At 44.0% G+C, this 72,089-nt stretch overlaps 1 protein-coding gene across 3 annotated transcripts; it reads right to left on the reverse strand.

Moving 5' to 3' along the window:
- Nucleotides 1-4,020: 4,020 nt before the first annotated feature.
- Nucleotides 4,021-51,769, reverse strand: OTUD7B (OTU deubiquitinase 7B). 3 transcript variants are annotated; one of them, XM_033092685.1, is made up of 13 exons: nt 51,460-51,769; nt 37,158-37,342; nt 22,850-23,002; nt 18,897-19,085; nt 16,807-17,034; nt 15,257-15,358; nt 14,346-14,473; nt 10,494-10,606; nt 8,748-8,875; nt 8,294-8,443; nt 7,592-7,706; nt 6,522-6,606; nt 4,021-5,511 (listed from the first exon to the last, which is right to left on the reverse strand). In XM_033092685.1, exons 3-13 carry the CDS (start codon nt 22,932-22,934, stop codon nt 4,303-4,305), a joined length of 2,532 nt encoding a protein of 843 aa, XP_032948576.1. In that variant the 5' UTR covers nt 22,935-23,002; nt 37,158-37,342; nt 51,460-51,769; the 3' UTR covers nt 4,021-4,302. The 3 variants fall into 3 exon arrangements, with proteins under 3 accessions (XP_032948576.1, XP_032948577.1, XP_032948578.1); XM_033092686.1 differs by lacking the exon at nt 51,460-51,769 and adding an exon at nt 38,607-38,745; XM_033092687.1 differs by lacking the exon at nt 37,158-37,342.
- Nucleotides 51,770-72,089: the final 20,320 nt, after the last annotated feature.

Consider the following 72,089-nt stretch of genomic DNA (forward strand, 5'->3'; position numbering starts at 1 on the left):
CTGACTCACAAGATGAGTCACAGATCCAGTTAAAAGCACAGAAAGAGGCCACAGCCCTCCCCACCCCCACTCCTGTCAGCCAGCTTCCTTCCTTTTCCAGGACCCCCCTTCCCCACGCAGCCATTGAAGGGAGGCGGCGGCGGAGTGTCTACATAGGAGACTTCATAATAAATATTTGGTTCATCAACTTAAGTACAAGGGGCCCAACACCCTGTGCTTTGCAGACTGGTTCTCTACAAAGTGAAAGAGACAGTGCCTGGATGACTCACTGAATCTGCAGCCTGGAGGGAAAAAGAAACTAGAAAACTCTGGGGTGCAGGTGATTCAGGCTAGGAAGGGGCTTCTAAATCTGTCTTCTCACCTGTGGCTATGTGTCTGGGGCACTGACTTCTTGGAGAAAAAGGAGAACAGAGTCCAGAGGTGTCCGAGAAACTCAGGAAGTTCCTTTATTGGCAAAGAAAAAAATGTGACTGGAACCCTGGACGAGTGGCTGGTAAAAGCTAGGTCCTCAGAAGTCATTCAGAACCAGTTCCATTCTTTTCGGCTCAGGATAACCTCCCAAATAGAGAATACGAAGTCATTGCTAATTTTCGCTTGTTTTCTTGGTCTGGGAGCTTTAGTTTTGCTTGAAAAACTGCATCAACAAGAGGGTACAGTACGTCCCTCCAGGCCCTGTACACCACTGTTTATCACCACCCCCACTCCATAAAGAAACTGAATCTTAAAAATATTTTCTTTTATATAATCTTTTTATTTTGATGATAGAATCCAGTATGAGGGAAAAACTTTTGGTTAAATCTTGTGACTCTCAATGAAACCAGCATAGATTAAGGGAGGAGGTTGGAGGCTTATCCTATAGTATACTTGTTCCATCAGGGCTGGGGGAAACTCGGGTGGAGAGGTAGCACTGTCTTATGAGGAGAAATGTCCCCCCTCCAATAAAAACCTCAGTAGGTACCCCGATGCCCTGGATTCAAGGAACTAAGTGCACTTATGTAAGCCTGAGAGATGCAATCATCCCTCATCTAGGGTTACCGGGTCTGCCGCCCCGCTTCACCCCTAGACCTCTCCTTAGCTAAGGCAATTTGCTCGTTTTGAGTGCGTGCATCTACCACTCTCCTCCCTTCCCCCAGCACAGTAATTGCAGGCACTTGCCTCTTCCACCCCCTCAGCTTCCCAAAATACCGCAAACCAACCGGAGTTCACTTCCCAGGCATTATTCCTTCACCTCCCCATCCCACACAACCTCCAGAATAAGGCAAAACAAACCTTACTCATCCCTATGGAAAAACATCCATTGATTCAAGGTCCTTAGAAGGTAGAGGGTTTTTTTAATGCCTCAATAAACAGTTACCTTCCCAAATTAAGAAAAATATTAATTTATTTCTTAATAAAAAGCTATAGGGCCTAAATAAAGCCCTATTTTACCATCCTCACCCCATGGCCACCCCCACCCCCAAGTTTCCACCATTTTTATTTGAGAAGAAGTCAGAAGAAATTGGGTTTAGTTAATTTATAAATCAAAACAAAAACAAACATGACACAAGGTTTCTGTTTTTGTTCATTTGTCTCAGTTTTTAAAAACAAAAGTATTAACTAAAATCTAGTAACAGATCAAATCCAAACACAGCAGTCCAGTGGAGAATTAAAACTTTCCTGGTTTTATTCTCTGGGAATACCCCTGGTCTGTTTCCATTCCTATTGGTCCAGGCCAGAAACCTATGATCTAGACGAATGCCTACGAGGTGAGCTGTGCAAATTCAAGGTGTGAGTTTGAGCCACCTGTTGTTGGGTGCGTATGTTAAGGAACGAAGCTGGCGAGGTGGTGTTCTAGACCCAGAAACAGGGTGAGGTGAGCAAGGCACTCATTTGGGGCACAAAATTTAAGAGGTACCCAAAACCCAGTAACCACGATACTATTTTAATGCAGTATTTTTTGAAAATCAAAACTAATGTAAAAAAAAACAAACCAAAAAAATCCCACAATGAACAAAGTGTCACAATTTTAAATAACGACAGGATTCCACTCTGTACTTGCTCATCTTAGCCTTATTTCCCTCACCCTAATCCCACTCCTGTTGAATCCTGTCTGTAAGATTTTGGTATTTTATTCATCATGGATTTTTTTTGCATTACTTTTTTTAAAATACTGCATTCCCACAGTATTTACCTTGACTACTGAGTTTCTCAGGACCCTCTTCCGTTTCGTACCTGAGGGGAGTGCTCATCTCCTACCGTCCCAGGCCTCCCAGAATATATACGTCTTCTCCTTTGGTACCTAGCTCCCCTGACCTCGTTGCTTCCTTAAAACCAGTCTATTTTCAAATAAAAGCCTACGGATTCATAGCCATAGGAAATGATTAATTAGTTCAACAGACTATCAGATTTGGAAAGTAAGTGACTTTCAAGTTTGTTGAGGAAGAACAGTCCCAATAAACAGGACAGTCTTGGTGGCTTTGTTACCAAGGGGGAAACAGGATGACAACTTTCCTGATTGGGCAGAAGAAACATATGGCAAACACGCGTCCCCCCAACACGCACACCCAGACTGTGTCTGCCTTAGATCAAATGTGGGATTACATTTCACGGGGTGGGTCATGAGTACATACCTCCAAAGAGAAACCCAAATACAGAAAAATAGCCCCAGTTAACACCTGGACGCTTAAGTACACTTATTCCCCTTCTTGGTATGCACCCAGGAGTGTATACAATTGCATAGTTGATTTTTTTTCCCCAGAGAAATAATAAAAACAAAGAAAAAGAAAAATTGGCCCAGGATAGGTCCTCTGGCTTAAAGCTCTTAAAAATGGTGCTGGCCAGAGTGCAGGCTGTCCAGACTTGTGCTTTGTGCAAAATGCAAAGAGCTTCCCCACTGTGTCCACTCCCACCCCCTGGGGAAAGGGTTGGGTCAGGGAAAGGGGGATCCAAAGACAGATCAGCTCATTGGGAGTAATCTGTGGTCATAGTTCACTAAAATAGATTTCTCTACCTTTTTATAAATTGTCCCAACCCCTACCCCATTTTTCAACATCAGTCCTATTATCAAAAATATCTTCTTACAAAGTATGCTTCGTTATTTTAATAAACTAACCACAGATTAAGGTCAGCTATGGCTTAACAAAAGAAGCCAGGATGTTCAGTTCATTCTCCAAAGTAGAGAGGAAGGAGAAGGAATCACTTAAATAGGGGGGAAAATTGATTTTTTAAAATGTTTTTGCTTGCTGGGGTCTTTTTCTTTTCCTTAAAAAAAAAAAAAAAAGAAGTCAAAAAAGACAGTTGCCTTCTACAGAAATGCAGCAGCAGAGGATGGTAGCGCTCTATTTAGGTTTTTGGTTTTGTTTGAAACAGTCTGGCCGAAGGTCCGTCCTCCTCCCAAGGGGCACGCAAACCCCTGCATGTGGTTATTGCTAAGTAGTGAAAAAAAGGTCACCTCTGCACCAATTCACCTGGAGACAAAGTCAACACACACAGCTGCTCTTCTCATCCCTCCCTCTCTCCCATTCCCCAGAGGGAACTTTTAAAAAAGTAAAATTAAAGTCTTAAAAAAATCACCTTCTTAACTCAGCTGAGCTCAGCCCTCAAAGAGGGTGAGGAAAATTTTGACGGGGGCAATTGCTGATCTCCTCTCGAACTAGAACAGATGACAGGTGGTGTTCAGAAAGAAAGAAAACTTAAGAGGAACAGGATTCCGCTTTTAAGTCCTTCCCTTTCCCATCCCAATAGACCAATTTAATCTGCCGCCCTGACAGGCACCAGTGAGCACCCGTGGCTGCCCTGTCTTTCCAGACCGTTCAGGAAGAACTTATCCCACCCTCATTTCTACCTTAATTCAAATCAACAGTAAGTATGTCTAATTCCCAGTTTTCCTCCACACTCCTTACTCCACCATGTGCTTTGTTTTCCAACCTAGAAGAGCTTTGGTCTGTTTTTCTCTTGTTGACTGGGAGCCACCTTTGCCTGTTCCTCCCCCACTTCTGTCCCCCACCCCCAGCCTTCCCCTACTACGTCCTTTGAGGGTTAGGAGACAGAATCACCACCTTCCCCCTGGTACCTGCTCAGTCCCATCAAGTTAAGATCTGCAAAGGCCGCGTCCAGCCCTGAGGCGCCATCCAGCCCTGACCTGCTCTTGCCCGCCCGCCGGCCTGCCGGGCAGCTCTCTGGTGCACACAGCCTTCAGTTTCTAGCCAGGCTCCCACACACGTTACTTCATTTGCCCCGTCAACGTGGGGGCCGGGTCTTGATGAGCCAGTCAGTTGAGCTGGACCTTCCTTATTGAGCCCCCTTGCCCTCCAGGGTCCCCACTCAGAACCTGTGCACCAGCAGCTCCCCACCAGGGTCCCGTTCCCGCCTCCGCAGTTCGTCCCGGTAACAGCAGGAGCAGAAGTTGTTCGTCTCAGGGTGTCCATAGAAGCTGCAGTTCGGTTGTTTGCATTTGGTCTGGGTTGGGGGAAGCGCCCTGGGCGCTCCGGCCCACCCATCCGGCTCGGGGGGCTCCCGGTAGCCGTTGCTGTAGGAATCAGCCACGCGGAAGGGAGGCGGTAACAGCGCGGCCCTGTGAGCGCCGTCCTTGGAGTGACTGCCTGGCTCCAGAGAAGGGCTGCTGTCCTGAGGCAGGTAGGGGCGCCCAGGAGGGCACTGTCTGGGGTAGGTGGCGTATGGTGGTAGGCCCCCCACACACGGACCCCCTGCCAACTGCCTCCGGGGTTCCTGGCAGTGCACCCCACCCCCAGAAGGCCGAGGGATAGTGAAGCCCCCAGGGTAGCCAGCAGAGAATGCCACTGCCTGCGACTCTGCTTGGGGGGCTGCCAACAGCTCCTCCCCACCGTCTGGCTCTGGCTTTTTGGCCGGGGGAGGCCCACTCCCCACCCCTCCGTTCATGATCTTCCTCTCTGCCTCCTTCTGTTTCTGCTCGGCCAGGAATCTCTCCTCAGCGTCAGCAAGGTAGCGCTGAATCATCTCCTCCTGATACTGGTGCCGCTGACCCATCTTCAGGGTCCCCACGAAGATGAACTTCCCCTCCCCTTGCATTGCAGTCCTCATGCTGCTCAGGCTTTGCATCACCTCCTGGCTGTACCTGCTCCCGCCAGTGCCCACAGACTCGGACGTGGGCTTCTCAGACACAGGCCCGTCCCCAGCCGCCTCCTCCTTGCCGCCCTTCCAGCTCTTCAGCGAGCTCTTCTTCTTCTTCTCCAGCGTCTCGGTGCCACTGCTCAGCCCTGCCGCCGGCCCCAGCCCTGCGGGCTTAGAGCCCTTGCTGGGCATCAGGCCTCCCATGTTCTTCTTGAGCTTGCTGCCCAAGGTTTTGCCAAAGCTGCCCAGCTTGTTAGCCACGGAGTCCGCCCTTTTCTTGTCCTTCTCCCGATCGCGTTTGGACTTCTCTTTCCGCTTGCTGCCCTCATTGCTGGTAGAGCTGCTGCCAACTGACTCCTTATCTGATTCCCCAGACTCTGGAGTGGACCGGGGCTCATCTCCAGCTGAGGCCGTGGGGGACTCGGGCTGAGCCAGGGGAGCCTGGAAGAGACAAGAACTGGGCTGTCAGATGTCCCACTGGTCTGGGTTGGGGGAGGCCCCCAGGGACACCCCTAGCCCATCCATCTGGCTCATGGGACTCCCCGCAGCCACCACTATAGGAATTAGCCATGTGGAAGAAGGTGGTGACACCTCTATGAACTCCATCCTTGGAGTGACTGCCTAGTTTCAGAGAAGGGCTGCTGTCATGATGGGGGAAGGGTCACCCAGGAGGACACTGTCCTTCTCCAGCTCCAGTCAGCTCTCCCATGGACAAGGGAAAGGTGTGTCTAACATATAGCTTTCATCTCACCCCCTGCCTTCTGACTCCCCTCTGTAATAAGGAGATATTAAAATGAAGCCTGCCTCTCTTCTGGAGCAATGAGTAACTAACTATATGAGAACACGGGCTCTAGGTGAGGAGGGAGAATATTCTACAGACACTAGAATGTCCTTTCTTATCAATTTCCTCATGCCAAATTCTGCCCCAAATCAAGTCTTGACCAACCACGGCCGCCAAGTCTAACCACTCTGTACTCCCTCGACTATCAGACATTCAGCACGGGGGCCCGTCAGTGTGCCCTGGCTCCTGTGCGTCTGCTCTGTGGGTAACAGCGACGTCCCAGAACCTCCTGGATCAGAGCTCTTTAAGCACTTCTGTCTCCTCTGGTGCCCAACACAGAGGTCTCTGTATACAGGGCTTGGGACAAATAACAACCTCAAGTGCACCAAAAAGTCCAGAAAACTTTTCTTGAGGACTGTGTCTTAGTATCGGACGGAGAGCTAGGCTGGAGAGGCGATGTGGAAAACGGGGGCACTGACAGGTTTCCTTTTCCAGCAGGAAAAAGCGTCTCCTGGAACTTGGCTGACGTGTTCCAGTTCTTCCTAACCGCGAACCACGGGCCACCACCCAGAAGAGATCTAGAAGGAGAGGTCGCCTCTCTGGAAGGTCGCCTCGTTCTCCCTGTCACTGGAACCCAGGGTGCATAAGGGGGAGGCGGCGACATCCTCACCTGTGCACCAGAGGACACTGGGATCCACTTGACATTCATGTAGCTGTGCAGCAGGTGCAGCTTGACCTCTAGGGACAGGATCACACTGTGAAAAGGAGGAAAAAGGATTGGAAACATACTGTGACCTTGGAAAGCAAAGCACAGAGTGACCACTGGGGTGGGGCGGTGGGAGGGGCCGCAGGGCTGGGGACTCGCACAGGGTGGGTCTGAAGCACAGCTGTACCAATTACTAAGCTTGATGACCTTGAGGAGTCATTTCAACTGCCCTGGAATTCTGCTGGGGCTCATACTGGCTACAGAGAATCATCTAGTCTGTAGGGTTGTTAGGAAGATTAAAATGGTATTTGGAAAGCGCAGTGTTTGGAAAACAGGAAAAACTAAACAGTAGCCATCATTATTATTGTAAATATTTAGAAGGAGTTTCTGAAAGTCAGGTGAGCACTTCCTTAAAAAGCCATATACTCTGGGTTTTTAAATCAAACGCTCTCAGTTGGGTCCCAGTTTCAGGAGCCCAAAAATGGAAGCGCTGGGTAAGAAGCAAGAGAGAAGCTTTCACATCCATATACACCTCGTAGGAAGTGTGACTGGGTAGGGGCAGGAGGAAGCCTATACTGGCTTCTGGGAGGCGGGGCGAAGGGTGAGGGGGACCGTGTTTTTCTTGCTGTTTAAATTCCAGAAGGGAAAAAATCCAGAGCAAACTATTTTGGTCTACCATTTAAAACCCCTCTCACTTGGTATGGAAGAAGAAGTGTAAATTGATTTTCTGATCACTGTTTGGGGGCTTCTGGGAGCTATCAGTGCAAGAACGCTTTTCATACTGGAAGGAAAGAACTAGTTGAGATCCCAGCATCCCCATCTCTTTCCTTCATGGGGAAAAAGCAGCTCCACGCTTCAAGCGTCCCGGCGCCCACCCTGGCTCCCGCCTCTCCACCTCTCCATCTTCCCAAAGACACGGGCGCTAGGATGTCACTGTCCTGCCCCTGAGCCCAGGCCAAGTGCCTGGGAGACAGACGCTCTATGTGGAAGAGGTGGCAGCTACAGAGCGGAGGAGACGACTAAGCCTGCCTCACCTGGCCAATCGGACGTTGTCACTGTCGTCTTTGCCCCACTCCCAGCCCTTCCCAGGGTCCACAGCAAAGTGCAGGGGGAGCAGCTTATGCTCAGAATCTGTAAGTGGGATCACAGCTGGGGGAGAAAAGAACATGTCATTCAGGCGGCTCCTCAAGGAGAAGAAGGCAACTGAACAGACTTCTCTACCAAGGAGCTGGGTCTGTCTCTACAGGGATGGCACGATGGCTGCGGTGACGTCTCAGTTCTTACCTGGGAACTACTCCGGCATTAAAAACGAACTGGCTGGTCTTCCCTTACCACCCAGCACCCAAAGTAGGCCACTCATTTCCATGACTCCTGACCAGTCAGTCAACACTCACGATATTCGTGCCAGTTAAGGTGTGGATTCAGGGAATTCAATGTCGTTATTAAGACAAATAGAGCAAAGCCCCATCTGGAAGGTTCTGTGACCTTCATACATGAGCTCTTTACTCTAGAACAGGGAGCAGGGGATACAGGCTGCTGTTTTTTTTCCCCAAAGTTTTGTTTTTGGTTAATTTTAAAACCCTGGTATATCTTGCAGCTCAGTAAGACCATATCAACCCTGGCCCGGCTTGCATGTCACGGAATTCGTTCCTCCTATATTCTCTCTCATTTCAGTTTTTCCAAGTGCAAATAACGCAGACCGAAGACACCCGAGACCCGGACACTGCATTCAGCACCTTGTTCCTTGGCATTCTCCTTCTGTTCCATGGACACAAGTGCAGAAAAGTGGGCCTGATCGTAAGCGAGCACCAGAGGGGAGCGGTGACACTGGCTGGCTGGGACCTCCAAGGGCAGATAGATTCCGCCAAAGGGAATAGGGGCGAACGCTGCGGGAAACCACAAAGATGATTATTAAGGCTCTGTTCTTGCCTAGTGGGCAATCCCTCTACCCCACTCTGCCAACTGAACCCCCCTTTCATTCCAAGCCCTGCTTAATAATTCTTTCCTAAGAAGCCTCATCAGTGAACCCCAACTGCTTTACTCCTGAGACTCTCCTGCCAATTCTGTATTGTCCTGATCTACACCGTTCTCCTGGAGGGTCCGCATATCCCGGGGTTCCTGTGCCCCTGCCAGTTCTTAGCCCACGGCTCCGCAAACGGGGCACTCGGCACGGGCTGCGGACGGACTCACCTTCTCCCCCCGAGTCCCTCAGCATGGTGTCTGCCACCACCACAATGGGCCTCCTGAGCACGTGGGCAAGGACGAAGACGTGGAATTCTTCTAGACTCTCATAGACAGGCTCCTCTGAACTCTCCACCCTGGAGTTGCAGGAGGCGAGAAGAGTAGAAGGGAGAGGGAAGAAAACAAAACAAGAGACCCCCTGAAGACCAGTTCTACGAAGAGGGAAAAGAGGGATGTCCTTCCCTGGTTTTCTCATCCTAAGGCTGCCACGGACATAGCTCATTAGTTTACGCTACCAGGGCTGTTTCTTCTTCCATTTCAGAGCTGGGGAAGTCCAAGAAATCGGAAGGCTCTAGGGTCAAGGCAGGGTTAGGAATCTGGAGGCGACCCCTCTCTTAACACCCGTCCTGTTCAACCAGCTTCCCCAGTTCTCTGCATCAGTACACAACTGGGTAACCTCACCCTGCTGCCTTCACCCACCACACCCACCCACACGTCACACTCCTCCTGGCCTTCCAAAAACAAAAAAGGAAACAAAATGTCCTCCTCTGCTGTTCCCTTGCCATCTACCTAGTAGTCTACTCAGAAATGTTGAGAAACATTTACTGTTCTTTCTCTCTCACTCCACTTCATCGCCTGGCTTGGCCAGTTCCGTCTCGGCGTCTCCTAGGTCTCTTGGTCCTGCTTCCCCCGGCTTATCTGCAACCCACCACTGTTGTCCACACGCACGGCCCTCTCTTTCCTAGTCTCTACAATTGCCTCTAGTCTCCTTCCCTCCACTTCCCCATCCATTCTGCTGTCAGCATGTTCAAATACTCGAATTTGCTCCGGTCACTCGCATACACTCCAGTGGCCTTCCGCTCCCTGTAAAGCAATGTTATTCAACACAGGACGCTTGCTATGAACGCAGATTTCTGGGGCTTACCTCAGTCCAACTCAAGGATGGAGGTCCAGAAATTGCACTTTAAACAATCCTCCCAGATTATTCTTATGCACAATAATGCTGGAATTGCTTATAGTTTCTAAGTTTCTATTACACAAAATTTCAAAATTTTAAACATATTCAAAACTAGAAAGACTATTATACTAAGCTGTCATGTATCCATCACCAAGCCTCGACAGTGATACTTGATCAATTTGGTTCACCTAGACCTTGATCTACTTCCCTGTCAGCCCCCACACCTACCCAACCCCCCTGATTATTTTGAAGCAAATCTTAGACATAGACTCATTTCATCCATAAATATTTCAGTTTTTATCTATCTCTAAAAGTAATTTCTTTAAAAAAATACGCACAATACCATTAATATCACACTTGAATAAGTTAACAATAATAAAACATGCAGACGTTGTTCACATTTCCCCAACTGTCATATAAATGTCCATACACTGAGATTAGTTGATATGTCCATCAAATGTCTCTAAACTTAGGTTCCCTCTCCATTCTTATTTTCCTTGCATTTTATTTACTGAGGCAACTGGGTCATTCGCCCTGCAGTTTCCTCAAAGTCTGGAGAGGATACGATTTTAATTTCTTAGCATGGAACAAGAGAAGCCTTAGCACAGCCTCATGTGTCACGCTGCGCCACATACACCATATTTCGGCAATACTGAGCTGCCTGTGTTTCTAGCACACACTTCTGTGCCCTGGCCATGGCTTCTCTCTGTCCTTCTAACATCCTCGTAGCACAGAGCTCTCTGGACACTGAGGACTCAGTACAGATTATTCCTGCTGCCCAACTTAGCCATACTTACCCTCCACAGTTGGCTCCATTGGTACCCAGATGCATGCGGGGTTCACTTGAGGCAAGTTTGATTAGCTCATTCCATTCCTTCTGCCATTCGTCCTCTGTGTACACCAAGCCTGACTGTGTGGGAGACAGGGAGGGGACAGCAAGCAATTAGGGGCTAGTTCAAGGGGCAAGAGCCATTCCACTCACTCACATTCCCCCACTCCCTCTTTCTCGTAACATTTGGCTTATAATTGGTACTAGAGTCCAATCTCTGCCCTTTATAGTCAAGATCCATGAAAGGATAGTCTATGATCTCGCTCACATGTCTTTTTCTGCCATTCTTTCCAACCCATTGCCATCTAGCTTCTGTGTCTGCCCTCCACCCTGTGCCCCTCAACCCCCACGTATCACTGCACCTAACTGACTCTGGCAAAGGACAATGACCTTCTAATTGCCAAATTCAGAGGACTCTCTCATCTTTCTTCGCCTTCCTGTGGCATTTGATCTCTTTAAACTTTCTTCTCTTTCTGCTTCCACAACACTACTTTCTCCTAGCTCTGTGAACTCTGCTATCCCAGAAATATGCCACACAAAATTTCTGTGTCAAAGATTTTAGCCTTGGTTCCTTCTGGGTGATGTCGTCTACTGCCACAATCTCATCTCCTGCCACCGATGTGCTCAGGACTCTATCTTCTCCCTCTCCGGCCCAGACTTCCTCTTCATTTCTATATTCACATCCCGCTGCCTACTGAAGACTGCCACCCCGTGACTACCTCCAACTCCACACAGTCAAAACTGAACCCCTACTTCTTCCCAAACTCTCTCTTCTTCCTATGTTCCTACCTTAGTGAAAGCACGAACGAGCACTTAAACAGCCAAGCTAGAAGCCAGGGAGTTATTGAAGACTCTTCTCCTTTTAACCACGCCACACTCAGATCCTTTTAGCCAATAATTATTAAGTAAGAACTACCGCAATGGACCCTTAACTGGTTTTACTATTTCCAGTCAGATATTCTTCTGAGCCACGTTCTACAATGCTACCAGAAGGAGTTTTCTAGAATTAAAATCTAATGATGATTGCTTCTTGCTACAAATTCCTTTAAAACTATCATTACCTATGATTCAAACTCTTTAAACATAGCGTATGAAGTCCACTTCCTGGTCCCCTACTCACCTCTCTAGTCTAATGTTTTGTAATTGGCTGTACTTCCTTGGATGCTCCATGTTGTCTTATATCTCAGCGTCTAAGTCGTTCCTTCTGCCTGAAGCAGCTGCTCCCTATCTACCTGGGGAACAGTTTCTCAGCTGTCAGGAGAGAACTCAAGTATCACTCCTCCATGAAGCCTTTTAAATCTCCCTGGTAGATAACGCCTTCCTTTGTGTCCTCCTCCTTAGCTGCTACACAGAATCCTACCACAGAAGTCTTTGTTGCAATAATGTATTTATGTGTCATTTCCTACTGCTACTCTGAAGGACCTGGACCAAGTTTTCTGCAAAATGCCTCGTGCCTACTATGTGATCACTAATCAATAAATATATGCTGAGTGAAACTGTAATTTTCATCAAAGGAGCAGAAGTGGTACAAATGACTTAAAAATATCATATTGGCTTTAGGATGTACAGGAGTTAGGAGATGAGTCTACTTGTTATATTTGGCTTACATTAGTATTAAAATGAGTTTATACTGCTTAAACGCACACTGAGAGAGTAAAAAGAGTCACAATGGAAAATGAGGGGTATCGGGAACAAATTAAACGGGAATTAGAGCCATCGTGAGCACATTCCACTTTTTAATTTAAAAATGACAAAGCTGTTTTCAGTTTGTAAAATGCTATCACAAATTGTTTTCAATTAAAAAATAATAAGAACAAGCACAGGTTATATATACGGGGTGCTCTGGTCACTCTGATATATAGTCCGCGATGCAGGAGGATCTGTCTCCCTCTTCTTCTTAGCTACTTCAGCTTCCTGTTTTTAAACACAGCCACTAGGTGGCGGAACCTTCTAGCCTGAAAATGTTCTTAACTGGGTTTTATTTACCACCAATTTCAACGCAAAACAAGGAGGTCCGGGAAATCAAAATAATTTGTTTGATGTTTGGTACTGGCTAAAAGAAGCCCCCTGATCCATCAGCCTTCTCCCACCGTTCCCACTCTCAAGGTCTGAGTGGTCTGAGCTAAACAACTATCTGGCCACGTTTCTAGCACGGCGCTTTCAATGTGCCCAGCAAAAGGAGTGAAAAGATGGCTCCTTTGATAGCCACTATTCTCTATGCATGTGTTTCCAATGGGGGCTTTGAGAGGGACAGGTGGCTAACCAAGGACAGAACCTGGGGATTTCTGGGTCTCCTGGCTAAATACCGCCATCAATACAACCCCACCTTTAAAATAATAGTTCAAAAGCTGGGATTGAAACACACCTATCCTCTGACAGTTGTGTCACTTCTATTTAACCAGCAGGCTCGAGTTGGGCCTTGTTTTGTCTACGGAGTGGTCAAATCTAAGGCTCAGGGATGGTGTGAACCCAACAGTTGAAGGAGGAGATTCTGGGCTGGCAAAAGCAGCTCTCCCTCCACAAGGTCCAGCTCCGCTGCGCAGGGAGCCATAAGGTTTGGTGGGATAAAGAACATGCTGCTTATTGGGCTCTGCCCCTGTGCTCATTTCCCTCAGGAACCTTCTAGGCACTTTGGCTGATCAAAGACAGGACTCTGATCCTAATATCATCTTAAGTTTAACAATAGGCTATGTGTTTTTGAGAAAGAAATGTAACACATTCTACTTACATATTTAAAATTTTCAGGACATAAAATTCTAATAACCGAAGAAAAATCTCTTAGTTCTATATTATGGCCAGTTATGATCGTGCAATGAAACGAGAAAAGAAAGAAGATAGGAAGAAAAAGGAAAGTTTCTGAAAACATATTCCCATATTCATACCGGAAACACCCAGCCCTGTACATGGCAAAAAATAAATATACCCGAAGGGCAGGAGATAAACACAGAAGACAGAGAACCAGAGGAAAAGGAAATAGGGAGACCCATTGTCTTTATGTCAATATCTAATGTCATTACTACAGGGACGGGGTGGGCAAGCTTTTTCTGTAAAGAGCCTGATGGTGAATCTTTGTCTTTGCAGGCCATATGCATCTCCTCTATTCTGCTACCGTAGCAGGACCGCACTTACATAAACGTATACATGTAAATGAATGGGCGGGGCTGTGCTCCCATAAAACTTTTTTTTACCAACACAGTTGGTGGGATTTGGCTCACAGGCCATAGTTTGCCCAACCCCTGGTATGGGGATGGAAAGTACAGCCCATTGTTTGTTTCTTCTACAAAAACGGCTTCAACATTTGCTAAACCCCTAAGAAGTGCCATTCAAACTCAATTTAACAGACATGCTTAAAAATTTTTAAACTATTTGAAAAATAAGTGGTATATATGCCCCCCCCGCCACACACCCTCCCCCAAATTTTAAGCATTTACATTTCTACATGGTTTGGAAACATAAGTCTTTCACAATTGGTCTGGCCTTATGATAAGCACAAAAATCCAAACAACACAGAATTATCCGATGGACTTGCCATACCTCATTTTGCAAGCTTGCCACTGAAGGCTTACTGAGCACACCTCTCAGGTGACAAGCACAGTTAAGAGACCTCCTGTTTAGGTCTTGGTTTCCCCACAAGTTCTCATGTCTATAGCAGAAGGCATTTACCCTTCTGAGAAATGATATTATCTGCATTTTCTATAATTTCCAGAATTACAGGAGGAGTATCACTGAACTAAGCACCTGGAGACACCTCCTACTGGCAGGCACTGGGCATGTCCGCTGGGTAACTGGGAAGCAAGGTCTCCCTCCCGAGCTCCCTCACCTCTTTATTCTGCTGTGTTTGCTGCCACCTCCAGCGCCGTTTTAATGCTTCCTTCTCGGCTCCCTTCTCCATCAGTGCATACAAAGCTTTCCGCAGCATCAAGTCCCGATCATGGAAACCCCACATCCCTGCGGCAAGAAAACAACAGCAAGAACCTTACCTTGATTCAACTCTGCTTATTAGTTCCATCCACAGACCCTGGCATCAAGGAAATCAGGCCAAAGCCCAAGTTCCAAGAAACCTTCCTGTGACTTAGGGTACTTCATGCAGAAAGAAAAGATGTTCCTACTCTGGAGGTTCACAAAACTTTGAGGACTTGAAAGTGGGGGTTATACCGTGTCCCACAAACTCCTGACAGAAGCCCTTACTCCTGACGCAAGTCTAACAAACCAAAACAGAGATGCAGCACATACGATAGGTCTGGGACATGTAATCAGCATCAATGCTTAAGGGATGGTTGGAAAAGGGGGACGTTTTTTAAAAGCTAAAGCAAATAATATACTGAACCATAAATAGCTCTTATAATTCAAAGTAAACACGTCTCACAAAGGACTGAGGAAAACATACCTGTTTTATATACCAAAAGAATAAATATTCAATAGAACTATACATACACACACAGAGCTATATACTGCTTGCTTTTTGTTGCTCATGACTTCTGGGGGTCAGCTCTTAGAGTGCGACCCACGGTAATTGTGTGTTCTCCATACGCTTTCTGAACAAGACTGAAAAACCTAGGCAGGGCTCTGCTATCGCCTCCTGCACGCGCGCATGCGCGAGCACACACGCACAACCTTGCTCTGAACCATCACTTCTGCCTAAGATCAAGCTTGGCTGGATCAAGGCCTGCACGTGAGATTGAACTATCGATTCTTTTCTATGAGGGATCGGAGGCTGCTTTCAAGACTCACCAAGAGATGCTGCATGCAGGAGGCAGTTTCCGTCCCCAGTAGTTGCCAAAGGAAGCAGCCTCTGACAGGTGGGGTCCACACTCACCCACCAGTTCAACCGTCCTACAGAAACGGGAGGAAAAGAAGAGCAGATCACCCACAAAAAGCCCTTTCCACTTCCCTGTTTTGCAAACAGACTCAAAATTTGCCTCCTCTAGAAAACCTACCAGAGTAAAACCATCGTGCTATTACTTTTTATATCTTTTTCACTTATATCTAGTCAATCAGAATCTGGTGAGCACAACTAGTTAGATCAGTGATTCTTAAGTGGGGACAGTTTTGTCCCCAAGGAAATATTTGGCAAAGTCTTGAAAAGTTTGGTTGTCACAACTGGTGCAGGGATGGCACCGGCATCTAGTGGATAGAGGCCAGCGAGGCTCCAAACACAATACAAAGCACAGAGCAGCTCGCACAAGCAGGAATTATCTGGTCCTAAACATCAACAGTGCTAAGATTGAGCAACCCTGGGTGAGATGATGAGGTCAAGGTCATAGTTTGAAATCTCTATTGTCTACTTGGTCTGATTCCTTCACTTGGGTCAGGAGATGAATAAATATTGTAGCAACAGAGCTGAGTAGGAATCCATCAACACTAAAGGAAAACAACCTCAAGTAAATATTCAAAGTGTCACGCAAGTTCCATCTGCAAATATGACAGCCAGCATGTCAGTGTGTATGTGGTATGATTTCAACGACATGAGCAGTGAGACAGGACATAAAATACCCAAAGGTGAGTTTCACTTCTGTATAGTCACCCCACAATTGCCAATCCATTGTTTACACGAGGCAAGTATTTCATGAAGGATGCTTCAAAGTTTTTTTGAATTACTGAGAAGTCTACAGAAAGAAAAACTGGCCTATAATCTTGTCAAATAACTTGCCAACTTTTAAAAAAATTATGAATCAAGGCACGTGCTTGGTATAGAAGGGTACAAACTGAAAGGTACGAGCTTCCTTTCCATGCCCACCCCTCACCCCCTAGTCCTTCCATGGGAGTGTTTTAACACCTGACTAGCTTTCCCAGAACTCCCAGGTACCTCACCCCAACATAGTAACTAATTTTAACAATCATTTAAGACAAACACAATTATAAAGGTAAAGAAGTCTTGTGGGAAAAGTTCACATGAATAAAGGTGACTTAATCAGCACCGTGCACTGTCTACAGCTCTGGTTCTTTCTGTTCACAGGGATGTCCCAGAACTAATTAGAATCCATTTGTATTTTTTTCATGTATTGATTTTTAGGTATTGATTCCTAGGCCTTTCATGTATATCTATTTGGCTTCCCTTCCGTGAAATAGGAAATTTCCAGAGGAGACTGTCTAATGTGTGTCCTTTCTTTAACTTGAAGAGGCGCCTAGCTCAGTCCATGTTTACCCGACTGACTGCTGCCCTTGACCGTGTCAGGTCACCCACTTAGACTGGAAGCTGCTGGCTAAGCCCAGTCCCACCATGTGGCTGCCTCCACGTGGAACGCAGAGGGAAGAGCACGGAAAAGGAAGCACTCACTGACCTGCCTGTTCCAAGGCGACCAGCATGGACTGTTCAATGAGGTCTCTCTCTATGAAACTGCGGAAGTCTTCATTATACACAGTGAGATCTGGAAGCTGGAAGGCACAGATGGGCATTTCCAGGGGGTGCTCACTGCTCCCCCCACCCCCACCATTGGAGGAGACATGGGAGCGGGCGAGGGAAACAATGCTGGAGCTGGCGTGGGAGATGCCCCTAGACAGGCGTTTTTCTGCAATGAGAAACGGAGTCACCTTAGAACATACACAGCTCACTCAGAACTTTCCACTCATGTGGTGGAAAGGTTTTCCCAATCAGGGGAAAACTGGGAGTCTCTCTTGCTACCAAATTTCACGACCCTCTTTCTCAAGCCAAATACAATCGGAGAAATATAGAAAGTGATATTTTTTGCAAGCACTCCCATTAGCACCAAATATACAGTCCTCTTTCTGCCCTTTCTGGAATTTGCCTGAACTTCTTTTCCCCATGACTCTTTTTCCACTTCCATTTTCCAACATAACAGGGACCCATTCATTGGGCAACTTGGTCATCATTGTTCAGTGGGAGGAAGAGAGAATAACGGAAATGGGGCTTCATTTGGCTAGATCGACTCAAATAATCTCGCCGATAATTTTCAGGGTCTTAGAGAATGTAGAAAAGGGTTTCCATTATAAAAAATTAAAGACAAAGCTTAAACATTCAGGAACTTTCTTCCCTACCGTCAATGATATTTATTTATATTATTTACTATAACTTTTTTGATACTCGTATTTATCAGAAATATATAGACAGTCGATTCTCACTTAACATGCTACAGAGGAAGACAGTAACATAGATATGCCCCAAATTACTTCATTTATTTTGACTACATGGCACTTACAATTAATTCCCCAGCGGAGAGCTCATTGTAATCATAATTTGTTCCGTGAAGTACTACAATTCATTTGCATCGCTTGAGTTATACAAACGTTACCAAAAGAGCTAAAACCCATGCTGGGTAGTTAGTTCTTCACCCAGTATTTGCTAGAGATGATGCTAGAGGTAAGTCAACAGTTGTTTCAAGTTTATTTTATAGTGATGTTATTTTTTAAACATTTTTTTTTATATTTAAAAAGTACCATATGCCCATGGTGAAAAATCAAAATACCACCAAAAGGTACAAAGAAAGTTCCCTCTCATTCAAATTTCCCGATCCCTTCCCCAGAGGCAACCTTTTGTATCCTTCTAGAAATTTTAATGCACACAGATGCACATATAGCTTTTCGAATCAGCTTTAAAAGCCTAAACAAGAGCGTACTATATACACTGTACTGCATCTTACCTTTCTCGATAGATTTTAGAGGTTTTTTTCAAAATGGTACATCAAGTTCTACCTAATTCTTTCTAATGACCGCAGAGGATTCCAGAAGATTCCACACTATGGATGACTAGAATTTATTTAACCATTTCTCTACTAATGGACATTAAAAAGTCGTTTTCAAGCTTTAACTTTCAAGTTTTACACTACATGTGTACGTGTCTATTTACATGTGTATTGATTTACTTAAAGGGTATATACCGGGGGTGCCAAAAAAATGTATACACGACTTGTATTCATATTTTGTTATCAGTATATATTGAGTATTACAATTTTTATAGGCTTTTTCCTTTCTTAAAATGTGTACCCATTTCTCTGGCTCCCTCTGGGTATACATGTACATAAACATATGATATAATGAGTCAGGATAGAGATGCATTTTTAAATTTTGGTAGCTATTGACCAATATTACCAAAATGGGCTCCAAAGAGGTAGATGGTAGTGACTCTTTGACGTCTATCTTTATGTTTACCTCATCTCAACAATTAGATGGTACCCTCCTTCCTCTATTTTTTCACAGTATCTGAAGGCCTTTATCTAGGATACACTCAAGATGCAGAGCGACAGCGAGGGGCTCCAGCACCTGGCCAGACTGAGGCCCTCTCTCCCCAGTTTGGCTGGAAAGAAGGGGGAGGAATGGAAGCATCTCCGAAGGATCACTCAACTCGGACTATTCAGCAGTCCCCGCCCTTCCTTTCTACTCAGTATACAGAAACGCCCCTCAGTGACCCCAGTACCTTGAACGATGTCATCCTGCCGCTGTAGGGTGGGTCGGGGAGGGCGAGTAGACTCTCTATCAGAAAACCCTTTTTCAGGGATCCTGGGGCCACCACTCCCTTCACTAAAGGGTGGGGGCAGGTTCCCAGCATGGACTTGACGCAGCTGTTCAAAATCATTGAGGGCGGCACTCACATCCCAGTTCTTCCCTGTCAGGGGACAAAGCAAAAAGTGAGTTGGGCACTTAGAGTACAGGGAGGAAAGACACAGAACGATCACTCTCACCATTCTATCAAAACAAGCGAGCATGTACTCACGCATACTTCAGTCACCCTCCTTTCCTCTCACCCTGCTTTATTTACTTCATAACACTTCAATCGGAAATACCACATTTTATTTACTTGTCTATTTCCTAAGTAAGCTCCAGGAGCACAGAAACTTTTTTCTGTCCTGAAATAGCCCTTGGAGACCTGGTAACCTCATTTTACAGATAAAGGGAATGAAGCTGAAGGAAATAGAGTGACTTGCCCAAGGTCACAGCTCGTGTGCACCGGAGCCCAGCAGGATTCCAGCTTAGATCCTTAATTCTGAGACCCAGAGAATTCTTAGCCTAGATGTGCTCTGGGGTATCCTAAACCACATGAAATTGTACACAAAGTTATAGGTATGTGCATTTTTCTAAAGAGAGAGCTAACAGCTGTCATCGTGATTATCAAAGGGAATGAACTCCTCAAATTTAAGAATCCACTCTACTGAAGAAAAGACCCTACACGACAGATGTGTCATAATTGATTTTTCTGTTGCTTTCTCCTAATGTTCTACATAATTGTTCACACTTCTTTCTGTTCTATTCCATCCACCTTCATTCAATTCCTACTACCTCCAATCCACTCTGAAGAATCCCATGAGATGACTCTTTCGAAAGTACAGTTCTGATCATTTAAAAGCTTTAATGGCTTACCACTGTCTATGGAATAAAGCCTAGGCTCCTTTGTGTGACATTCAAGGCTTTCTACGGCCTGGCCTACTTTTCTAGCCTTTTCTCTGTGCTTCAATTTTCCTCGCTATGAAAGTGAAGATGGTATCATATTGGGTTATTATGAAGATGAAATGAATTGAAAGCACTTAGAACAGGGTTTGGTACATAGAAAGCATTATATATCTCTTTCATGCTGTTGCTGTTATGTTTCTTGTTACTATAATTCTCCAGTTCAGCTGTGTTAATCATCCATGTCTGATGAATTTACTTCTGAACCATTACATTCACCATTTGTTCCAACTCCCTCTGCTCACCCTGCTTCAGTCATACTGGCCTTTTTGCTGTTACTGGAACATAAGACTGCTCCCACCTATGGCCTTTCCACCAACTCTTCCCAGCATGTCGACGCAGACAACTCACCTCCTCCATATTTGCTCAAATGTCCCATGTTTAAGAAGGCCTACCCTGACTACCCAATTAAAAACTACAACCCCGTCACTTAACACTTCACAATTTACTTGGTTATCATGTTCACCATTTATTGGTATCTCTCCTACTAGAACGTAAGGGTGAAGTTTTTGTTTGTTTTGTTCAAGTTTCTAGAACCTGGCACCTAGTAGGTACTCAATGAATATTTGTTGAAGAATGGAGGACTTTTGTTCTGAATCAGTGAAGGAGTGAATGACATCTGTCTTGAGCACTGGATCTATATTTCCAACTGTCTGCTAAACTCCTTAAACTTAGGTCCTCCTAACAACATATCCAAAGCTAATGTCCCATCTTCCCTCTTAAAACCTGCTTCTTCTCCTCCTGTATTCCCGAAATCGGTAATGGAGTCACAATCCTCCCGGGCCAGAAATGTCAGTCAGCTTCAGCTCCTCTTCCCTCACTAGCCGGTCAATCCTCAGGGCTGTTTGCAAGGCCCCCCTACCCACCCCGAAACATCTCTCAAATCTAATCTATTGTCACTGCCCTAATTCGGGTCCTCATAACCTTCACCTGGTCTTCGGTCTTTTCCGGAGGCTCCCTGGTCCTTCTACCCCTCATTGCTCCCCTCTCTAATTTGTTCTTTGCACTACAACCAGAGTTAACTTTTAAAAGAAGAAGTAAGAGACAGAGAGAAAATGATGCTCAGGTCTTTTGATTCCCCCGTTCTTTTGAATCCAGCCACTTCTCACTCTGCTGCTTCCACTGTGGTCCAGGTCACCACCATCTCTCATCTGAACTATGGCAATATTCTTAACTGACTGACCACTTCTTCTCTGGCCACCTTCCAATCAGTTCCGTATCCTTCAACCAGCACAGTGTTAAAAACTCAAGTCCAATCACGTCACTCCCCTGGTTAAATCTGTCACCAGCTTCCCACTGAATGCAGAATGAAATTTAAATTCCTTTGCACGTCCTACAAAGGCCCCCCCCCCCATATTCTGCTTCCTGCCTATCTGACCAGCTTCCTCGCAGTCTCGCAACACTCCTCCTACCTCAGTCACTATGAGTTTCTGCAATGTGCCGAACTCTCTTTCACTTCAGGGTCCTTGCAGAAGCTATTTCTTCTAAACGTAAACATTCTCTTCTACATCCTTTGTCTTGCTACTCCTACACATCCTTCTGGGTTCAGCTCAAACGTTGGCCTCAGAAAGGCCTGTCTGCACTCTCGACCTAATTTAGGTTTCTCTTATACTTCCATAGCACCCTTGGCTTTGATCTCAAACAGCATGCGTGTGTGTGTGTGTGTGTGTGTGTGTGTGTGCATGAGATAGAGATAGATAGCTAGCTAGCTAGATAGACAGGGACAGGCAAGCATTGATTTTTAACATAATTGTTAAGAGCTAGACTCTGAAACCAGATTGCCTAGGTTCAAATCCCACTTCACCTCTCTGAACCTCAGTTTTTTAAATTGTAACCGGAAAAAAACATTGTTCTGCCAAATTCCCCAATATTCCCCAGTTTAAAAAAAAAAAATTGTAATACTAGGTTAATAAAACCTATACTGCAGAGTGGTTGTGAGAATAAAATAAGATATCTCAAGTACATCATACATAACACGTATAGGTAGGTGTTCAATACAGGTTATAAGAGGAAGAGGAGGCATTTGAGCCGAATCTTGAAGGATGAGAACTTCAGAATAATGAAGGAAAGGACACTGCAAACCTAGGAAACAACATGATCAGGGAAAGGTGACAGGGGTATATGCTGCAGCGTAAGAAGTGAGGGAGAGCGTAGTAGGAGATGAAATCGAAACTGCAAGTTAAGCGCATTCATACTGAATTAGCACACTGGAACTGCAACGCCGACCTTCCATTTGCAAACCAGTGTTTGCTCCCAGGCAGCTAAGCAAATGTCAGGCTGTCACACCTCGCTAAGGGCTGACAATCTAAAAAAATCAGCCATTTATACTAAGAACTTTCCCCTCCCCCACAGGCTTTTATCTATTTGTGTCATTATATATTTTCATCATCAAAAAGCATCTGTTAAATTATGACTCCAAAGAATCCCAATGCATGCTTCCAAGCCTTAAAGACCTTAAAACCCAGAACATTCACACTTATGTGTGTATACAGATGTAAGTGAACAAAAGCAGCAAAATGAAAACATTAAATTAATTCACTCTCCATAGAATTACTCATACAATATAGGGAAGGAAAGAAACAAAACCATGGATAATTCCAAACATGAAAACCCAAAAGTCATTTCTCTATAAAGAAGAAATCTTAAAGATCTAGAACTATGCTTATAGTGGACTAATACAAAATTTCACTTGCCTTACCTGAGCATAAATTGACAGTGGAGAAAGCTACCCCCAAAATTCACGGTGAAAAGGGTATTTTGCATTTTTACATTATGGTGGGTCATACACAAAGTAGATTATTACAAGTAAATGTAAGGTCTACCACACACAAAGTGACTTCTGATCACCTTAAATGTTCCAAATCATCCTAATAAATATTACATTTTACTTTCTCTCTTCTCATTCTCCCCCCCATGACCACTTACCTTCCAGGAGATCTCGGGCCAGCCCTGGCTCTGCTCCTGTGGATCGGACAAAATCAGACAGGACAGCGTCCATATCCAGGGTCATGTGATCATGTAGTACCTGCAGGCAGCTGACGTAGGGAGGACATATAGATCACAATCCAGGGCCTCCACCTGCGGAGGAAATAAACACACGAGGCTCCAATTACACTGGGTTGGGATGATCACAGCCCAATTTCAATGGCTTCCTGACCCAATGGGAAAACTATCCTAGATCATTCATTTCAGTCGAACTGATTATGAAGAGGAACATTTAGTTTTCTAATTCCTCATTCACATCAACCTCCTAAATACTACATTAACCACAAAACCTAATATCACTCTGAATAATGCTTTTCTCCTACCTTTCCAGAGTATTACATTTCTACCCATAGGTTGCTTCTCCAAACTAATGGAAGAGACAACCACCCTAAAGAACTCGCCGCCTGCATTATTCTCCAACATAGAACCTTGCTTATTTCCTTACTGGCACTTGATACCTGAAGTCATTTTAATTAAGTTGACGTTTAGCCTCCTTCTCTAACATGTAAGTTTTCTTGAAAGCCAGGAGCTTGTTCCCGTATGTATCACTTGACAGTTGGCACAGTGCTTGGCACACAGGCCCTCAGTAAATATTTGCTGAATGAATAAATACGATACACTAAATAACTTTACAGTTGACCACTCTTCTGAGGCTAGCTGAGAACATGGGAGGAGCAAAATGATAGCTAAAACTACTCAAAGTAAAACCATACGCTATTACGCTTACGGTTTTCGTAAGAAAATTCAATCTTTCTCCACTAACTCCATGACCCCGGGAAAATGCCTTTCTCCACCCAGGACACATGATTGACAAATAAGTTCACCTGAAAAGATCTCTTTCTGCAGACTTGACTTGGGCAGAAACTCTGTCCCTGACCTGACAGCCTGGTACCAATTCACAATCCTCTGCGGTTCTCAGCCCCAGTTGAGGAAGCAATAATGGAGTGAGGAACAATCTCTACCCAAATTCTGCCACATCAGACAGGTCTACAGTCTTCTGTAGAAGAGGACTTGTTCATAACGTCACCAGGTACACACCTGCCCTACCACATCCACCAATTCCTTGCCTCCTGGGAAGGCCAAAACACGAATTCGCACAGGTAACAGGTGACTCAGGTGATGGTCTCTGCAGAAACATCTCCTCCTAAACAATCTACTTTTTCTTCACACCCCAAGACACAGCTTGTTTCGTGGTATGATCAGATCCTGAAATATTCAGGCAATGATTTGTGGATCATAAACCCAGTAGGTCACTAAGTTGGTAACACAGAATTTTTATACGAGAGATGGCAAAATAGAAGGCGTTCTCCCTTGTGCGGTCCATGAGTTCAAGGATATGTTTTATTCAGATCGGTAGCCCCAACATCTAGTGTAGCATATGCAATATTGTAGTCAGTCAATCAGTGCCTGATGAAAAAGTGATAAGTGAATCTCCATGTCAGTTACCCCCAAACCAATCAATTTCAGGCTTAATTTAGCAGATCAGAAATTCCAGGGTACTTCATACTTCCTACCAGCCCTCTATATCTAAGGGCCTTTCCTGGCCCCAACCTACCTCTCGAAGCTTTAGAGACTCTTTTCTAAAGAGACGGTACTATCACTACTTGCACTATCCTCATAGCACATGATTTTTACCTACACCTATACATATTAGCTGGTGACTCTGGTCAAATTACTTACAGGGTTTCAGTTGCCTCTTGTATATCCTAGACTTGGATTCAATGACTTCTAAGATACTTTCCAGGTTTAAAAAACGAACGTCTGTTCACTACAGCCTTATAACTATGATCCTTATATTCTCTTTTGGTCTACATATTACCAATGTCTAATTTCCTTCCATTTCAATATCACAAGTGTTACAAAAGGCTACCAATACATAAAGAATTTTTGGCCTTAGATAACTCAATTTCCAAATGTTAAGTTATAAAATAAACTAGTTCCTTACATTCAATACTTAAGAATCAAATTCCTTCGGAATTCATCGATGAATGAGTGGCTTCTCCCTCCCCTAATACAGACAAGAATTCCTTCTCTAGGTCCACTTCAGTCACTGCCTTAGGTCACAGGAGATGGTAGCAGCCCAATAACTTAAGTACACGAATAATCCAAAACCAGGAAGATGCCATAAAATGAATGTCAACCTTCTACCTAAAAAAAAAAAAAACCCCAAAACCAAACAAACAACACGCAAAGGAACTTAGTAAAGCCACTTTAATAACTTTCTGAAAAAATGTGGGAATTAGCATGTGGGAATTAGCAGAAATAGCATTCTGCAAACAAGTGCTCAGCAGGAGAGAGAAGAGTTGATTAAGTCACAGAGACGCAGGCAATTTCCCAGCCAGACACAGGCTTGGGAGTGAGAAGCCACTGAAAATGTCATAGGTTTCCTATGCCAACACTGTTTGTCACTCTTTCAAAAAATATTTTTAAGAAATAATAATTCAGAGGTGCAACATTATCTAGAATGACTTGCTCAAAAATTCCAAGCACTGAACCACACTTCTTGGCAGCACAATCTTATATTTGATGTCCCCAGGTGTATGCCATGGACTCCACCCTAACCCCACCCAACAGGTGGGGACAGCAGCTTTTGTTACATCACCACCAACACCTGGCTGGAGCTTCTCAAATTCCGGATGGGAATATTATCCAAGGCAATGAGTAAGACTCACAGTCCTTGGCTCTGCCTCAGGACACAGCAAGGACAAGGAAAAACAAAACACTGGCTTTCAAACTTTCAAATGAAACAGAAGAGGCACCCAAATAGTTGTTGATCAAATGGTATTTAGACAAATCTCGACGGGAGTCAAAATCCTCCAACCTTCCAATTGGAAGACACTTCAATGATTATTTAATCCAATGTCTGCCCCCGTGCAAGAAGCCTCCGTCACATCTGACAGGTCAATCATCTGGTCTCCCCATGAATATGAGTTTTGATGGAGAACTCATTCCTTTGCCAGGGTGTCCACTTTATTATTGGACAGCTCTGATGGTTAGAAAATCCTTTTCTAAAGGAAATCACCAGCCCTCCTCCTTTCACATAATGGTCCTTGTTCTGTTCTGCAACAATAAAATCTGCTCCCAGGAATGATGACATTTTCATGGAAAATGATTAGATAAAGCATTTCTCTACATAAAAATTTGGTGTGAATCAACACTGCAATGTTATGAGCCAGCCAGTGGTCTTTATTTTACAAAATCTTTCCTTGCTTTCACCTGGATTCATTCGTAAATGTCTGTGCTGACCCTACCGGTAGGAAATCTACAGGAGAAATAAACGAAGCTGGGTGCCAGTGTTCCCAATTCACGTCTGCTATCTTTGCCTCTCATCTCTGCTTCCACTTCCATGCCCTCTTGAAGTGATGGCAACAATCAGAAATAAAAACAAGTTAACATTAAGCACTTTCAAAAACACTATCTTATTCGTTAATGACAAACCTCCCGGTGCCGGCTTATTATTCCCCGTTTCTAAACAGAAAAACCAATAAAGCCTGAAAAGTCAGGTGGGTTGCTCAGTCTGAACCCAGATATTCTGAACACCTGCTCTCTCTACTGCACCACGCTGTCTCCCAAGGGACTAGGGCATTACGATCCCCAGGACTGCATTGATTCTCACCCATTTAATCTTTCCCCACAGGAAAGGGCTGTGCCCATTCCTCATATTTATTAAAGACTTAGACACCTGCCTTATTTTACTCAGCAATTGCAACACCCACTTGGACAATCCGTCCAACGTCTTTACCTAAGAGTTTCATAATCTCATCAACTGCAAAGACCTCCATCTGTACTCCAGCTCCTGAGTCCCGGACTCTGCCATCTCCTGAAATCTTCCACCTCTAAATCTTCAACTAGTATCTTCCTCAGGCTACAGCCTCATCGCCTTCCAGCTTTTCCTCGCTACTACTAAACTTGCTCTCTCACCTCAAGACGTCCTCATCTCAGACAAAGGAATCCAATTCCTTAACCACCTTACTCAGAAATTCAACAAAAATTCATGGAGTGCCTCCTGTGCGTTGGGCTTTACAGTCAGGAGAAGGAAACACACAGGGAACCAGAAACAAGCTCTAGCCTCACAAAGCTCTCAGTTTGGAGAAAGAAAACCACAAAATTTCCCAAAGCACTATAATTTATAAAAAAAATATTGGGGGGAGAAGTGTTATCTCCTATTGGGAGTCAGGAAAAGCTTTTCCCAAGGAAGTGATACTACATCAAAGAACCAAAGAATGAGTAAGTATTGAAGAGACAAATTGGGAAATTAGTTTCCTCTGAGCAGAGGAAACGTACTAATGTTTTGCAGCAGGAAGGAACACAGAGATGAGAATGGTGCAAAATGAGAATGAAGAGAGGGCCTCGTGGACTCTGCTAAAGACTGAGATTTTATTCTAAAAGTAATGAGAAGTCACTGAGGGGTTGTAAACAGACTTGAATTATTAAAAAATCACCTTGGGTGCAGTGAGAATAGTTTGGAGGGAGTTCCAGAGGATTTAGTGAGAATTGGTTAGAAAAGTACAACGAGATCATGGTGAGCTAGGCCCGAATGAGAGCAGTGAAGACAGAGCAGTGAAGATTGCACTTGGCCCCTTCGTGCCTAACTGAACGTGAACCCAATGAGTGATCACATAATTTATTTTCCTGTACAAACCTAGTCCCCTTATCCTTCTATTTCACCTGCCCAACATAGATGGATCCCACATTCAACTTCTCTGCTACTGAATGGGGCTATCAAGCAAGACAAGATCACACGACCTTGCAGAGATCTAGGACTACAAAGGTACGGTACTCAGTCTCTCTCCTTCCAGTGAAACACTGCTGTCTTCTGCTTGACTCTGGTACCTCAACCAGACTTCTCAGTACTGTCCCACACCTTCATTCTCCCTGAGCCTCCTCCCCAGGCCTCATCACCTCCCTCACTCCTGGCAGATGGCCTGGCCTCCAACTTCACAGAAAAACTGACAAAACAAGGCAAGAGGAGTTCCTTCGCGTTACCTCCCCTGGCCCTGCCTGCGGGCTGTTCCTCTCCTCCCTGCAGAACTCCCTGAGAGACTACATTCACAGATGCTACGTTCTCACCTTACGTTCAGACCCTCCACCTACCAAAATGGCCTTCTACTGAAAGAAAATGGAGGGTCCTCAAAAATGAAAGAAAGAACTACCATATACGACCCAGCAATTCTACTTCTGGGTATTTATCTGAAGAAATCCAAAACTCTGATTCGAACAGATATATGCACCCCTATGTTCACTGCAGCATTATTTATGATGGCCAAGATATGGGCGCGACCTAAGTGCCCACCAACAGACGACTGGACAAAGAAGATGAGGGACACTCCCTTGCTGCATCTACTGAGAGCATGAAGCCCATTTTCAGCCCTCAGATTGTGGACATTGCAGAAAATGTCAACCGCACTCCGGAGGGCCCACAGTTACTGTGAAGGGCCCCTGAGGCACCCTGTGGAGAGACTTCAATCACATCAGTGCAGAACTCAGTCTTCTTAGAAAGAAAAAGAGGCGGCTCTGGGTTGAGTAATGGTGGGGAGACAGAAAAGAACCGGTTCCCGTCCCCACTGTCTGTAGTCACGCACAGAACACGATCAAGGGTGTTACCCTGGACGTCCGCTACAAGATGAGGTCTGTGTGTGCTTGCTTCTCCATCAATGTCATTATTCAGGAGAATGGTTCTCTTGTTGAAATCCGAAATTTCTTGGGTTAAAAATATATCTGCAGGGTTCAGATGAGACCAGGTGTTGCTTTGTTCAGTATATCTCAAGCCCAGAAACATGAGTTAATTCTTGAAGGAAACCACATTGAACTTGCATCAAGTTCAGCTGCTTTGATTCAACAAGCCACAAGAGTTAAAAACAAGGATATCGGAAAATTTTTGAATGGTATCTATGTTTCTAAAAAAGGAACAGAAGCAGGCTGATGAATAAGATCTAAGCTATCCAGCTACAGAAACAGCAAGATGTCGCATGATTCCTCAGTTATTTGTGACTTTAAAGATGTAATAAAAGTCATGTATTGGGGGAAAAAAGGCTCTTTGAGCCTTTTGAGACTTGCTTTTGCTCGGGGCCACTCCAAAACCTTTGGAGTGTACTTTTTCATTTAATAATGATCCCTTGAGCCATCATTCTCTGCTTCTCGGGTCTCCTCCTATTTTTTTGGAGTGTACTATCTCTTCTAATAAACTACTCTTTCACCACTTTTAAAAAAAGAAAAGGAAAGGAAAAAAGGAAAGGAAAAGAAGGAAAAGGAAGGGAAGGGAAAGGAAGGGAAGGGAAAGGAAGGGAAGGGAAAGGAAAAGGAAAGGAAAGGAAAGGAAAGGAAAGGAAAGGAAAGGAAAGGAAAGGAAAGGAAAGGAAAGGAAAGGAAAAGAATAAAGAATAAAGAATAAAGAAAAGAAAAGGAGGCCGGCCTGGTGGCTCAGGTGGTTGGAGTGCCGTGCTCCTAATACCGAGGCTGCCAGTTCGATTCCCACATGGGCCAGCAAGGTGCGCCCTCTACAGCAAAGACTGTGAACAACAGCTCTCCCTGGAGCTGGGATGCTGTGAGCAGCGGGAGGTCAGCATGAGCTGCCTTGAGCTGCCAACTAACTGCCTCAGCCGGGCCAGGGAGCTGTGTCCTACACAACTAGACTGAGAAACAATGGCTTGAACCGGAGTGAGGGGGAAGAGGAAGAAGGGGGGGGGGAAAGAAGATGGAGACAAAGACGATGACGACGAAGCAGGAGTAGTAGTAGTAATACTCCATATATACAATGGAATATTACTCATCCATAAAAAATAAAATGAGATCTTGCCATTTGCGACAACATGGATGGACCTAGAGGGTATCATGCCAAGTGAGATAAGTCGGAGAAAGACAAGTACCATATGATTTCACTTATATGTGGAATCTAAAAAAACAAAATAAATGAACAAACAAAACAAAGAAACTCACAGAAAACAAACTGATGATCGCCAGGGGGTTGGGGCCTCGGTGAAAACGTGAAAGGGATGAAGTACAAATTACCAGCTATAAAAGTCACAGGGATGTACAGTACAGCATAGGGAATACAGTCACCATTGTAATAACTATGTGTGGTGCCAGATGGGTATTAGGTTTATTGGGGTGATCGCTTTGTACAGCATTTAACTGCCTAATCATACATTGTACACCTGAAAGTAATATAACACTGTATGTCAACTGTAACTGAAAACTAAGAATTTATTTAAAAGCAGAGGATGGCACTGACATAGATCAGATGGTCACGGTCCTCCTTACTGCTTAGCTAAAGTGGCCTCTTTGGAGCATCTGATACTGACTGACCCCTTCCCGCCGCTGTGCCTCTGCGTCTTGGTCACTGTTGTGGACCCTGCTTCCTGTGCCCGCACCAAAGGTTAGTGCTCCCACAGTTCTAACCTCAGGCCTTCCATCTTCTCATCTTATATCCTCCCCAGGAGAAACCTCATTCATGCCCCTGAGCACCAAGCGCTGAGGACTCCAAACGTCCCCGCAGCCCCAAACTCTGTCCACCTCACCTGGGAATCCCACACGCACTTCACACTCGGCAGGTAAAAACAGGAGCTCATTCTCTCATATGTGCCCCCCACCCTTCAAATTATTCCTCTTCCAGGACGGCCTGTTCTAGAAATGCTACCATCACCTCCTCCCGTCACCCCAAACACAGCTTGGGAGTCACCATGGACTTCTTTCTCTCTTGCCTTACCCTCACTCACAAATAGTCCCTTATTAAGTTTTACTAATTGTATCTTAAAACTGTCTCAAATCAATCCAACACCTTCTACAGGCTACATCTCTTTTATTTTCCCCTAGCTTTTCATAACCTGGACCCCAAGAAATAACTTCCTAATTTCTCCCGCTTCCTCTCTCCAGCCCCTGTTCAGTGGTTGCTTGTGGAGGCCAATCACTCTAAAATGCAAATATGACAGTATTATATGCCACTGCTCCAAATTCTTCAATGGATCCTCAATGACGAAAGCGAAAGATCCAAATTCCTACACATGATGAATGAGGCCCTTCACGATCCAGCTCCACCTAACCCTCTGGCCTTATCTACTTCCCACATCCCCCTGGTTGTGCTGGGAGTTCCCCAAGTTCAATTGTGCTTCAAATTTCAGATCCTTTGCACACGCCGTTCCCTCTGCCTGGAAGGACTCCCGGGCTAGCACGTGAATTCTTATCTCTTCTTTAAGACTAACCCGATTACTGTACCTCATTTGCAAAAGCTTCTCGGGCCTCCCAAGTTAAATTGTGCACTTCTTTCTCAGAGCTGCCGCTTGTACTCTACCTCTGTCATAGTACTTATCCCAGCACACCAAATTTGTGTTCCTTTACATGTTTGTTTCCCCCATGAAATCACGAGCAATCTGAGGGCAGGAATATTGTCTTATTCATCCTGTATCCTTAGCATCCCAGCACCTAGAAGGTACTCAGTTTTTATTCAGATGAACTGAACTGTATTTGTACACACACACACACACACACACACAATGATATTGTTGATGATCGATACAGGTAATCAGGGTTGTAAACAGGCGAGTCTAAAACAGCGGCTCATCTCAAAGACATTTGCTAAGGTTGTCATATGAAGATCATTTGCAACAGGTTCCTCTTCCTAAACATTGTTTATCTCAGACTAATATTAAAATCACTTTGCATGCTCTGAGTGCTCAACTACTTCGTAACACAGAAAAATGACCCCAAATTACATACCGATTGCTAGAAAACAGAGCGATGTTAAAATGCCCGAGACACTATGACCCTACATTCTCTTGTCTGCGATATCCCCAAACCATCCACCTTCTCCCACTATACCCACTCTCCTGGTTCCACTGGTGCATTCCAACGGTGTCTCAGTCCTCTCCAACTCCCCCCAAACTCACTGGAAAACCACAACATTCAAGACTGTGAAGAATTTTCAAAGGTCAGAGACTCCCCCATGTCTGTGATGTCAGTCCCGAAGAATCCAGACAGGGAGAAAGGGGAGGGACAAAAACCCTTAGAAATTTCACACAATTCTTGATTAGGTGGGAGGGCGAGATGCAGGCCTGTCTTGGCAGATTGTTTCTAGTTAATATGGGTCCGTCCAAGTGAAAGAAACACGATACACCCTTCTTAGAAAAAAGAAAATATGACCAAATTCCATACAAAAGAGACCTATGTATCACTAAGTGTTAGAATCCAGAGAAAATAAGATGGGTCTAAAAGGGAGGAAAGAAGGGAAAAGAAGTAATGTGTTAAAGCTTCCGACGGTATTTCATGGAACTTCCAAACTCTAAGAGGTTGGTCTGTATTATTAACCTCCCATTACAAACGCCGACGCTAACGTAAAGCTCACACAGCTTAGGGAATCTACCCAAGGTCACACAGGTAGAAAGCGGTAGGACCAGGACTTGGGAACCCAGCCTCCTGACTCCCGAGAGCAGACACTGCCAGTGCACCACCCTCAGTCCGGGGCGGGAGGGACGCGGGGTTGAGAGGGACGCGGGGCTGAGAGGACGCTGGCTGGCCGTTATGGAAGTCCACCTCTCTGCTTCAACTCCTTTCAGCTCCCCGTAGAGACAGACAACTGGCTCTGGGTTCAGACTGATCTAGGTGCAAATCCCTCATCGACTACTGTCTGTGCAATCGTGGGTAAGAAATACAGCCCTTTTGTGCCTCTGTTTCGTTGGGTGTCATGAAAATGGGGAAAAGATCTGCTTTAGACCTCTTGTCAGGAGTAAATGACAAGATATGGAAAGCCTCCGGAGCAGTGCCTGGCTCACAGTAAGTCCTCAGAAACTGTCAGTTGCCTTCTGTCTACCCAATTCCCTCCTGCCCACTCTGCCTCACTCCACTGATGCCCAACGGTCCTCCATCTTTCCTTCAAACGCTCCCTCTACTCCTCGCAAACAAACCCGCCAGTCCTACACCCACTTCCAAGGCTGCTGTGTGTGTGTCTTAACACGCACACACGCCCCCCAGTCTATCACTCCCATTCCAGTGTCTTTCCATTCTTTGAGCCTTCAACAAAATATCGCAGAGAGGCTTCCTTAGTTGTATCTTCTACCAGGTGGTCCCTCAAAAACAACAACAAGGGAAAATTGTCTGTCCTCTCCTAGATGTACAGACACAGCCAAATAGCACATTCATTCCCAAATCTCCAGGAACAGCAACTTCACACATATTTACTGAAATTCTAATGTCTTAATCTACCAGCCCTACTTCCCCACCTTTATCCCTTACTGTTCTACCCATTCCAAACTCAAAGATTTTATAAGATTCTCTTAATCTCACACATGTGGTCTATTTTTTGGATTGTTGGAAAGAAATGTTTATATCTCCTCCTACTCACCATGCATAATTCTGGGTTGTTTTCTACCTCCATTAGAGTCTAGACTGAAGGAATATCTCCTTTCTCCCCTAAAAAACTTAAGAGAAAAAAAACTCAACCCAATCATATAATTCACGGGTCCCAAAACAATTTATTAGCTTCCACTAATAAGGACTCAAGAGTCGGCCCCATGGCTTCATCACTACCACCGGGATGTGTATGTGTCAGAACAAGATTTAACAATTTTTTTCCAAGAGTTTCTAGTTTTTTATCAGGCCTACAAATAGCAAAATGAATCTCTCGGAGATAAATCCCATTAACAGCCAAATGCGAATATACAGATCAGGGAGAAGTTCCCAGAGAACTCCTTATGAACTGGCATTTGTCTTTTCAGTGATACAGATAAAAGGCTCCTTGGATTACAGTTGTTTGGGAAATTTAATAATTTGGAAGGCCAATACAATGGAAATGACCTTTGGAAAAATAAGGGCAGAGAGTCATAGAGAAAGTCTATTATTATAATATTGGCACAACAACAGTAACTTAAATAGAAACAGAAATCATGTTAATGTTTATTTTTTTAGATCCAGACCAGTATGTCTATTTGCCACACACAATGAATTTTTTGTTTTTCCTTTTAGCTAGGGCCAAGGATAGTTCAAGGTTTGGTTCTCAATAAATTCAACTTTCAAAAGAATAGTCTGTAAAAACAAAAATTCTATTTGAGCCCTTAAAGATTCTGATTACTGAACTTCTGACATGAAAGAAAATAACTGCAAATCAACGGAGGCTAATCCAAGAGTGAAACACACTGTTTTTCTAGAATCAAGCCTCAAACGCTCAGTAGCTAAAACCTTCTTTCCCCTTTTTGATACCTGTTCGTCATTTCACTGTCAGTTACAGAACTTTCATTCAAAAGGAGAAATAGCAGAAGGAAAACATTCCAATTACTATATTATCTGCAATTAGTTATTCACAGGAAATTAATTCACTTTGTAAATTTCTTCTAGTAAATTAACTTCCTTCAGCATATAACCACCAATGTTTATTAAAAAAAAAAACTCAAAACAACTCTTGCATTTTAGAAAATTACATAATTCAGTTCAAAAAGATACTTCTTATTACTGTCATTATTATTTTTTTTAATTCTCCATCTGCAAGTTCCATCTTTCCTTGCCATGCCTACACCTCCTTTGAACTCCTTCCTATAGGCTGGTATGTACAACACTCACTGGCACATGCTGTTACCATTAAGTGTCTTGTAATAAATAGTAGATGGCCTTCCTGATGCTCACGTATTATCTCTCCAATTTGGCTATCACTTATTCATTCAAAATCTACCAAGCTGGGTCAGTCATGTACCAGGCACTGCCCTAAAGCCTGGGGATACAAATGAAGAAGAGAAGCCACAATCCTACCTTCAAGGCACTGCAGTCTGGAAAGAGAAATCTCAACATGTTATTAGTGCCCAGCGAGGTAGCAATAGGTGTAAGGCAACCAGTTTAGCTGGATGGGTTAGAGGAAGCTTCTCAAATCGAGTTTTCGAATATGTAAGAGCTCACCAGGCCAGACAACAAGATACATTCTAGACAGAACTAAGATCCTTGAGTTCGGCACCTTTCTTTCACACTTTTAAAATTTTAAACATGCCTAACAAATATCTTGGCACAGCAGATGTCTAACAAATATTTGTGGTTCTAAATTATTCATGCTAGTCCATATGTGTGGATAATTGAGAGCTAATCTACACCTAAAATAGACTTGTGAATTATTTACTGGTTTCAAATGTCATCATTCACCCGTAGATACGTATACTTGAGGTCTATATGAACAAATGTATTTGTACAGCTGTCTGTTGACTACGAAAACAACCTCTTTTGCTGTAAATTTTTGTTTTTAAAGCACTTTTGCAAATACGGCCTCATTTAATAAAAATTTAAAAAATTAAATACTCTTTGAGATTTTTACTCCCCTCTTTTCTGATGGGAAACACATACACACTGAGAAGCTTACAAGCTTAAATGATACCCAGAAAATGAGGAGCTTGGATCTAGGTGCTCTGACTCTGGCTTCATTCAGTTCTCCAGGGATTTGGAGCAAAATCCAATCAATCTAGCCATGCAACCTCCCCAGGCTAAAGAACTCTTTATATTTTGCTTTTAAAAACACCATTCATGTTCATCCACACTTATCAGCTAGCTATCACCATCCTCCCCGCCCTCTATCAACCTCACCAACACATACATTTCTATTTCCAGGCTGGAGTTAAGAAGCAGAAACTCTAACCCAGGGTGTATCCTGAGTATTATTTGGTTCTCTTTCATTTATTTGTATAGGGTGTGCCTTTTGTGGTAATAATGTTTCTTCTAAAAGCAACCAACGCTCTTGTATTTATGCACATAAAATTAGTTATGAGTATATGCTACAATCTGACAATTCTAGTCTACCTGGGACTATATACTTTCATTATTTACAGAATTAACACTTCGCATTTGGGTCTTAGGTAAACTAAGCCTGGTGGAAAGGTACAGAAAGTCAGTCTACTTTCCTTGTTTCGCGCTTTAGAATTATGGACTTTAGAACTAGGACATCAGAGATCATTTCATTCCACACCCTCAAGTTACCGATGACAACATGAGAAGCAGGTGGGGAAGATTAAATGACTCGCCCATGGTCACACAGCTAACTACTGATAAACTATACACTGAACGTAAACCTGTTCTCCAGGTGACCCACTTTATGGATGTATTTATGACAACTTCCTTTCCTCCTGCCACCCAGCTAACTCTCTTGTTTTAACTGATGTGTGCCAAAGAAAAAGACGCACATTTAGGGAATTTAATCAGGTAAGCAAACCATATTAAGGAAGGGAAATCAACTCCAAAGAAAGTCATGAAGGCATGCTACAATCAAATCATTATTCTTGGTTTGCTCACCACCAGGAAAGAAATAAACTGGATTTGAAAGTATTCTTCTAGCACTCTATCCCTGAGGTCTGAAGTTTTGCAGCAAGAGGATAGGATAAAATTATTTGTGACATAGGGATGGATTTTTCTTTTTCCTATCTATTGATAAGTTTGAAGCTAAAATATACTTGTTAGAGGCTATTAAGAAATCGCAGCAATAACTACATTTTTTTTGTTTATTTTTCTGTTTAATTACCAATTTTTAAAGCATGATAAAACATGATCAAGCAATAACTAAATTTTGAACAGGATAAACACAGAATAAAAACCAAGAGAGAAATAGAGCACCGACTTTTAACAAATGACTTCTCCTCGTCCAAAAGTATAAAATGCCTGGAAGTAGCAGAGCAATCACTCTCCTCACACTCACATTTTTTCATCATTTGTGGGAAAGATACATTTCTTCTCCCTCTTGAGAAGGGCCACCATCAGTACAGCAGCACCCGACACTGCAGTTCTCCCGATGAAAACCTTACCTTCCTGACTCAAATTATTCAATAAGCAGTTATTAAGGACCCACCCTGCGCCAGGCCGTCTGCAAAGTGAAGGGGACACACCAACCAGTACGTCATCTTCCCTGCTTCCTAGAAGTTCATCAAATAGGCTGGTGGTTCCAGAGAAAACCCCGAGATCGCTACCAGCTAATTTTCTTTATTCCACAACGATTTACTGAATGCCAGGCACCAGAGAGAAAAATAAAAACTAAAGAGGAAGTTTGAAAAAGTAAGAGGTCCTTTCCAAACTTACCACACAACTTGCTCTTTTGAATTACTGAAATCACACGTTCTTCTCCACAAATGCCAATCATGAGAAAATGACTGTGAATGCTCTGAGGACGACACCTAACCATATATTTGGGCCAACGGCACTGTTTCCTTCATCTTTCTACTTTAAGAAGCCAAGCAGGTATGCCCTGGACCTTGACATATCTACTGTAAGACCCATATTATAGGAATGTGATTGATCTTACCAACAAACTGAGATGAAGTGTTTCCTATGTAGACAGACGCTTCCAGCAGAATATACTATAAGCCTCTAAGGTCAAAGGTTACTTTCTTGTCACCATAGAGTACATCAAAGTAGGATGGGCAACCCTTCACGATGACAGCACCAGGCCAAGTTTGCAGGGTGACAGGTCTCTGCTTTTCCTTCTCCCTTCCACGAAAAGTACAAAAGGTATCAATTAGTACACAAGTCATCTGGCAAATATCCCATTTTCCTCTGAGTTTTTCTGCTTGAAATTCATCTAGGAAATCAATCCTTATGAGTCCTAGCCCCTTATTACTTTTAATATTATTAGTAGTGGTGGTGGTGATGGCAACTTCTAGCTTTGCAGTTCACAAAACACTTACAAATATTACTGCAGTCACTGAAAAATAATGGAGAGGGGTTAATACGAAACATGGTAGGGAACTATCTCAAATATCAAAAATCAAATCCAGTTTAACGGGAATTGAAAAAAAAAAAGCATTTTCAGTCCTACCAAAGTGTCAAGAAGTGATTTTTTATCAAGAAAGCATAGGATTGACTCTAGCAATACAAAATCAGAAATTTCCCCTCAAATTATCCCTAATTAATTCAATTTGTGAATGTTAAGACCATAGTCTCAGCGAGAACCTCAGATTATCAATCTTTGTTACCTCAAACCCTTTCCCACTTGCCTTCCCCAGTTTACAGTGCAAGAAATATTCTAAATAAGAAATACTTAACAATGAGAAAGCTGCCCGAGAAAGACAAACTAACAACACTTCGCATTCGAGTGCCTTTTTAAGATTTAACATTTATTGTGCACCCACAAAGTATGAAGAACTAGGTTAGACACTGCCACACAAATCATCTCATTAATCTCACGAGCCGTGCCCAGATACTCCTGAATCCCCAAAACTGAACTGACTGGATCCCCAATATTAAATAGTTCTAATACTTGCAACCTTGATCTCACTTAATCCCTAGAACTCAAGCAGAACTCAATTTCTGCTGGAACTCAGCTCCTCCCTCTCACAGACTGAAGCATTTTTGGAAGCATTTTTTAACGCTTTCTACAAGGTCATACTCACAAAAAACCCTTGTGCCTGTTTTTAAGCCCTTAACTCCAGAATACACTCCATTCATACCATATATATGGCACAGGGTGATAAAACAAGCACTCTCGGATCACACCAGTTAAAGAATAAACCTAGAATGCTAAGGAAACTGAATTTCAGCTGGGCACACAACACTGGATTTTAAGCCTTCCCAACTTCGAGACTGCTTTCCAGGTCTCTGAATACAGAAAGCCTTCTCTATTTGAATGAACTACAGAAGGCAAGTTTGACCCAAGAGTCCCCACTCACATACTCATCAGAGAGACCTGGGGGAAAAAGAAAAAAATATTCCCACTGGCAGGACCACATTACAATGTTAACAACACATTACTCACCATTGTGCTGCAAGAAAGAACTTGCAAGTGGGCAAGGAACATCCAGGAAGCCAAGAAAACAAACAAAACTCTCCCAGCCCTCACAGCACAAACATGTCCAAATGCCAAAGCAGGCCACGCTGTCCAGTTTAGACCCAGGGACGAGTGGGTGGAGAGGGAGTTGCGACAGGGGAGGGGCAGAAAGCAAAAGCATTCTAGGCCAGGTGTGCTTGTTAGCACCAAGGCAGATTTCTTTCTTGGATTCATCAAGAATCTTTTAAACAAAGAAACACTGGGGGTGAGGGTGGGGGTGGGGGTGGGGTCGCACCTATTTTTATAACTTGATTTATTTATGTAATCAAAGAGACCACGCAATATATGCAAATAGCAGCATGATGTGATAATGGTTGCAGACATTCTCTTTGGAATCCATCAGCTCTATATCTAAATCCTAGCTCTGTCACTTTCTTGCTGCGTGACCTTGGGCAAGTTATTTAACTTCTCTGTGCCAGAGCAGGGACCTCATCTGATATTCACTGTGGTATCCTCATCACCTTAAACAGTGCCCAAATATTTTGGATCAATTAGCCAATATTTCATTAACACAGTAATAAATATTTTAGATGAATTAATCTGTAAATAGGTACAAAAGCATCTAATGGAATTGCTGAGTATTAAATGAGGTAATATATAAAGCATTTAGTGTAACTCAGGATAGGGTCTCACTATTAAATGGTAAAGTTCTCTTCCCTTTAATTCTCCGCCAGCTCAGAAGTTATAACAGAAGAGTCATGGCAGGAGTAAGATGGGATAAGAACTGTAGAAACCAAGCACTGGAAGATGTTTACTATCAGGAACCTGGTCATAAAATCTGGGAATATTTCATCTTGGCAGATGAAATTAAATTACAGTGCCAGACCCTTCTAGTAGCTACATAAAAAATGTTAATTGATCCAGAAAATGCTGTTTTGAGTCTTCTAGCGGGTGTCTGCTACCAGCTAGATTAAAAGAAAAGGGGTGAGAAAGAGCGGCACCTTAAGTATACCTGACTACATATTTAAAAACCAAACATAAAAGGACACTTTAGAAGGCTATGCAATGCTCTAAAAACTTCCCATTAACAAAAATATTCTATTGATTCACAGTATTTACTGGCCTTTTTAGGTAATAAGATCTGTGTAAGCAAACTGTTCTTAACTACTGACAGGGTAAATAAACTTGAAAGATCTAGGTCCAAAACTCTCTTCCTCCCTTTACTCCAGAAAGACGAATGGGCCTTTGAGGCTCGTACATCCACGATAAGCCTGTAAGCAAAGCAACCTATCTGCGTGCAGGAGGAAGGGCTATTTCATCCTGAAAACTGGAGGTCGGAGAGGATATGCAATGAAATCCCAAATCGGAAGGAATCTTTTTCCTTGACTATGAAGAAGTGAATCTCATGCTGACAGACCCACGTATCCACATTCAGTGTCTCACTATGAGGAAAACCTATGCAGAACTGAAACAGCCTGTGGTTAAACCTCATCATAATGTGGTCTTCGCGTTCCCACTTCGCTTCCCAGGCGTCCGCTGTCTCTTTAGCCACCAGACTTCCTAAGCAGTACGAGGAGGGAGTGCACAGCAGCCAGAAGAATGGGCTTGGCACCAACCTGTCTTGCTTCTGAAGCACAAACGGAAAGCAGTCGCTTCAATGGCTTTCGTACCAACTGAGACTGTTGGGCAGATTGTTGGGCAGACACTTTCTATACCCGAGGCCTAACCTTTCAGAAGGCAGATAGCCAATAACACGAGTGTCGTGGAGGGTAAGCGCTACCCTGGACGAGTCATTTCAATTTTCTGGGCCTCCTTTTCCTCACCTAGAAAATGATGACAATATATAAATTTCCTTTCAGTTCTAAAATGCTATGTGATGGTATACATACCACTACATAGTGTCTATTTGTTTCTCACATTTCTTTATACATATCTCCTATTTAACCCGGAATGCACATTCCCAAGGGGCCAATTCTCCCACTACTTGTTTATTGACTGGGTAACACTTCCCTGACATCTTACAGCACCTTGCCCAAGTTCCAGGACACAGCAGGTGTTCAGCAGAAAGGAATTTATTGTCTCAACCAGGCAGCAAACATCAAGGGAAATTTATGTAGATGATTTTTTAGAACCTTTATTTCCATCATGAACTAGTATATTACAAAAAAAGGCACAAAGATATGTGAGAGAGAAGGAATTTAATACTGGTAAAACGAGAGGTCACCTTGTGCCAAATAGCGAGGAATTTATTTTAGGCAACCAAGGAAGCTAGGACGCAGCAAATCTGAAGTCTAACTCTCAGATTTTATTTTCAGAATTCTGAGAAGCATGGGAAGTCTCTACCCCTGGTCGGTAAACAACAGGGCCCAAGTATTCTGCATGTCAGGTAACCTTGTCCTTAACACTGATGGAAAATTTCAGAAAATGCATAGTCTAACACTCGGCCAGGTGAGCGCCCAGGTCAAAAACAAAAAGCAAATGCTCACAAAGGAACTCAGAAGAGCAGACGTTTTTAAAACAGATGAGAACTCGCTGTGGAAAACAGTTTTGTTGGCAGCATTTTATTTTCCCAAATGTCTTGCCTCAGTTCCTCACATAGGATTATCCTCATGTAAATATCAAAATTTACTAACACTAAAGCTCCGAAGAATTCTTTTCCTTTCATGTCAGTTATTAATGATTCAAAAGGCACTAGTAGACCAACTCATTTTAAATGACCCTGACTTTTCAAAGAACTACTTTAGAACACAAAACTGCTACTTTCAAAGCTGAATTCTATAGATGAGGTTTTCCAAGTAGGTATGCAGCCAGCATACAACTTTGTTACAGTTCAGGAACAAGGTTTGTAAAGAATTCTAAGCCAGGTTTTGAGGGATGAAAGGAAACAGAACCTCTTTAAATGTTTATACCTATCTCCTTTTTCCATTCCTTTTCTTCACTCCTATTCTAATATCTGCAAACTCCTGCTCTCTTGTTTCTTTGCTCCTTTCCTTGACTTCTGCATACCCTACCTTTATTCTAAGAGCTCTTGGGAAACTACAGGTAAGCGTCTCGTGCGTCGTGCCAGGAGCTGGGATTCTTGCCCTCTTCCCGTTAAGTCTCCAAATGAAGTCAAGGGCCACAGGCAATTTTCTCTTGCACGGTCCCCTCCCCTCTACCAGATCTGCCTTTTCAAGACTAGGAAGCAGACATGGTGGGGGGGCAGGATAGGGTCGGGGAGTCACTTACTCAAAGGAAAGGTAAGTTCATTAAAGCCAACTCGATCAACTCTCACTACTGACTGCAAGTTTTTATCCCAGGCTTGTCTCCTGGAGCCTATTCTAGTCGACAACCCTCACACAGGCCCCACACACGCTTTCCAAATACACAAAATGTGGGCTAAGGCAGAAAAACATTTTATCCAAAATTTGAACTAAAGGTAACTACAAAAACAAAACAAAACAAAAAAACAGTTACAAATTGAAGCTGAGAAATGCATTTTAGAATTATAAGGGGATTTGGGATTATCCACCTGGGATTATCCACCTCAGAAAAGGGCCGTGATAACATGCTCCACAACCCCAAGCAGAAATCAAGACCTGACATATTACGTTTCACCATATAATATTGCTGATGTTTGACTCTTTTTACCTACAAAACTGCAACTTCATATAGTTCAACTCAATATTTAATTTCTTCTGGGCGGGGGAGGGAAGAGCTTCTGTGAGGCCAAAATGATGTTATTATATTAGGAATTCTAAAATGAAAAGCTTCAAAATATTCTGATACCTCTGGTCTCAATAAAAAAGGAAGGTGCCATTAAAAATATATGTCCACAGTGTATATGTACATATGTGTATATTAGACCAAAGAATTCCTGGTTCTGTGAACAGATAGAGAGGCTGCTTTTTCTCAACGTCAGTAACCCATCTCCAAGGAAGGTATCAAGACCTTGATGACAATAGCAGAATTTGATAGCTAGTGAAATTAGTCACAGGAGCACACTGACTCAAACGCCATCAGGACCAACTCCCAGGGGTTTCCTCCCTGGGATGACGTCACCGATCAATTCCCATTTCATTTCTCAGAGAACGCTTGCTCTCATCTCCTGCAGGAAGTTAGTCCTGACTGCTCTCACCATTCCTGTGCATTTTTACATAATGTTCAGGCTGCATGTTTCTTTATAAGCTTTATTCTTCTTGGGGCCACGACCATGCTCAAAATGAAACTAGCAGTTCACCAATGCAAAGGACTGTCTTTTTTATTCAGTAGTTTTGCATTTAGCCACTAATAGTTACTAAATGCCTACTATGTAAGTTACTGTGGCAAGCCCCACAAGGGATACAGAAAGATAAAAGAGACTTCCTATCTGCTTTCAAGGAGCTTACAGTGTAGAAGAAGAAGTATGTCAAGGGCACAAATATACTAAAATACAAGAATATACAACTACTACCAGACAGTACCAATAAAAAGACAGGAGGATTCAGAAATGGAAACGATCATATCCTGTAGGGGGAAAATCAAAATCAAGAAAGTTTTCATGGAAAATATGGTTTAAACTGGGACCTTGATAGTTAGGATGATTTTGTATCAGGGCAGGTGGGGAGAGCAAACACGTTTAAAGATGAGATGATTAAACGTACTAGATGTACATGCAGACACATGAAAAACAATGTTGGGAGAAAAAGTTGCAAAAGGATACATATGGTATGAATCTATTTACAATATGTGGTACACAAAACTAAACGTTGTGTATGTATATGTATTTTTAAGGTATATAACGTGAAATGGAATGATACATACGAAATCATTTCCCAAGAAAGAGGAAGGCGAAAGGATACAGAGCAGGACGTTAACTGTATCTAACATTTCATATCTGAAAGTGAGCGAGGTACCGAAAACAAATATGACAAAATGTTACTATCCATTAAATGTGGGGTGTGGGCTCAAAATTGTTAGGGTTTTCTCCGTGAACTTTTCTAAATATTTAACATATCTCATTATACAATCTTTTTAAATTAAGAAAGGACCAGGTGCGTGGAAAATAGTGGAGCCATTAACATAAAAATGATAGTCAGGAGCAGAATGTTTCCCCCACACTTTGGGGGACCACTTGATGAGTTCGGTTTTAGACTGAAGACGATCCTTCACTTCCCTCCCTATAGGGCGGCGTGGGGTGGGGCTGACAAATATGGACAGGAAGGAAGTTGTGACTGCCATCCTCAATCAGATATCTGAGGGGAGGGACAACCACCTTCCCACAGAACATAAATGCCGGTACAGCTAAGTCATCTGTCTCCCCTCCAACAAAGCCAAGGAAACTTCCAGTTACACAGGAATTCAGATAAAGACTCACTGTGAGGAGCTATTCTGTGCCTCCCATCTCCCGTCCCCTCCCCCAAACACTCACAAACAAAAACAAAATGTACCCGTGCCCACTTGAGAAAGAATTAAGAATTGGCAGCGCTGCCTAAGTGGATGGGTTCCAAACCAAGGCCCTTCCCTGGACAAGATGTTGACGGAGCCCAGAGAAAAGAGTAAAGAAATCACAACCCGGTTTTGAGGAAAACTTATCAATGGGAAGTATCCATCTTTCCACATCGCGTGTCCCAACTTTCCCCAGAGGACTCTGAGATGTCCTCTATCCTGTTCTTCTTCAGCAGAAAGGACTACAGCGTAAAATCCAAACTTGCTTAGCATTTTAAACCCAAACAATTTCCCTTCACAAAAATCCAATGAAATTACAAACACAGAGGAGAAAAGACTTAGAATCCAAATATAATGACATACCTTGTTTTTTTAGATATACTTCTTGTCAGTGCCCGGTTTATTACAAGCTCTTTCTTTTACCAAGGTTTCACTGGCACAACTTAAAACTAAGTTCAAAAGAAAACAATTTGAAGGGAGCTTTGCAGCAGAGAGAAAATTGCATCTGCACACTCAATAAGACAAATACCTTAACATTCTTCTCTATCTGACTCATTACAGCTGAATAACCAGAACAGCCTGCCCCAGGTCACCAAGTCCCTGATTCCCAAGGTACCCGCGGAGCAGACCCTCCTTGTCAGACCTGGGAAAACACCGGTTTACTTAGGACTGGTAAGGACAGTGGGACAGAATGACAGAAATCCCGGTCTTCTAGCATAGTGCAGGGTGGCAGAATATAACAAACCCTGGGATGGACCGTAAGGGAATGAGAGAGGTGGACTAACATTTATTAATCACCTACCACGTCACAGGCACTGAAGATTGAATTCCAGACCAAGCTATCACTAACCTACTTCTGTGATCCTGAGGAAATCTCAGGCATTCCATTTGAAGATGAACAAGGGAGCCTCGGAAAGCCTAACAGTCTCTCCCGTTCTGATTCCATGATTCTACAAACGTGATCACCCGACAGCAAATGTGTTCCTGTGAAGCATAAACAGCCATTTAAAAAGCCTTCGTTATGTTCCTTTTCAATCCACTCTATACACCACCATCTTTCTAGAACGTGACATTCACTTTATCACCCAATGTGTGTGGTTCATCATTTACTTCAGCACAAGAGAAAAGTCGTCCATGATAAGCCTTACCTACTCCCCCTGCCTCGTCCCTGCCTCCAACCCTGTTCTCCAGCCATAAGAATGACCCGAGGAATTCTGGCTGTTTCGTTCCTTTAAGCCAGGGGTGTCCAAACTTTTTTCAACTGTTTTCACCAAGGGCCCTATGCGGTAAAATACACAAACAGCCGGGCCACTCACTCGAGGTGAAGTACGTATTGCCTCACCTGGTTTAAGTAAACTAAATATGTTTTTGGAATTTGCTGCGGGCCAATTAACAATGGATCGCGGGCCGCAGTTGGCCAGCGGGCCGCAGTTTGGACACCCCTGCCTTAAGCTTTTGTTCATGTTTTCTCAGCCTGGAGTGTATTAATACTTCTCCCTGTCATCTGTAGCTACGTATATCCTTAACTCATCTTGCAAGACTCAGCTCAAACGTCTTCTCCTCTGAGGGGCACTTTCCAACCTCTGTATGCCCACGGCAGAACTGCCCTTTAGGCCCCCACTTTCCCTCGGACATACTTCTATCGTGGCGTCTATCATGCTTCATGCCATCTGGATATTACACGTCTGTCTCCTCCCACTAGACCCATAAGTTCTGGTAGGTAGAGACCTTTTCTGACTCATCTGCTTCCTCAGTGCCTACGGCAGTGCTTAACAGATGACACACACTCAAGGGACAGTTGATGGAGTAGGAAATAGAGGAACAGAAAACAGGAGAGGAGGAATCAATCGGTCAAGACAGCCTGAAGAGGGGAGAAGTCGGTGTGTATCAGCACCGCCATCTTTGGCCTTCTGTTCTTTCCCTACGTTCTAGTCTTCAGAGAGCTCATTCATTCTCTTGGCTATAGTTTCGTCGGTGTTGAAGACCTGCAAAACCACACTTCCGGACGGAGCAAGCCCCACCTCTATGCCAGCTTTAGGCTCATCTCTAACAACTGGAATAGCTTTCACTTGGACGCTTCATTGACACCTTAAATCCAACAGATCTCAAATGGAACTCAACATATTCCCCTAAAAATAACGAAACCTTCCTAACTTCTTTATCTCAGTCAGTGTCTCAGAAATCCAGGCTTTAAAATGTCATAGTCATACTTGATCATGCTCCTTCATCTGCCACATCCAGTCCTCACTGATCCCAACGTTTCCAATCTGCCTTTCACTCTTTCCTTATTCCACTCTCCACAACTCTAGCTCATCACCTCACACACCCCAAGTGCCAATCTCCCCCTGCTCCAACCCAACCAATCTTGTCTCCTATTATCATCATATTATCCTAATCAAAAGTTCTCAGTGGGTCCCAATTTCCTATCATTTAAAATCTAAACACAGAAGCCTTGCTTGGAAGCCCGCCTACATACACAGCTCCAAGCCCACCTGTTTGATTACTCCTCACTGCTGCGCACAGGAGAGCCTCATCACAGCCGCGAGACCACCCCACGGACGTCCCTAGTCCAGGCTTTTGCTTGATCCCTCTCAGCTCCAAAATAAAATGATTTTTGTTGTTGTTGTTATTTTCTTTATCCTTGTACCTAACACAGTTTCATTTATTTTTTAAGATCTGGAATAAGTGACAATCCCTGTGACAGCATTCATAACCACCTGTGTACTCCTTCCCCAACATACCTATGGTATGAAATCTAGATACAGTCGATACTATACTTTCACATTTAAAAATTTTTGTTTTACCTAATCCTCCACAGTACCTAGCATAGAACTACACACATAGAACTACGCACAAAGACTAATAATTCAGTAATTCTTCCTACCCAAAACTATTTCTTAAAGGAAATAAAGGGATAAGACATAATCCTAAAACACACAGTTGAAAGTAATCTTGAACGACACAAGATTCCTGAGTTTTCCACTGCTGATTTTCAGCTCAGAGACACCAGTCTCCTGACACAAGAGGTAAATAATAATCCTGTGCTCATGACATCACAAGCACATAGTTTGGTAATGATGATGAGGAGGTGGGGGGGTAGGTAGGAATGAAGGAAGGCAAGCAAGTCAACTGAAAGAACAAGGTTGAAAGAACAGTTGTGTGCTTTTGTTGTTTCTTCTTAAATGTGTATGCTTCTCCCCATTTGTTAATTTTTTTTAATTGGCCACATTTTCAGATAAGTTTACTTTGGGAGGAAATATCTGACAGATTTTCAGTGGAGCTGACATCTGGATGAGCCTCTACACAGCCCAAGCTTTGAAAAAGCCACTTTAATCTTCACCAACGCAACATCATGCAATAGGATTCTTCCAGACACGGAGTGGCATCGCCTCCTGATTGATCACCATCAGGCCGACCCCCGAGAGGCCACACTGGACCCGCACGCGTTTTGAAAAGAAATCGGTCTTCATTAACATATGCAATATAGTCTCATCTTAATTATCCACAAATGGATTATTCACTTAACGGACTTCTGGGGCCAAATGCTTAATCCCAGATTGACTGCTCTTCACCGTCAGGTAACACAGGCATAGAGATGCCAATTCATTTCAACATCCGTATGACCCCCAAAACACAGAAATAAATCTGGTTTCAAAAATGATGCATTTTCAAACCAACAAATTCCTTTATTAAGTTCTGAATTACGTACACTCGTGCTCCCTACAAGAGCAGCGATAACTGAAAGGTAAATGCACTTCAAACATGATACTGCCCTTCCCGTAAGCTGTTGAGGAGAATCCAGCCACAGCCTTGACACTTCCCCACAGGTCAGTACAATGTGACACAGGCACAAGCCCAGCGTAGTAAGGTGTGTGAATACCTTGTACAAGGAATCTTATGTCTCCTGGCTGATCCTTTCAGGCCAGCATGGCCCAGAAGACAAGAGTCACAATGTACCGGTGCCAGCCTGACCCCTTGTCTCCGAGTTCCTGGACCAGAGGGCTCAATATTTCTTATTAAATCCATCCTTTGTTCAAGGACCTACAAGAACTCTACTGACCCTTCCACCAACACCCAACAGTCTGGCCCGAGTCCCTTCCACCCTCTTGCCTGCTCTACCCACATTCTCTCCAGTCACTCTCATTCGTTCCCCCCAAACACGACTTAGTCATTTATACCATCGATGCACACTGTACATTCTATACTTTCTGCCTGGAATATCTTTTTTTTTGCTCCTAACAATTACGTGAACGTTCACACATAGTTTATAGATAAGGATGGAGAAGTAACTTGTCCAAGGTCACATAGGTAGTAAAAACTATAGCCAAGATATGAACCAAGTTCCATCTAATTCTACAGCCCAGGCCTCTTTACGACTAATCCATTGCCTCTCAAATCCGTTTCAAATTTTACTGATTCAGAAATGTTTCCTATTTCATCTCATTGATTCGTTACTTCACGTTTTTCTAGGCTTTACATACTCCATTTGCAGTGCAAATTTGGTTTTGTTTCTATGTCATTTTCTGAATGTCAAAGCTTTTACTTGTCTGCCTTCCCATTTACTATATACCACCCACCTTCTCCAAATCCACCAGTCCCAAGGGCAAAAACATCTGTCTTTATATCCTTTATATCTCCCCGAAGCCTGTCATGGGAGCTTAGAGACTGCTTTATCTACAGAAGTGTTCAAGCATTATTCAGCAAGGATTTACTTTAAATAAAAACAAAACAAAACAAAAAACCCAACGCCCTTCTTTTATTAAAAAATCAACTGCATTCATGATAAAACTGCCCTGCAACTACATTCCAGTTACACAAATTTTAATTTTCTGAATTTATCAGGGGCTGTTGATGAGATTCCAGTCTGCCATTCCACAGCTCCTAAATTTCCATAGGAAAGATACTGCTGAAGTCACACTTCAAAACGTGGTTTTGGGATTTTTCCCGTGATGGGATGAATGTTTGGGGTAAGAAGATGGGGTGCTCCCCTACGATGTCCTCCGCCAGTCTCCTTAGCATGCTTGAGACATTCAGATTTAAACTTTAACAGGTGGTATTCAGTGCCCCCATAACAATCTGAAAACTTATTTTTATTCCATCATAATTTACCAAACAAAGCCCTCTGAGAACTGGGAATAGTGGTGGCCATTGGGCTGTCCTCTCTTAGTCCTAGGTTTATTCAACCCCTTCAAACCCCACCCCCAGCCCGAAGTAATAACATATGCAGCTCAACTAGGGGAAGTTGCTAAATACAAATAGAAATAGAATTTGCCAGATATCACAAATATTGACACCAACCAATCCACAAATTTAAAAAAGTTATGATAGTCAACAGACTCGGGAGGGTGTGTGTGATTTTCTTAAAATTAGGTTTTACCCTCCAAATTAAATCTTTTTTCAATAGGGGTCCCAAAAGAGAGAGATTAAGGAAATAAAGGTTCAGGAAATTTTCCAAGTTGTTGGTGACATAATTCCACCAAGTCCAACTAATAATTAGCATTCGTTACTGGTCAGCCTGCCTTATACAAGTCAGCAGACAGCCCTTCTTTTGGCAATGTTTACCTTTTTTTTCCACAAGAGTCTTTAGTCAAATCAGGCAACAACAACAACAAAATTAGTAATAGTTTGGGAACTATCTTCCTTCCATCTTTCCTCCCTGCTTGAATGCGTAATGTCCACAGTGGATATCTGTTCAATTCTAAATTATTCATGTTAATGGATAATTATCAGCAGAAAGGTGCTGATACTCCAAAATGGAAAAAATTGAAAACTAACCTATTTCAGTTTTGGACTATCTTTTCAGCGTATTTACCTTCTCAATTATTCCTAGCACGAACTAATATTTGTGCTCATTTACAATCCCTAAGTACATAGTAACTGGCCACTTACTCAGGGAGGGGCTCTGAGCCATGCCTGGTAGCTTGTGGAAAGTAGGGCAGACTGGTATTCAGACCCCAGGTGAGCAGCACCAATTTCATTTATTTTACAGTTCTGGTCAGCCTTCAAGATTATCAACAGACTAGCACAGCAGTACGGTTACTAAACTTTAAAGAACTGCTCAAAAGAACAATGAGGACAAAGAGTATAATTGTTTGCCTATAATGTATTCATTTGTAAATTATGCAGAGCAAATGTTTAATTACAAGTCTGATTCTCCCCAGGCACCCGCTTAAGTCCCTGCAGTCTCTTCACCCCATCAGGAATGCAAGGTCGCTTACTACGAAGAACATTTGCAAAGTTATATAGTGTGGGAAATATTTTTAAAAAGATTTAGGATTAGCGACGCTTTGGGACTAGCCTTACCACCACCTCTTCTGCCTACTTTGTCCTTTCCCACCTTAGAAATAGGTTCTGAAAAACAAAGGGATCCGGCCTCCTCAGTGATCCCCTAACTATACAGCATGAGAAACCAAAGACTGAAAAAATTACCAGGTTCTGATTTTCTAAAAAGCATTTTATATACGTACTTATAGAAAGACAAGGAAAATACAAGTCAAAGTGCCGCTAATTCTTGCTTTTGCATTCATGAAAACTCCCTGTAGAGTTTGGGGAGAATCTCTTACATAAAATTTCCGCTTCTTTCAGCTTAATATTCATATCTGTATTTTGCCCAGAAGAGCCACCTACGTTAGTTAGACCGACTACCTAGACGGGGAGAGAGAGGGAGAGAGGGGGGAAAGGCGGGGGGGGGGGGCGGAGAGAGACAGATTGCTGGTCCTTGTGAGCCGACAGGCTAAAAATACGCCGGCCCAGTAAACAAATCCCATTCCATCCCGACCAGAGCCACACCGTTAACCTAGCAATTATGAGAAGAGGAGTGAGATCACGCAGCCCCCAGCTTACTCATCATCAGCTTCTAAAGTTTCCATCGGCTCATGGCAACTTTCCTTTTTTCTAAAGTTCATAAGCCTGCCCGAGAATCTCCCCCCCCCAACACACGCACACTTCTTTTTCGCTCCCTTCCTCCATTACTGGACGCACCTCAGTTTGGATATCGACGGGGGGGAGAGAACAAGCTGGTTGCCTTTCCATTTCACTTTTACCTTGAGACTTTAAAATGAACTTGATCCTACGATGGGGTAGTAGTAGCCTGCGCTCCTAACCACCTTAAAACTCCACCATCCCTCCCGGAAAGTCTGACAAGGGGGAACCGTCCAAACTGCCCAGCACACTTGAAAGGGAGGCCAGGAACGGGGGAGGGGGCGAGGAACGCGGGGCGCAGGTGAGAGGGAGGAGTAACGGGGGAAAGGTTGGAACGAAGCAAGGCACAGTGAGGGCGAGGAGGGGGTGCCGAGAGGCGATGGCTCCGGGTGAAATATAATCAGAAAGGAGAAGGGGGACAGTGGAGATCAGGGGGTCAGAGTTTGAGAGACTGAAGAGGTGCGAGGGGCGAGAGCAGACGGGGGGTGGGTGACAGGGCGGGGGGCTCCGTTACCCTCGCGGCTCCCGGGGCAAGGCCCTAGGCCGGGGCGGAGCGCGGGGCCCGGCCGCCTCTCCTCATTCCTCTGCTGTGACCCCGGGGTCCGGCCGGCCCCTCCCCCGACGACGATGGAAGCGGAGGCGGTGGCGGAGACTGCGACCGCGGCTGTTGCTCCGCACAGGATCAGGAGCTGGAGCCAGACGGGACTGATCCACACTGGCCTCCCCCAGTGGCTTTTTGCCTACTCCACACCCGGCCGCCACTCCGGCTCCGGCGACTGGTTCAGGATCGGTGATTTTCGGCCGTCCGGCCGGAAACAAGCGCCAGTTTCCGGCCGGAGCGGGTTGGTGGTGACACCCAAGCCGCCCCCGGGCCTCCTCCCGCCCCGCCCCGCCCCGCCCCGCCCCGTAGCAGCCCCGCCTTTTGCGCCGCTCCCGGAGCCGCGGCCAATTTGGCGCTTGCCCCGCGCGTGACCCCGTGTTTGCCTGGGCGCTGTTCCTAGCGCCCCTGGTCTGGAGAGTTCTTGAACCAGGGCTGGAGGGAGACAAGGTGAACTCTTGAGACTTTGAGGTGGACCTCGTTGGCCACAGCCCTTCGGGAAGAAGCAGAAAGGGGCGGGGGGTGGCTCTAGAAAGGTGAGAGGGATGAAAATACTTCAGAATGAGAAGACTGAAATTCTAGTTACTCTACTCAATCACTCTGGACTGACCAGAGGAAAATTAACAACGCTTCTTCCAGACGAGTCTCTGCCCAGTTATGCCCTCTCCATCCTTCGCTCACGAAGTGAACGTACACTTCTCTATAAACACCCGATATTTATTAACGATGATGCCCTATTGACACATCTGCCTTAGACTCAGCACGATCAAAGAAAAGTTACGTAGCACTTTTTTGGGTAATGCCTTTTAACAGCATGACAGCATAATTCAATTCAACAAATATTGATTGAGTCCCTACTGTGTGCAAGGCACTGCTCACCGACACTGGGAACACAAATAAAAGGAACAAGACAATTCCAGGCGTCAGGGATCTTACACTTTAGTAAAACACATAAAACTATATTCTATAAAGCAGAACTCACATACGTGCGGTGTGAGTTGCAATGGCCCTGAGAACAGAAGCTTGCCTGACACATAACAGACCTTCCGTGTTTGATGACTGAATAAATAAATATTAGGAGAATGCGGACTGTTTCAGGTGAGACGTGCCATTTAATAAATACCTCTTATGATAAACACAAAATGAGGCCAGTCCCTGCTATAGTCTGACCAAAGAAATCCTAAATTTTCATTCAGATTCCTAACATTATGGCACCTGGTCCTCATATTCTAAATGTTTATTGTCTACATTGCCCCTATTTGGTCTATTTAAAAACAAACATTACTATCAACTTTTCTGTCTCCTCACTACTTGCTGAAGTCCTCAGTTTCAAAACAGGAGGGGTAGAGCATAGATGTTTTAGAATTATCCAGCTCAAGGCTAGAATGGAAAATCGACACCTGAAACAGGAAACTTCCTAGACATCTGTATCTCTTGGGGATACCCTGGGTTTAGAGTTGAAGATTTGGGGCTGGGCCTAGGGCCATACCAAGTCCAAGCAGGTCAGCATGCCTTGCGTGAGGCACGCGCAGGACTAACTAACAATACAGGTTAGCAGGCAGAACCATTTGACCTGGGCTTCAAGCACGTGGGGACTACACATTTTGGCTACGGCTCAGTAGCAAATTTGAGGGGAAGAGTAGGATGAGAACTTGGTCATTTAAGTTGATCCGAACTGAACTCCATGGATCACACCCACCCCTTACTAGCTAAGTCTGAGGTAAGAGGACAGATCCATAGGCGAGGAGCCTCAAAAATCTAAAGCTGTCTTGTTTCACCAATGCCCTCCCAAGCGCAGGGTATGCCCATCTATTTACGTCCTTCTAGTCTTAACTCCACTACCACAGACTTATTAGGGCCAGGAATGGAGTTCAAAGGCACTCTACACCTTCAGGACATGGCAGACTGTTACTTTTGGCAGTGACCACAAAAAAATTCCAAATTTGAATGCTGGGCCAAGTTGCTGGACAAACTCATTTAAGTGACCACACTTTACAGGCTTGCCTGGAAATTTAGGGGCCAGGAAGTGACGGGGTTGCAGTTGCTTTGTGCCTGTTTCTTGCTCTGACCATCCATCACTCATTGTTGTTTGTGCAATTGCTCAATGGGCTGCTTGTTTTGGGTCAGCCCAGGCTGTGTGGGTAGCAGTGTGGTCAGTCGGGCCGGGAGCCAGGCCACCTGGGTTCTGGTCCCAGCTCAGCCAGCCCCTAATCCATTAAGTGACTCCCTTCCTACTTCTATGTGTCACTTTCTCTGCCTAGAAACTGGGGACCTCTTCTGTAGTGATGGTGCAGCCATTCGGGCTGTCACTAGTATGAAGCAGCTCAGAAGCAGCTGTCTGATGTCGCTGTCAGCAGCCCGAACACAGGTGATGATTTTTTTGCTGCCGGGTAGAAGAATTGTGAGGAAAGGAAGTAAAAGCAGCAGAGAAAACCCTACCAGTGTACCCAGGGCCACACACTCTGAACTGCCCTTCGTACAAAGTTCTCTTCCACCCTAAAGGCCTGCTTTTGTTTATTCCATTTAGCTGCGCGGCAAGGAGCTCCAAAGCTTTCACTTCATTTTAAACAAGAGCAGAAAAAACAGAGCTCTGCATTTCACGGGAGAAACTAAATGGAGAGATTATTTTAACACTGGGGGAAATGTTCAGAGAAAGCTATTTTGCAGCTAACCAGGAAAAAAAACCCCAGCAATTGTTTGTATTTATATGCTTTTGTGGTGGAAAAGAAAACCAAACCAAAATAACTGCCTTTCCACTCCCACCACTATAATTTAAACCAGTGGTTCTGTGGAGTTTTAAAACCTACATACATACTGTATGTGTCTAGGAACTTCAGAGTCACTAACTCAGAATTCTTGGGACTAAGGATCATGAATCTATGTATTTTTAAAATATCCATGGTTCCCCTTTTTTTCTGAGGTATAACTGACATATAACATTATATCCTTTTCAGATGTACAACATAGTGATTCGATATTTGTATACACTGTGAAATGATCACCACAATAAATCTTCTTACCGTGTTTCCCCGGAAATAAGACCAGGTCTTATATTAATTTTTGCTCCAAAAGACGCATTAGGACTTATGTTCGGGGGATGTCATCCTGAAAAATCATGCTAGGGCTTATTTTCCGGTTAGGTCTTATTTTCGGGGAAACACGGTACCATCCATCACCACAGTTATAAATTATTTTTCCTGTGATGAGAACTTTAAAATGTACTCTCTTAGCAACTTTCAAATATGTAATACAGTGTTATTAAGCATAGTCACCATATGTACATTACATCCCCATTACTTATTTATTTTATAACTGGAAGTTTGTACCTTTTGACCATGTTCACCCATTTCGCCTATGCCTCCATAATACCCTCATCTCTGGAAACCACCAATCTGTTCTCTGTAACAATGAGTTTGGCTTTTTTGTTTGTTTGTTCTGGCTTTTTAAAAATTCGACATATAAGTGAGATCACACAGTATTTGTCTTTCTCTGTCTGACTTATTTCACTTAGCCTAATACACTTTAGGTCCATCCACGTTGTCGCAAAATGGTAAGATTTCATTCTTTTTATGGCTGGGAAATATTCCATTTTATGTACGTACCACATCTTCTTTATCCATTCATCCATTGATAGAGACTTAGGTGGTTTCCATATCTTGGCTGTTGTAAGTAATGCTGCAATGAACATGGAGGTGCATATATCTTTTTGAATCAGTGTTTTTGTTTTCTTTGGATAAATACTCAAAAGTGGAATTGCTAGATCATATAGCAGTTCTATTTTTAATTTTTTGGGTAACCTCCATACTGTTTTCCATAGTGGCTGCACCAATTTACATTTCCACCAACAGTGCATGAGGGTTCCTTTTTCTCCACATCCTCACCAACACTTGCTATTTCTTGTCTTTTTGATAAAAGCTTTTCTAACAGTTGTGAGGTGATATCTCATTGTGATTTTGATTTGCCTTTCTCTGATGACTAGTGATGTTCAGCATCTTTTCTTGTACCTGTTGACCACCTATGTGTCTTCTTTGGGAAAATGTCTATTCAGGTCTTATGACCATTTTTTAATCACATTGTTTGTTTTCTGCTGTTGAACTGTATGAGCTCTTTATGTATTTTAGATATTAACCCCTTATCAGATATATGATTTGCAAATTTTTTCTGCCATTAAGTGGGTTGATTTTCATTTTGTTAATGATTTCTTTTGCTGTGCAGAAGCTTTTTAGTTTGATGCAGCCCCACTCATTTATTTTTCATTTGTTACTGGTTTTTGGAGTCAGATCCAAAAAATCTTCACCAAGACCAAAGTCAAGGAGTTTACCACCTGTTTTCTTCTAGTTTTATGTTTGCAGGTCTTACTTCCAAGTTTTTAATCCATTTTGAGTTAATTTTGTATATGGTATAAGATAGTAGTATAGTTTCAGTCTTTTGCATGTGGTTGTCCAGTTTTCCCAACACAATTTATTGAAGAGACTGTCCTTTCCCCATTATATATTCTTGCCTCCTTTGTTATAGATTAATTGACTATATATGCATAGATTTATTTCTGGGCTCTCTATTTTGTTCCACTGATCTATATGTCTGTTTTTATACTGTTTTGATTACTATAGCTTTGTAACATGATGCCTCTGGCTTTGTTCTTTCTCAAGACTGCTTTGGCTATTTGGGGTCTTTTGTGGTTCCATACACATTTTAGGATTGTTTGTTCTATTTCTCTGAAAAATTGAGTTTTAATAGGGACTGTACTGAAACTGTAGATTGCTTTGGGTAATATATACATTTTAACAATATTCTTCCTATCTGTGAGCACGGAATGTCTTTTCATTTACTTGTGTCTTCTTCAATTTCTTTCATCAGTGTCTTATAGTTTTCAGTGTACAGGTCTTTCATCTCCTTGGTTAAATTTATTCCTAGGTATTTTATTCTTTTCGATGCAATTGTAAATGGGATTGTTTTCTTAATTTCTCTTTCTGATAGTTTGTTGTTAATTTATAGAAACAATGCAACAGATATTTGTGTATTGATTTTGTATCCTGTAACTTTACTCAATTTGTTTACTAGTTCTAACATCTAGGTGTTTTATAAAGTTAAACACATTCCTACCCTATGATCCAGCAATTTCACTCCTGGGTATTCACCCAAAAGGTATTAAATCATATGTCTACAAAAAGCTTATATATGAATGTTCATAACAGCTTTATTCATAATAGGCTGAAACTGGAAACATCTCAAATGTCTATCAACAGAAAAATAGACAAATACATTGATCAAACAATGGAATACAAATTTCAAAAATGAACTGCCTTTAAACACAACAACATGGATAAATCTCAAAATCATTTGTTGAGCAAAAGAAGCCATTAATATAAAATTTGAGAATAGGCAACAATAATCTTTTTTTTTAATTAAAGTTTATTGGGGTGACAATTGTTACATAGATTTCAGGTGTACAATTCTGTAATACATCATCTATACATCAATTGTATGTTCACCACCCAGAGTCGGTTCTCTTTCCATCTCCATATATTGGGACAACAATAATCTTGATGATAGAAATCAAACCATGGTTGCCTATTGGTAGGAGGTGGGTATTAATAGAAAGGGGGCATGAGAGAAGCTACTGGGGTGATGGAAATGTTCTATATGTTGATGGGGTGGTTGGAGGACAAGCTGACATACTAACGATGGCAGAACAAAAAGATGAAAAGAATCTGTATCTTCGGGAAACTGTGACACATGTACTTCAAATTGTAAACTTCAGATCTGTCCTTTTCCTCTTGGTGGGATTGCAAATTGGTGCAGTCACTATGGAAAACAGTATGGAGGTTCCTCAAAAAAATTACAAATAGAACTACCACATGACCCAGCAATTCCACTTCTGGGTATTTATCTGAAGAAATCCAAAATACTAATTCGAAAAGATATATGCATCCCTATGTTCATTGCAGCATTATTTACAATGACCAAGATATGGAAGCAACCTAAATGCCCATTAATAGATGATTAGGTAAAAAAGAAGTGGTACTTATATACAATGGAATATTACTTAGCCATAACAAAGAATGAAACATTACCATTTGTAACAACATGGATGGACCTGGAAGATATTATGCTAAGTGTAATAAATCCGACAGAGATAGACAAATACCATATGATTTCACTTATATGTGGAATCTAAAGAACAAAATAAATGAACAAACAAAACAGAAATCGATTCATAGATGCAGAGAACAAGCTGATGGTGGCCAGATGAGAAGGGGTTGGGGGCAGGGTGTAAAAGGTGAAGGGATTGAGAAGTACAAATTGATAGTACATAACAAAATAGTTTTGGGGATGTAAAGTAAAGCATAAGGAATATAGTTAATAATACGGTAATAACTATGTATAGTGCCAGGTGGGTACTAGACTTGTTGGGGGGATCACTTTGTAAATTTTGTAAATGTCTAACCACTATGCTATACACCTGAAACTAATATAAAATAACATTGAATGTCAACTATAACTGAAAAATTTTAAAAAGGGGGGAAAAGATGAAGGGAAATAAGAGGTTCAAATTTCCAGGTATAAAACAAATAAGTCATGGGGATGTAATATACAACATGGGGAATATAGTCAATAATATTGTGATAGCGTGGTACAGTGTCAGATAGTTGCTGGACTTATCGTGGTGATTACTTCTCTAGGTACATAAATGTTGAATAACTATGTTGTACCCCTGAAACTAATATAATATGTTAGCTATATTTTAATAAAAATCTTTTTTAAAAAAAGATTTGTGCATTTCACTGTGTGAATTTTACCTCAATTGAAAAAATAGAAAACAAATATCCTGGGTTCCTTCATAACAGTAACTAAGTTATAAATTTACATTTACTTGTGAATTATTGCATTGATATTTGTTTCATCCATTAGATGGTGAAGCACCATGAAATAAGTTCACCATTTTATCCATACTACCTAGCATAGTGCCTAACCCATGGTAGTTACTCATTAAATATTTATTTACTGAATAAATGAATGAATTGGCAGTTGAGAACCATTGCTTTGGAAGCACATACCAGACTCATAATAGTCACATCCAGACACTTATAAGAGCATAACTGGGTCTCTATTCGCCAGCCCTCTATTCCTGCGAATCGTTGCTACGTTATACTTCCTAAAACATTTCGTTGATATGCATATTTTCTCTCTTTTCAAAAGCTATAGCAGCATGTTGGCATCTTTCTCCACGTGACTGGTTTTCAGGGCAGATTCGCTCCAGTGGAAGGCTGGGGCTGAATGGGAGCGAGGTGGCTGAAACACTGATGGATCAAAGCCAATCACAGGGTTCCAGTCCCCTTGCCAGTACTTGGTTTAGGCATTTGATAAGTTCTTGACCAATGTGCGACTGGAGGAAATCTATGGGACTTCCTCGCTCTTACAAAGAGATCAAGAGAAATAAGAAATTATTCTCTTCTCCTGCTGCATGTTATTGGATTCAGAACAGATGTCCTGGTTGGAGGACAAGCTGACATACTAACGATGGCAGAGCAAAAAGATGAAAAGAATCTGTATCTTCGGGAAACTGTCAAATTAGCCAACCCTGAGTAAGTGGTCCTCCTTGAAATTCCTGTTGTTTAAACCATTTTGAATTTCGTTTTTCTATTGCTTATAACCAAAAGCATTTCAACTAATAAAATGCCATCTGCTCCTCGATATCTATAGGATAAAGTCAAAATTCCTCAGTTTGCCCTGTAAGATCCTTTACAATCTGACCCCAGTCTAGACCTAACTCTAGAATATAGCTTGCTAATTTCCATCTCTATGTTGTGTTCTCCTTCCTTTACCACCAGTGGTGTGCTAGTAAATATTAACAACCAGCTCTCCAGGAGGAAAAAGCCCTGATGTATAGCATTTACCGGTCTCCATGCTGTAAATATTCCAATCCCTGACCATTTCAGGCTACTAATGTGATGTCACTGAACGTGGAGTTGGAAAGAGATGTGCCCTCAGCGCTAGCAAGCCAGTAAGAGCATTCTCATAAGCGTTCTCCCTAGAGTTCAAGGCCCAACCTGTATCACCTCCTTTTAAAGATTTCCTATAAAATCCTAAACTATCAATGTCTTCACCAGTCAATTAGAATCCAACAACTGCCTTGAATTGTTAGTTTTCACAATTCAACAAGGATTTGCTCTTAAGTCAACTATTTAATCAACTAATGAAAAAAACCTAGGAATAATAAAATAAGAGAGAAGAGTTCAACAACACCATTTATGTTCCTGCCCCTCCTAACAGGTTCATAATATTAGGTATTAGGGGAACCCCTAAATAGAAAATCCCTGCCATGAGGCGTGTAACACTAAAGATCAATAGAGGTACTTAGTTGTAAACAGGACTTATCAGCTCTCAATTATTGCAAGAGCTGGTCCCCAGGAGAGCTATGTTAGAACATTAACTAAAAGGCTCTTGGCAAGATTGGGTGTGTTCCCACTGGGTCCTGACAAATCCCCTGAGGATGTAAGAATGGGCGTCTAAGGCCATCAGAGGCCTAGCAACAGGTAGGGAGGAAGCGAAGCCTATTCCTGAGGCTTTGAAGAGAGCAAGCTACCTTACCCGATTGGAATGCCAGCCAGGTGAGTCAGCTTCATCTCTAGTTCACAGGCGACACACCCTCAGGTATGGAGGAAAAGCAAATAATCAGACTGCCAACACACTGGCTGAGACAACTCAGAGAGGTGCGGGGAGGGAAGGGAGGGAATGGAGTGACTGAGTCATGTGTCCCTCACCAGGTCAGCACTGGGAGGCAGGCCAAATGCAGGCTACTGTAAACGGACAGCATTCAGGGGACAGAAGATAGGAGACGGTGCCAACTCCCCTTTTTATGTGACTAATGGCCCATGTTGAGCTCTGTAGGTACACTAAGAAATTTTCTAAATTATAAAGACAGCTTCTTTTCCTGCTCTAGTGTTGAGTGACTATATGTAACTGGCACCTATTAGAATCTCTCAGTGATGTGCCCTCTTTCCAGGCTACCGAACTTGAACCAGCATTAGGGTTGTTTCCATGTGGCTTGTGGTCTGCGGACAAGCCCGCAGATCACAGCAACTCCTCATAGACAAGTAAACGGATGATCGTTTTTTCAGCTGGAAAAAAAAAATATGGAATTGAAAAGTGTCGCCAATACTTAGGTGTCACTTACCCTAGTGTGTTAGGTGACCTTCTTAGTTCAAGAAGAGATAAAATCCTGAGGTCAGAAGAAATTGCGGGAACTAGACCAAGAACTAGGGAGGGATCCACGGATGAGTAAAGTATTCTAGAAGCACCGAGGAGAAAAGTGTAAGACCCGGGGAACATTGAAAAAGGAAGCATTGGGCTGGCCCGGTGGCTCAGGCGGTTGAAGCTCCTGTGCTCCTAACACCGAAGGCTGCCTGTTCGATTCCCACATGGGCCAGTGGGCTCTCAACCACAAGATTGCTGGTTCGACTCCTCGAGTCCTGCAAGGGATGGTGGGCGGCGCCCCCTGCAACTAAGATTGAACACGGCACCTTGAGCTGAGCTGCCGCTGAGCTGCCGCTGAGCTCCCGGATGGCTCAGTTGGAGCGCGTCCTCTCAACCACAAGGTTGCCGGTTCAACTCCCGCAGGGATGTTGAGCTGCGCCCCCTGCAACTAACAACAGCAACTGGACCTGAAGCTGAACTGCGCCCTCCACAACTAAGACTGAAAGGACAACTTGACTTGGAAAAAATCCTGGAAGTACACACTGTTCCCCAATAAAGTCCTGTTCCCCTTCCCCAATAAAATCTTTAAAAAAAAAGGAAGCATTGACTATGGGAAAAGAAAGGAAGAGAGACTGGATAATGACAAGTGGTAGAAGGGTCACAAATGTTAATGAGGGCTGATGCCCCCAACAGCCTCTAAGTGGGCTAGCTCCGCCCCCCGCCCTCAGAGATCACAGTGGCAGTTCTGCTCCTGCTGCCAATAAATGGCCTGGATGTAGCACCAGACTGCTTGCCTCTTTGTCTAGATCCTCTACAGGAGCCAGGAGCCAGAGGAGTTGCCAGAGGAGGTCAACAAAATGGGAATTAATACAATTCGGTGGATTGTTAATATATTTAAGCAGCCACCCTGTGTAAGGCATGCAAAGATACAATCCTTGCCCGTAAGGAGCTTTCATAAGCAAAACTAAACATTAGAAGTCCAGATGCTTCTCTCGATACATGTCCTTCACCATATCCAGGAGAAAAGATGGAAGGTGGTGTAGACTATAGAAAGGACAACGTGGCCTCTGACCCCAGACATTCATTCCTGGAAGAAACTGGAAGGGCTGATTGCAAGATTCGGTTGGTTCCTCTGAGTCTCGGGATGGGAACTAGACAGATGACCCATAATTTAGCAGGACACCTTAACAAGTCCTTGGCTGTAATCAAATAAGGAAAATCCAATTATAAAAGGGGAGCCCCATGGGAGAGGGTCAGGAAAATGAGGAGTCTTTAAAGAAAGAGAAAGGGCCAAGCAATATGGCAGCATAGGATTCTCCACTGCCTCCAGCAAAGCCTAACACATACACAAATATCCTGTGCGAGGAATATTCTCAGGGGAAAATGAAAGTGGTTGTTTTGGATCTTGGTGCAATGTGGTGTGAAACAGCAAACGCACGCTAGAGTCGGTGACGTGACCCATACATTGAACCAATCAGTGACAAGGAAAAGCATGAGGCACACCCCCACCTCCAGAATTCCTGGGGTGACTGGGGGGTGGGGGGTTCTTACCAGATAGGAGACTTGGATCTGGGATTAAGGCAGTTGCTTTTGAATCTCACTGATGCCTTCACAGAAACATGGGTTCCAACTCGATGAGAGGCGTGTGTTCCCCTTTTTACTCCCTTTCCCCGTCAGTCCTACAGGGGCCCCGTGAGGTGCTCAGTACTAAATAAACACTCATGGGATGACAGTGCTGACATTCATGTTTCATTTTCCTTTCACTTAAAATGGTCTGCTCAGAGGTCTGCCCATCATGCATTTTTCTGGTCCTCCAGCTGTGGCCTAGCCAGCAGTGTTCCTTCCCTCCTTCCCAGTGTGAATGCTGCTGAGGCCACTGTCCTTCCGTCTGCCCCGGGGTGGAATCTGCCACCACCCTGAGACCAGTAGTATTCGGAGGGCCTTTTCCTCAGTGGAAAGAAAACACCATGTCCCTTCCCCAGACTTTCTGCCACCCACGCTGCTCCTTCCCTGACAGGCCTCCCAAGGGTACATTTTGCTAATAAGAAAGGTCCCAGATAATTAGTAGAGGAAATTGGAATCAAAGAGAGAAATAATGGGAGACACCACCCTTGTGTCCTATTTAATGGCACTGGTATCTGAGCAGAAGGGTAGGTAGCCTCTGTGTGTTCTGAGAGAAGACAGTTGACAAGGAGAATGGCAAAGGACCATGACAAAGGGTGGATCCCAGGTGACAAACCACACCGCCTTCAGGCCCAGCAAGCGGCCTCTCTGAGCTGAGCCCTGAACGTGAAAAGGCACCATTCTGACCTTCCTCTGGCCATATCTCTCCCAATGGGAAGAAGAGGCTATAGAATCAGGAGACATACACATCTGGAGCCTGGGACTCCCCTACCCCCTTTCTAGAGCACTCTCTGGGTGCCTGGGCATCTGGAATTCCCAGCCCAAATGTCCTGAGCCCACTTCCTATGTGAGCCTCTTCTCGGGGTCCAGATTCCTGAGGGTGAACACCACCATGGATGGGCCAGTGTACCGCACACTGCCCATTCTAGGCTCCCACCATAGGAATCGAATAATTCTGAATTTGAACCTGGCCTTCCAAGTTATAAAAATATATTTGTCAAGGTAGAAGGATAAAACATGTTTTATCTAACAACTTCTTAGCTTTATGTGTAACTTTTAAATATTTAGACATATAATATATGGCCTCTATTTGTACTCTTGCCCCAGCCCCACAAATGTTAGGAGTGGACCTATTTAAAATAAAAAGTGCTTGGGTCTAGAGAACTATGTATTTAAAAGGAAATAAGCTTCTCTGCTATTGATTAAAAGCCTTGACTACAAACCTAGATTTTTATTCCCAGCTACTGATTTATCTAGAAATTGGTCTCTAGAGCCAAGTAACTCCTCTCAAATAATTATGTACATCTAAAAATCACATGTTCCTCCAAAATGTTTGGTGTAACAAAATAATTACTGGCACTTGTTGATTTTTTTAGTTTCTAAACAAGACTGTGGATCCTGGCCTCTAGTCTGCCTTATCTGGCCCTTCTCTGGTCTCTGCTGGGACTGCCCCCCTCCCAACCCTTCTCTGCTTGGACTCAGTCTCCCTCCTCCCCCTTCCGTTAGCCAGCCTTCTAATAAAACGAAAGTAATGTATTTTTTAAGTACATAACTTAAAAGATTTTTTTTGTATGCAATAGCAAATGAATTGTCTCTTAGATTCCTTTCCCTCAGAAGGAAAAAAAAGCTAACAGGTTTTTTTTAAGTGACTCAGATATTTTCCTCCTTTGGGTCATATACTTTAAGCAGGAAACATGTTCCCTATCACTGTATCCAATAATGTATTATTAAGGCTTTTGATGTCTGACCTTTTTCCAGTGGGGGTGAGGAGGAGGCAGGCCAGGCTTGGGCAAGGTTCTCAACGCTGGGAAGACTTGAGTGAGGTATTTACTCACAGCAGCTGGAAGGGAACGAAGCCAGAGGGTGAGTGTAAAACTATATTTGGGGAGGTATGCCAGGGGTTAAGTATTAATCTGGAGAAGCCAAATCTTGTCATCAAGTCCAAGGGGCAAATTCAGAGCCAAAAATAGGAGATGAAGTCAGAGATCAGCAACTCAGGAAACTCAAGTACAAACGATGAAGGCAGGTATAGGCATAAGGGGAACGGGGTCTAGAGCTACAGAAGGAAACGGACTGAGTCCCAGACTTCCCTGTTAGGGGTGAGCAAACATGGGCTAAGGCCACGTCAGGTTTAGTAAAAGGTGTGATAGCTCCAGTCCCATGGAATCGACTCCAGTGCTCAATGAATACTTTTCAGATGATGAAATCGATTAATCAACAATATTTATGAAGAATATATAAGATTTATTACAATATGCATATTTGCCAGCCAACTCAGCCGCTTTCCTAAAGAGAGGCAGAAGGGAGAAAAAGATGTGAATGTGGACATTTAAAATTCACTAATATTACAGACACAGTGGTTACTCCAGACTTTCCCTTGCCATCAAATACACCATTTAACCCAATCATTTAGAACAACAGTTTCTTATTCCAACGTGAAGAAAAATCTAGCCCTCATCTCTTCTTTTTTTAAAAAAATTATTCTTTTTCCCAGCCCCAGAGTCTGGAACTCAGAATGAAAGTGATGACGACTCAGGGTTATTTCCACAGTGTTCACATGTGACAAATACTGGAAAATCTGACGCCTGAGTCTGAAACAGCTGATCTGGCCAGGAAGCAGCTCCAGTCTGTGGTGACAGGAAGGGTCCAGAAAAGCCACATCCACCTGCGCTCACGTGAGCAGAGCGCGCCCCTCGTGTGGCTCTCAGACCGGGAACAGGACGTCACCGGGAGCTCGCTGAAAACACAGACAGTAGACTGGTGAGGAGAAAGACACACCACAAGCCATGACCTCATATGTGATAATGACATCGTATCACCATGTCTCTCCAACCGGCTCTGCAAACCACTAACAACAGAGGGGAGTCAACCCTCTGGGCAAATCAGTCAGGCGTCACACTCCATTTACCCCCAGTTTTATATCTCGCTGGATTCATCTTATGTCCAAGGGTATATATTTTTGAAGAACCCAAGAGAAAAAAGAAACATCTCCAAGTGCCTATTACTAGAGTTCAGGGGGTTTCTTTACTGAAAGATGGAACATTATCATCCGTAGCAGCAGCCACAGCTAAGAACACTAGTACCGAGTAAGATGCTATCGTTTGCCATGTTGTGGCAAGAGGTTTATCACCACTAAACGCCAGCTGGCAGTGAGGACCCAGGCACTAGAAAAGACAAGGAAACTCCTCTTACCTGGTGTACTTGTTGTGAAAGCAGAATCAGGAAGTACTGACTTTCAATACAAAAAGCAACCTGACCGAGTGACACCAACACTTCCTGCTTCTTCCTACACGTGCTAGTGACTGATGACAGACTTTAACTACTTTGGCCCAGAGCAATCCTGTTTCCTTCCTACTTTTGACACATCAGATAATGGTCAGTACTGGGGGACATGAAAGGCAACGATTTCTCAATGGGGCACCACCACTTAGCATATTAACAAACACTCTTCAAGCATTTAGCTGCACAAGGCAACGGAAGAAATATTCCATTCCACAAGTTAATTTTAGTCCCTGCTTAGCTTTTCTAAGCACCTATGATCTATTTTAGATCACAAACTATAAGTCCCCTTAATCGAGCCACTCTCATTTTTGTTGTTAAGAATGAGACCAGGGCAAGTAATAGTGGCTGAGGTAACAGTTTTTCTGGCAGGAGCTGTGCCTGATTATTGCCTCTGCACTCTGGGGAGTAAAAGATCTCACAGGCTTATGAGAGGACATTAGCTTAAATAGGAAGAGGACATAAAGAGGATAAGGATTTGAGTAGAAGGTGATAAAGCCTAGGAACAGATGGCTTGGTGAAGCACACTAAAGAGGGTTAAAAATAGGGCTCTTATACTGTTTTCCATGTTCTTCACAAAAGCTAGGAAAGTTATTCTTGAGCTTTTAGGAGTTTAGCCTGAATGACATTATAGGACAAGAATTGTAAAGACATAAATATAGATATGTGAGAAGAAATATCTCAATAAATAGCAATAATCCCGGCTACTAATTTAGAGTGTATTATATGCCAAGTACATAAAGCTAAAGAATTGATGATGGTTTTCTCACTTAATCTTCTCAACGCCTCTTCTTTCAACCCTAAAGTCTTCAGGGAAGTTTTATAAAACACCACAGCCTGATCTGAGCTGAGTTATGGAAGGTAAAATGTATGTATGATGGACCTCAGGAAGGACTGACTGAAACCAGATTTAAGTGTTTCCAGGATTCTCTACAGCCTTCATCATGACTTCTTTCAGTATTCGAGCTTTATTCTCTCCCAGACTGGCTTCTTTCACACAAGACGAAACAACTCCAGAGCCTGACACCGCACTCACTGCCAGAGAGGGCCGCTTTCTCTGTCCAAGTTAAAAAAAAAAAAAATCTGGAGGAGGGCCGGCCCAGTGGCTCAGGTGGTTGAGGTTCCTAACACCTAGGTCGCCGGTTCGATTCCCACATGGGCCAGTGAGCTGCGCTCTCTACAGCTAAGATTGTGAACCATGGCTCTCCCTGGAGCTGGGCTTCTGTGAGCTACCGTGTGGGCTGCCTTAGGCTACTGTGTGCTGCCATGGGCTGCTGTGTGCTGCCAAGAGCGGCCGACCAATGACTGGCGACCGGCTGCCTCAACGAGGGGAGGGAAGAGTGCAAGGCTCGTAACAGCAGCATGGTCCAGGGAGCTGTGTCCTACACAATAGACTGAGAAACAACGGCTAGAACCGGAGTTGGGGGGAGGAGGAAGAAGGGGGAGAAAAATCTGGAGGAAGGGCTCTTATTGGACCATTGGGTCAGATGCCCAACAGACCAATGAACTGGGTCTAGTGTGGGGAGTGGGGAAATATTCTATTTGGATCAAGGGTCTAGCCCTAGTCCAGCGATTGTGGCTAAGAAATGAGTCATATAAGAACATGGAAGCCTCCATAAGAATGACATGACTGAAGAAGTAGTTGTGGTCTGGTGCTGTGTTCATACTTGGGACAAAACAGAGTAGGGGAAGCAAAGCTGGGAGAGTCTGGTTTTGGGGCTGCAAGAGGCTCTGGCGAGCTTGAGTGGTCTTTCATGGGGCTATTAAGACAGGCTTATAATGGTGGCACTAAATCTTTTATTTTAAGATTTGGATCTCTGGTCTTTTTGAAAGTTTTCTTTTCTTTCTTTGCCTCTTAATGATTATGCTTCGTATACCAGTTTCAATGTTTCTGTTTACGTCTGTCTAGGGCTGGTCCTGTGACTTGGGAGAGGTTTTGCATCTGTGTGGGATCCACTCCCGACTCCAACTTAAATTTACATAACATATGCAAAGGTTGCGATAATATAATGATAATATAACCGGCTTAACTGCACCTGCCCCCCACCCCAACAGACAAAGCCAAACTCAACAGAAAATTCCAGTACAGGCTGAAACCCAAACCACCTTAGGCCTGGAGAAACCACCCGGAAGTTGCTACGTAGAAACCATCTTATCTTAGAAGCCATCTTGTCCTGCCCCTTGCTTGTGACCTCCACCTACACAACTCCATACCCCTCTTACTCAGAGAGGTTATGGTCTGTTTAACCTGACCTCCTGTGGCTCAAACACGCCAAATCAATTCTAACAGACCAATTTTGGTCTCCGGCGACTCATTCCTCCGGTCGTGCCCAACAATTTGGTGGCCCATATGGGGAGCCGCCTTCGTCTACCCTTCAGTGGACAACTTAGGTAAGTCTTACCCTCTTTCACCATCCCGTCCGTCTAGGTCAGATTTGCCAACCAATATAAGACTGAGCGAGCGCTAGGCCTGACCATGTCCCAGGGCCAGTCCCCTGGGCCATCTGTCCCTGGTCTGCACCCTTCCCCTCCTTCATTATTATGGGCGTTGGCTCCTCCTCTTACCCCAGGGACACCCCTTTGGGGATCCTTTTGAACCACAATTAAGAGCCAACTTTACCCTGATTTAAAGGCTAAACGCCTTATTTCCTTTTCAACTGTGGACTGGCCACAATATAAGCTTGATGGTCACCGACTGGAACTCTTGACCTTGATACTTTCCAGGATTTCGACCACCTCCTCCGCTGGCAGGGTAAATGGAGCGAGGTCCTCTACCTTCTGGCTTTCTTCGAGCTGCGAGGGGACTTGGCCCATTTCCCACCTAAGGGCAGACCACGCCTCTTGGGTTTAGCTTCAGTCTCTTCACAACCCCCTGCTCCAGAGTCCTCACCCTCTAATCCTGGTCCCGATCCTTTCGACCCCCCTGATGTTTCTTCTCCCCGGCCTCCACTAGTTCAAAACCCCCATCATATCAACCCGCTGCCTCCGTGTCTCCACTGATATTTCCTCTTCCTCCTCTGCTTCCCTGCCAGCTCCCTACCTTTCCTCCCTTCCTTATTCTTGATCAGCTTTATGCGACCCCAGCCACCCACATGCCTCTAAGGGAAGTGGCAGGCGCTGAAGGCCCTGCTAGGGTCCATGTCCCTTTCTCAATGATGGACCTGAGTTTGACTGAATCTAAGCTAGGCTCCTTTTCTTCTGATCCCTCCCGCTTTACTAAAGAGTTTGAATACCTCCTAACACCCAATATTTTACTGTCCTTGACCTTTAAGGATGCTTTCTTTTCTATTCCTTTACACCCCAATTCCCAGGACCTGTTTGCCTGGACTGATCCTGATACCAGCTTTTCTCAACAATTAACCTAGACAGTCCTTCCTCAGGGCTTTAAAGAGAGTCCCCAGCTTTTTGGCCAGACCCTAGCTCTAGACCTAACCTCCGTTTCCCTTCCTGGCTCTACGATCTCCAATTCGTTGATGATCTCCTCCTTTGTAGTCATGCCTAATATCTCCATTTCCCATACCCGCCTGCTCCTTAATTATCTGCCTTCCCTAGGTTATCGTGTCTCTGGCAATAAAGCCCAACTCTCCACCCCAACTGTCACCTACCTCGGATTCCACCATTCCCCAGTTTGCCGGGAAATCACTACACAACGTGAAATTCTCATTCGCTGTATCCCCTGCCCTTCCACTAAATAGGATTTTCTCTCTTTCCTTGGCTTGGTTGCATATTTCACATCTGGATCCCCAACTTTGGCCTCACTGCCAAAGCCCTCTACCAGGCCACCGCTGGCCCCCTCCAGGGAACCTCTCCTGCCTACTTCAGAGACCACCTCTGCTTTCTCTCAGCTCCAGATGGCTCTCACTTCCGCCCCCGCCCTTGCTTTACCTGACCTGACCAAGCCTTCCTTCCTATACACCCATGAATCTCGGGGGCTCGCTCTAGGCCTCTTGGGTCAAAAATCAGGCCCCAACCTCAAAGCTGTCACTTACCTACCCAAAACAACTAGGCCCACTGTCCGGGGCTGGCCCCCTGCTTCCGTGCCCTCGCCACCTCTGCCCTCCTCACTTTAGAGGTTTCCAAACTTACTTACTCTCAACCTACCACTGTTTTCTCGCCCTATTCGGTCCTTAGTCTTCTTAATAACAAGGCTCCTTCCTTTCTCAGCTCTTCTCGCCTCACCAATTAACAACTTCTTCTGACCTCTCCCCCCATGACTCTTTTCCAGTCCCCTGCTCTCAGTCCCTCCACACTTCTTCCCACTTCCCCCTCTGTCTCTCATTCCTGCATTGAGGAACTCGAATCTTCCCAGCTTCTTCGCCCTGACCTTTCTGACAACACCTTCCTGATCCTGACTACACCTGGTTTGTTGATGGGTCCAGTTACATTCATAACGGAGAGCGCTATTCGGGCTATGCTGTTACCTCTGCCCACGAACTCATAGAAGTTTCTCCTCTCCCTTTCAACACTTCTGCTCAGAAGGCTGAACTTATTGCCCTAACCTGTACCCTAACCCTAGCCAAAAGACACTCTGTCAACATTACACAGACTCCAAATATACCTTTCATGTTATCCACTCCCATGCTGCAATCTGGGTAGCACGTGGCTTCCTTACCTCCCAAGGTTCCCCTGTAGCCCATGGCCCCTTAATCCTCAAGCTTACTGAGGCTCTCTAACTCTCTGCTTGTGTTTCCATTTTGTACTGCAGGGGCCACCAAAGGGGCTCTGGCCTTGTAGCCACTGGTAACAACAAGGCTGAGAGAGAGGCACGCCGGGCTGCTCTCCTCAGCTCTCAAGAGCCTGTTACCAAACTCCTTGCCATCCCTAACCTTCAGCCCACGTACACTCCAGATGAAATGACTTCCCTTACCAGTCAGGGAGCCATTTGGGAGGACCTCTGGCTTACCTCTGCTGGCAAACTAATCCTGCCCAATGGCCAGGCTTTAGACATCCTTATGGCTTTCCACAACTCTCTTTACATTGGACATAGACCCCTCCTCACTTTCTTATGTCCCTTGATCACTCACCCACGTCTTTCTTCCCTTTTAGCCCACGTCACTCAAGCTCGCTCCATTTGCTGCCGCTCCAACCCCAGGGGGCCATTCGACCTCGCCCCATCCTGGCCCATCAGGCCCATGGCCACATCCCTGGCCAAGACTGGCAGATTGATTTCACTCATATGCCACACATCCGCCGACACCGCTATGTCCTCACCTTCCTGGGGATACTTTCTCTGGATGGCTAGAAGTCTTCCCCGCCACATCTGAAAAATCCTCCTCAGTCACACATTCCCTTCTCCGCCACATTATCCCCCATTTTGGCCTCCCTTCAATCATCCAGAGTGACAATGGTCCTAGTTTTAGTTCCCAAATCACCCACCAAGTTGCCACCCCTCTTGGGACTCAATGGCTACTGCACATCGCATATCGTCCCCAATCTTCTAGAAATATAGAAAGGGCTCACCTTACCCTCAAAACTCAATTAACCAAGCTCGGTTGTAAAGATAAATAGAGCCCTTTGAAAAGCACTCTGGGAAAGCTTGGTCAGGAGATCTCTAAGCCCTAGCTCTAACTCCATCAGAACTGGATTTCCCTCCTCCTTAGTGCCCTTTCCCGCCTCCACACTGCCTCCCCCCAACCCCACGCTCCAACTTTCCTCAGCCCGTTTGAACTCATATATGGTCGCCCTTTGTTCCTTGGCAATATACCCCCTTCCTCTTCACCTCTCCTTGGTGATTATGTCCCTATTTCTCTCAGCCAGCACCTCGTCTGCTACCATGCTGATACCTTCCTTCCTGAACCTCAGGCTGGAATGGAAATTCCAGCAACCCCGCTAGAACCGGGAGACTGGTCCTCTTGAAGGCTCTCCCAGACCAAGCCCGCCCCCTCCATCCCAAATGAGAAGGACCCTATCAGGTCATCCTAACAACCCTCACAGCAGCCAAACTATTAGGGATACCTTCTTGGGTTCACTTGTCTAGGATCAAAAGGGACCCGGAGCCAGCAACCCGGACATAGACCAACAGAAACAACAGAAGCTGGACCAGCCAGAGGGACCCCAGCCGGACACCCCACCAGACATTTATACCTGCACTCGGACGGGGGACACGAAGGTGACAATACGTAAGCAACAGACCACGTGACTGACAAGACCTCACAGGTACGTGCTGGGCAAGTCTACGATATCGTCGTAGAAGATCTGACTCAACTGCCCCAGGACAGCTTAAGGGGCCTGACCGACCAACACCAGGCAGGAGAACTGGTCCAGGAACCGGCCTTTGACAAACTGTTTCAGGGGGATTCTTACGGACTGTACCCCGACTGAGATTGAGCACTACGTGGACCCCCATCTGTAATCCCCCAATCCTTTTATCCCGGCCTGTCAAAATGCACCAGCGCCCTCCCTTACCCTCCCTGGCTTTCCTCCTTTCCCTCACCCTTCTCTGCTAT

This window comes from Rhinolophus ferrumequinum, chromosome 22, assembly GCF_004115265.2.
Source record: "Rhinolophus ferrumequinum isolate MPI-CBG mRhiFer1 chromosome 22, mRhiFer1_v1.p, whole genome shotgun sequence".
Lineage (NCBI taxonomy): Eukaryota > Metazoa > Chordata > Mammalia > Chiroptera > Rhinolophidae > Rhinolophus > Rhinolophus ferrumequinum.

Bases quoted from the DNA above. Each gene is read 5' to 3' on its own strand.
- OTUD7B (XM_033092687.1), bottom strand. From the start codon at position 22,934: ATGACCCTGGATATGGACGCTGTCCTGTCTGATTTTGTCCGATCCACA. The intron at 7,707-8,293 runs GTGCTGAATGCA...TTTCTCCCCCAG, and splicing joins GGAGAATGCCAAGGAACAAG to CTGTGATCCCACTTACAGAT. The intron at 5,512-6,521 runs GTGAGGATGTCG...TGTCTCTTCCAG, and splicing joins CAGTGTCCTCTGGTGCACAG to GCTCCCCTGGCTCAGCCCGA.